This window comes from Mirounga leonina, unplaced genomic scaffold, assembly GCF_011800145.1.
Source record: "Mirounga leonina isolate KUSES-001 unplaced genomic scaffold, KU_Mleo_1.0 Mir_200, whole genome shotgun sequence".
NCBI lineage: Eukaryota > Metazoa > Chordata > Mammalia > Carnivora > Phocidae > Mirounga > Mirounga leonina.
The window spans coordinates 25860657-25928770 of record NW_023270503.1 but is presented as its reverse complement, the minus strand read 5'-3'; the positions used below and the strand labels follow the sequence as shown (position 1 = coordinate 25928770).

At 44.3% G+C, this 68114-nt stretch overlaps 2 protein-coding genes and 1 long non-coding RNA gene across 5 annotated transcripts; 2 read left to right on the top strand and 1 right to left on the bottom strand.

The window, feature by feature from the left end:
* Positions 1 to 628: 628 nt before the first annotated feature.
* Positions 629 to 13116, bottom strand: IGFBP4 (insulin like growth factor binding protein 4). 2 transcript variants are annotated; one of them, XM_035027068.1, is made up of 4 exons: positions 12350 to 13116; positions 4672 to 4829; positions 3790 to 3924; positions 629 to 1855 (listed from the first exon to the last, which is right to left on the bottom strand). In XM_035027068.1, exons 1-4 carry the CDS (start codon positions 12696 to 12698, stop codon positions 1721 to 1723), a joined length of 777 nt encoding a protein of 258 aa, XP_034882959.1. In that variant the 5' UTR covers positions 12699 to 13116; the 3' UTR covers positions 629 to 1720. The 2 variants fall into 2 exon arrangements, with proteins under 2 accessions (XP_034882959.1, XP_034882960.1); XM_035027069.1 differs by lacking the exon at positions 12350 to 13116 and adding an exon at positions 9130 to 10992 and having other exon boundaries at positions 630 to 1855.
* Positions 10814 to 16322, top strand: LOC118024868. 2 transcript variants are annotated; one of them, XR_004683221.1, is made up of 3 exons: positions 11178 to 11775; positions 13160 to 13508; positions 16200 to 16322. It is a non-coding gene; the product is annotated as an uncharacterized LOC118024868 (long non-coding RNA). The 2 variants fall into 2 exon arrangements; XR_004683220.1 differs by lacking the exon at positions 16200 to 16322 and having other exon boundaries at positions 10814 to 11775; positions 13160 to 14869.
* Positions 16323 to 32401: 16079 nt separating this feature from the next.
* TOP2A (DNA topoisomerase II alpha) lies at positions 32402 to 62249 on the top strand. Its single transcript, XM_035027067.1, has 35 exons — positions 32402 to 32537; positions 33825 to 33980; positions 34193 to 34283; positions 34553 to 34616; positions 36262 to 36407; positions 36555 to 36652; positions 36878 to 37090; positions 37443 to 37616; positions 37805 to 37906; positions 38012 to 38149; positions 40602 to 40740; positions 42569 to 42726; positions 43010 to 43135; positions 43412 to 43522; positions 43662 to 43767; positions 43859 to 43968; positions 44212 to 44304; positions 45047 to 45161; positions 45264 to 45385; positions 46761 to 46909; positions 48591 to 48822; positions 49017 to 49151; positions 49277 to 49477; positions 49658 to 49853; positions 51554 to 51645; positions 51746 to 51910; positions 52040 to 52123; positions 53302 to 53484; positions 53819 to 53909; positions 58443 to 58595; positions 58827 to 58953; positions 59075 to 59118; positions 59522 to 59659; positions 60102 to 60301; positions 61454 to 62249. The coding sequence occupies exons 1-35, from the start codon at positions 32517 to 32519 to the stop codon at positions 61580 to 61582; spliced, it is 4602 nt and encodes a 1533-aa protein (XP_034882958.1). The 5' UTR covers positions 32402 to 32516; the 3' UTR covers positions 61583 to 62249.
* Positions 62250 to 68114: the final 5865 nt, after the last annotated feature.

The window sequence follows — 68114 nt, the reverse complement described above, 5'->3', positions numbered from 1 at the left end:
GAAAGGGGCAGTGGGAGATGACCAGAAATCCAGTCGTACCACATGGGCACAAATTCTGGGCTTGGCACCAAGAGCCCACAGCCTGCTGAGCTCAAGACAGCAAAATCAAAGATGCCCCTACTCCCAACCTCTCAGAACCAAATCTCAACACAACTACCCCATTAAGGAATCTAGGCAGTCAGAGCCGGGGAATGTATTGGAGTTTACCCCCTGTCCCCAACTTCAGGGAAGTGCCTCCCCCACTAAATTAATACATCAAATCCAGATGCACATCCAGTCTGCCTGATGCCCTAGGACATACTCCAGCTTCACACACATGATCCCAGAAATAGCTCTGGCCCAGCAGGGCTGTCCTTGCTTGCCTTCCTTCCAGAAGCCATTATTTGCCCACCAGGAGTCTGAACACAGACAGCATGACTTTGGGGACAGGGAAGCTCCCTAGGAAGAGGCTGCAGGGAAGAGGTGGGTGAATTGGTTGACTCTTTGCAGTCCTCTTACCATATAGGACAGGTCTGGGGACCACACTATGACCCCCCTTCCCACCCTTGGTGCATCCCTGTCTCTAATTATAAATAAATCAACCAAACACAATTGTCTAGATTTTTGTTTTGTTTTGTTCTGTTTTGTTAAAAAAAAAAAAAAAAAAAAAAAGACATCATGGCCAACTGGTAGGTCCCTTAGTCTCCTTCCATCCAGTCAAGCCAGAAATGCCTGGAGGGCAGGGAGGTATGGGGAGGGAGGCAAAGCCACAGGCCGTGAGCCACTGGAAGGATGGAGTCATCCTGGTGACTTTGTGACTGTGACCACAAACAGGGGAGGAAGTAGGACCCCAGGCAAGTCCTTCACCCCCCAGCATGTGTGTCTTCTGTTCCATCAGGCACATGTGGTCCCATAGCGCATCCTTTCCTCCCACCCTGACTATTCAGAGATGGGCCCCACCTCCCCAGCCCTCTGTCCTGTATGACTTCTTCCGACCTTCTTCCCTCCTCCACAGCAGGGTCTGGGCGGCCAGGCAACCAAGCAGGTGGCACACCATACCCAAAGGTGGGCTTGTCTCTATAGGTCCTTCCCCTTGGAGGGGCCTGGGGAAGAGAAGAAGGGGAGCCTGGCAGGCTTGATCTTTGAGAGTGGGCCTGGGACTCCTGACCATTGAATCATCTGCCACCCCACACTTGCCCTACAGCTTCCACCCTCTGACTAAATCGAGGGGAAGGACAATGCTACAAGGTACAAAAGTCAAGGTACATGTCTACTTTCTTTCTCTGATTCTGGAAATGGGACTTCTCTTCCCCCATAAGCTAGTGCTCAGTTTGTAGGAAGTGGCCCCACATGACCAAATCAAACAAAGTCAAAATAAGAGCCCCCAGGGCTAAAAAACTAGAGCTGGCATGTAGTATGTGGTCAATAAATGTTTTTAGATGGCTGAATGAATGAATGAATGAATGAATCCAGGATCAATTTGGAGACATACCAGGGCTCCCCATTGCCACTCTGAGACCTCTCGGACTATCTAAGCCCAAAGACACCCCTAGGCTTTGGCTCACCCCAAGGGCACACCCACACATACACACATACACACAAACACACACACACACACAGGAAGGGAAACTTCTGGGTCAGAGACAGAGCCAGGACTCAGACTCAGGCTCCAGGTCAGCTCTGTAGCCTCTAGGGGATGGGGGTGGCAGGGGGCACTGAGCCCCCTGCCTCCTGGCAGGGCTCACTCGCGGAAGCTGTCAGCCAACTGGTGGCAGTCCAGCTCCCCTTTTGGCTCCAGGCCCCCCGGAAGCTTCACTCCCGTCTTCCGGTCCACACACCAGCACTTGCCGCGCTGCCCATCTAAGGCCGGGTGACACTGCCAAGACAAGTGTGTGAGAGGTCAGTCCCCAGGCAGCCTGCCCCAATCCCAGCCCAGCCCAAGTCAGACAGTTGATCCAAGATGGCCTCTGAGGGCAGAGGCTCTTTCACAAGCACGGACCGTCTGAGCTCATGGAGTAGAGAGATATTGGCCAAGAAATGAAGGTTGTCTCAGAGGTCAGCACTGGTCTAGGGATAAAGGGCTCAAGTGTCAGAACTTTCAGTGGGATAAAAACTGGGGAAAGAAAACACAGAACTGTACAACACAAAGAGTGAACCCTAATGTAAATTATGGACCAATATTAGTTCCTTAATTTGTGGTAGCATATCTACCGTACTAAACCAAGATGTTAACAGGGAAAACTGGGGGTGAGGGAGTAGATAGGAACACTGTACTTTCTGCTCGATTTTTCTGTAAACCTAAGGGGTGCCTGGGTGGCTCAGTCGTTAAGCGTCTGCCTTCGGCTCAGGTCATGATCCCAGGGTCCTGGGATCAAGCCCCACATCGGGCTCCCTGCTCCACGGGAAGCCTGCTTCTCCCTCTCCCACTCCCCCTGCTTGTGTTCCCTCTCTCACTGTCTCTTTCTCTGTCAAATAAATAAAATCTTAAAAAAAAAAAAAACTGCTCTAGAAAATAAAATCTATTAATTTTTTTTAATGAGGGGAAAAAAGTTTTTAAAAATTGGGCAAGGATGGTGGCGCCTGGGTGGCTCAGTCGTCTGAGCATCCAAATCTTGGTTTCGGCTCAGGTCCGATCTCAGGGTTTTGAGATGGAGCCCCGGGTGGGGCTCCCGCTCAGCAGGGAGTCTGCTTGAGATTCTCTCTCTCTCTTTGTGTCTCTGCCTCTCCCCCTGCACTTGCTCACACTTATTCTCTCTCTCTCTCTCAAATAAATAAATAAAATCTTCTAAAAAATGGGACAAGGATAAAATTGGTGTTGGGATAAAGCTTGCAAGTAGGTTTGGCACTGGTTTGAGGGGCCCTTTCTGGTCCTGCACTCATTGCATACCACCCCATAATCTCCTCATGTCATCCTGGGATTTGCCGACCTGGGGGCAGCCCTTCTCCTCCTATCTAGGCCTCTATTGGCCAAGTAGCAGCCCACTTTGTGGATCTATCTACAGAGCACGGAGTGGGAGAATGTATGTGTCTATGTCCACAAAGAGCTGGAGAAAGACCCAGGCCAGGACTCCCCAGGCCACACCGAGCATAAGGCTCTGCCCAGATATGCCACTCTTCCAAGTAAGCCCACCCCTCATGGGTCAGAGATGGGGCTGAGGAGGGCCAACCTTGCTGAACATCCTAGCCTCCTGGGGGCTTATGAGAGGAGCCCATGTTCCAAGGGCATGAGGGAATATGGAGGTTCCTGCATTCATGTTTTCTCTCCTGCCCCTCTGCTTCCGTCCAAAGCTCCCATTCCCAGCTGTCAGATCTGCTTCACCTCCATCCTGGCTGTACCCCAGGTGGTTTGGTTACTCAGCATGGGGGAAGGGGCAGGCTGAGTTTCCTCCTTAACCCTTCATGACTGAGCCCCTCCATCCCCAAATGAAATCTGAGACATTCTATGGCAAAGGAGAACTACTCATAGGACGGAGTACAGTACAGGGAATGAAAGAGTGCTGGGAGGTAGAGGTTGGCAGGAGTGCTAAGTGGTGAATCCAGACATGATGGAAATAGCCCTGGATGGGGAGGCAGGACAGCTGATCTGCCATTAACTCACTATGTGACTTTGGGCCTGTTTCCTCATCTCCAAAATGAGTGTGGTGGGGAAAATAAGCTGAGGCTCTAAGACTGGGGGCGGACCCAGAGGGTTAGGTTTGGGTGGGGAGGTCTCCCCCTTCCCGAGATCTCCAACCGGCACCATCTTGTGGAGAGACCAGGAATGCCCCAAGAGCCGAGGCCAGGACAGAGCCAGCAGGGATGAAGACCCACCTGCTTCGGGTGGAAGTTGCCATTTCGGTCGCAGTTGGGGATGGGGATGATGTAAAAGTCCTCGTGGGTGCGGCTCTGTGAGGCGGCCAGCCGCTCCAGGGCCCGGTGCAGCTCACTCTGGCAGGAGCCCTGGGGCTGGAGGAAGGGAAAATGAAACTGCTTAGCAGAAGGGAGAGAGGCAGGAAGACCCCAAAGCTGGGGGTCAGATCAGGACTCAAGGCCCAGAAAGGAGGTTCAAGGCCCAGAGGCCGGGCAGGGCCCAGTGGGTTCAGGGGACCCTGGTGGACAGAGCAGAAGGACACTGAACAGAGGATTCTGAGCTAAAGAGCTTCTAAAAAGGAAGGGTGTGAATGGAAGGGACCTTGTGGGGGGAAGGGGTTATGGAAACCTATGAAGATGGTTGGGAAGGGAATGATTTCTAAGCAGGAGGGATAGCTGACATCATACAATTAACAACTTGGTAAGAAGACCCAGGCCAGGATCCATCAGAACCATCCATCAGAAAGGACTTAGCCAGACCCTGGGGCAGGGTCTCCAGGCCCCCTGCTGTGGCCAGCGTTAACCACTTAGTTACTGAAAAAGTCTGCATGGAGAATCCAAGAGAAGAGCTAAGAAATGCCAGGAGGCTTGGGAAAACCACTATTTACAAACCCATACAGAAGTATTTCAGTACTTAACAATTACTTCAACTGCATATATATATAACTGATGAACAGGAAAGGCAGTTCAAGGAAAGGAATGAGGATTCTCTGGGTCCTGATGATGCATACTGGGTGCCTCTTGCACACAGTAGGCATCCAATGAATGTTTGTTGAATAAACATAATCCAGATCTAGTGGTGGTGGCGGTGCACATGTGCATTTGTAGGTCAGAGGTCCTCACCACAGGCCGAGCTTCCTCCCGGGGCACCCCGATGACCTTCATCTTGCCCCCGCTGGTGCTGCGGTCTCGAATTTTGGCGAAGTGCTTCTGCAGGCACCTACGGTCATGGGCACTGCAGGGACTGAAGCTGTTGTTGGGGTGGTCACCCTCATCCTTGTCTGCAGTCAGGCCAAGATGGGGAGAGGTCAGCACCAGGAAAGGACAGGGCAACACACCAACCCAGCCTCCCACCTTGCTTTCTTCTTGGAGATTCTCCAGCCTGGCTCTGGGAAAGAATAGGGGGCCTTGGGGTGGGGTGGGGGGGAATAAAAGCAACACCCTCATCTCCTCCCCACTCTCCTGGGATTTCCTCAGGAGAATATTCCTCTTAAAGTCCTTGACTTGTCCCTCACCCCACCCAGTCCAGCCCTCAGATGAGTCACCAGCTGCAGCTGCACAGACAGCAGGAGGGTCTCCTGGGCCCTGCAGGGAGGTCTAAGGCAGGCAGGGGCCTCCCCACCAGATTTCACACACACCCCCATTCAGCTCCTGCTACCATCCCCCACTCTGTCTGCTCTCTCTTCCTGTCTCCTTTCCTGCTCTTTTCAGCATCTGGCTGAGCCAACCAGGGGATCCTCAAATCTGTTGGCTCTGCTACCCCTCTTCCACATGACCAAAATCAGAATTTCCATGAGTGATGAGAAATCTGGCCCAAAAGGCCCTCCCCATTGGCTGAACAGGAGAGAAGAAGCGGGAGTAGGTGTGTATGCCTACATGTGAAAGTGTGAATCCGTGTGTATGTGTGACACACACTGTGTGGCCGCAGGACCAAAAACACCCTCACACCTCCCTTCAGTTCCCCCCACCCCCACATCTCCCATCCTTGGATTTTAGACACCATCCGAAGTCCATGTCTATTGCCCAGAGCCAGGGCACTGGAGATGTGGAGATGGGGGTGGTGAGGCTGGACCTGCACACTCTCCCTGGGATCCCCTGAAGACTCTATCTGAACTCGAGAATAACCCGATCCAGAAGTCCCAGAACCGTAACCACTACTCCAACCTCCAGGCAGCCAAAACCGGAATACAGGGCTGAGCTGGAGAAAGAGGTTGCAAGACCTCTAAAATGCTTGGGCTTGATCAGAGTCACCTCTAAAATGCTTGGGCTTGGCAGCTCGCTGCATTCCAGATGTTGGCAGCTAGACAGAAGGTTACATCTGGTTTGCGTCAGGATTTTTTTTCCTGAGGAGTTAGCAGGTTCCTCCATGCATGGCAGCAGTCCCAGAGCTGCCTCTGGGTCAAATGGTATTTTTCTGTCTAGCCAAATTTAGTTGGGGGGTTAGTTCTCTTTTTATTCTCCTAGTTCTGGTGGTGTGGGGGGAAGCAAGTAGATAAAGGGAAACCAGGCAAGGAGGAATCTAGACTTTCACAAAGTCTTTGTCAAGATTCCATACCAAAGGTTATTTATAAAACTGAGTCACCAAGGATGGGAAGGTTTTGTCATGGGTGGAGGGCGGGTTTAGAAAGAAGAATCAAAGGTAAGGAATAAATGGAGCAGATAGATATAATCTATCCTTCTGCATATTTAACATCCCAAGAAGGACAGTCCGGAGGGGACTCCAGTCTCAGAGACAACATCAAGTTCTTTTTTTTTTTTTTTAAGATTTTATTTATTTATTTGACAGAGAGAGACACAGCGAGAGAGGGAACACAAGCAGGGGGAGTGAGAGAGGGAGAAGCAGGCTTCCCGCCGAGCAGGGAGCCCAATGCGGGGCTCTATCCCAGGACCCTGGGATCATGACCTGAGCCGAAGGCAGACGCTTAACGACTGAGCCACCCAGGTGCACCAACATCAAGTTCATAAGGGTCAACCAAGGAGAATCCACTATAGCAAGACCTCCCAGGGACGTGGACAGCAAAAGATGTGGGTAAATTTCAGAAGACCAGCATCGTCAAGGGGGCCATAAGAAGATGGACCCCAAACCCTCAGTCAGAACCAGAGAAAAGATCTGGGACACAGGCTCTTCCCTGAAGACCCTCCCAAGAAACCTTTCTGGCCAAAAGGCCCAGACTGGCCAGTGATCCCTACCCCTGCATCCACCTTGCACAAAAGCATAGACTTTTGGAAGGGGGCACAGTGTTTCAGGGGTGTAGGCTGGAGGTGGATAATGGAGAGGAAGAGGAAATGAAAGACCTAAAAGAATTAGAGCCAAATCTTGAAACCACAGAGGCTGAGCTGAGACATGAACAAAAGCACCACCATTTTACCCGGAAAAGGCTGGAAGGGATCAAAAGGACTCATTTCCCACAGTCCATGGTGCTAATTTGAGGGGTACCCTTGGAACCTGGAAAAGGTTTTGGTCTTTCCTTGAGTTTGCTTTCTTTTCGTAGCCATAAAGGGAAGCACTACTTTGCGCAGTGGCACTTGTTTCTCTTGGTGAGCAGGCAGAATGTTTTCAGGTTCAAGAAATAAGCAAGAGTTTTTTAACAAATGGAGAGGTTGAGAGCCTCCTATCCTGCAAGTATGGCGCATCAGGGTGGTAAAGACCTCAAGAACCTAGAGAGATCTAGAGTAGAAATGTAACTGCAACTAGGCTTTCCAATGTTGAGTTTCTACGAGTTGAAGTTCACAAATGATTAACTCTTGGGGGGTTATTAATGGATATATGGAATATTTATCCCTTAACTTAGGAGGCATTATTAAGAAGGACAATGTAGGGGGTGCCTGGGTGGCTCAGTTGGTTGAGCAGTTGAGCATCTGGCTCTTGGTTTTGGCTCAGGTCATGATCTCGGGGTTGCGAGATCAAGCCCCAACTAGGGGTAGGACTCTGCAGCACTCAGCCCATAGTCTGCTTGGGGTTTTCTCTCTCCCTCTCCCTCTGCCCCTCCCCCTGTTTGTGCTCGTTCTCACTCTCTCGCTCATAAGTAAATAAATAAAATCTTTTAAAAAACGGGGGGGAGGACAACTGGGTCCACTCACTGAAACCTGGAGCTGCATGGGCCATAGGGCAAGGCTGGAAGCATAGCTTATGCTCTTGTGTGAATAAGGCCTCCTGTCACACTAAGGGGATTATCTGGGGAAATCTAAGCAGGCAGTGTGTCTGGCCTCCCCCTCCTTGGTTTCCCCACTTTTTTGTTGTTGCTAGGCAAGTTTCCTTTTTTATTTTTTGAAGAACTGAAGAATCCTACAAGCCTCCAAAACACACATACTTGAGTCCAGATACTCATCAATGCCATACTTGGACCCTTCTTGCCCAAGGCCAGACTGCTTTACCCCACCAAAAGGGCACTCCACAGAGATCAATCCTTCATTAACACCAAGCATGCCAACTTCCAGCTGCTCTGCCACTCTCCAGATCTGGTCCCGGTCTGTCCCTACCTTGTGTCTAAGCTTAGAGAAGAATACACCAGATAGGGAGAGTAGCTGCTTACTTACTCTCATGGGGACATAGGTACACAGAGTATATCCATATCTGCCCACTCAGACACAGACAGGCCAGGATTCAAGAACCACAAACATATACAAACAATCATGTGTCCAGGCACACACTGGTCCACACATGCACACCCACATGCACTCGGGCACTCTGACCCTGCCCCGAGCAGAGACACAGACCCAGGGCAGGGCACTCTGCCTGCCCCATAGCTTGTTGACGTTCCATTTAATCTGTAACTTTTCCTCGCCCAGCCTTGCTTAACAGGCAGATTGAGGATCCACCCCATGATCCACCCCTAGACGCTGGGTTTGGGAGGGTGAGGATCGTAGCCTTGGGCCTCTGAAAAATGTTAACCTTCCACTCTCCAAAGCTGTCTAAATACTTACTACTTCCCTGCTTACTCAATACCTGGTACTGCTCACCCAGGTGAGGCCCTCTGGAAAGACCCCAATCCCTGTGGGTCGGTCCCCCCCGAGTTAGACCTGACCTCTAAAAGGCTTATTTAAGGGGTGGGACTTCCAAGGTAGGCCAGGTCATCTCTTCCAGCCCCTGCTTGGAGCTAGGCCAATAACGTGCAAACACAGTGCAAACCTTGGTCTTTGCTCTAGCAACCAAGGGTAAGGCACCCAGAGAGAGAAAAGACTTCACAGCTTTGGCACCACTGGCTGAAAAGTTCATGGTCAAAGCTAGAGGATTTCCTCTTTCTGGCTGCCTGATTTCAACCCCATAATTCCTCCTCAACTCCAGGCCCAGTCCCCTTCAAGACACCCAGAGTGAGGCTGTGAGGTGGGTGGGCCCAGCCACCCAGACACAGGCATTTCAGCTCACCCCTGTACCCTGCAAGAAAGGCCTTTTCTTTCTTCCCCTGGACTCAGCCTCGAGAAACCAGGATCACCCATGCCAGGTACCCAGCCCTTTCTTCGAGGTCTGGCTCACATGGCATCCCCCTCACCGTCATGCCATGCTGCCCTCCTCAGACTGAAGGAAAGCTGGCCTGTCCTTCCCATGTTTACAGCAGCAAAAAGCACCAAGTTCCTCCTTACCCCTTTCAACTCCTCTGAATGTCCCCCTACTTTGCTCAATTGCCCTACTGTCCCTCAAAATCCCAGCATCAGAGGAGAATTTAAGTTTCAACCGAAATCTTCTCGGCTTCTTCTTCATCACCATCTTCATCATGGCTCTAACTAATGGAGGTCTTACTCCATGCCAGACACCCCAAGCCTGTGAGGCAGGTCCCATTGTCATTTCCATTTTACAGATGAGGAAATGCAGTAGACTGGTTGGAGGGGAAGGAAGACAGACTTATCCCTGCAGCTCCTATGTCTTTAAATGGAAAAGACTCTTGATACCCGAGGCACCAATAATTCTGGCTTTGCCAATACTAAAGAAAAAATGTTAAGCAGCCATGCTCCTCCCCCACCTCCCCCAAGGCACAGAATTTCTGGGAAGGCCCTGTTCCCATGACATGACTGGATTCCCAGTACTGAAGTAAGGGGGACAATATTTGCTGCGTTGACTAAAAATTAACCCAGGCTGTCTGTTCCCTAACCCTGTCCCAGAGAGACCCAAGAGCACAGTTTAGGAGCTCCCCAGTCCAAACACTGATCTTCCCACTGTCCACTCCCCCAGATTCCATGAGTCAAGGGTCAGTCCACTGATGCAGAATTGTGGACTTCTGACGCACATGTCCCACCCCACCCCCACCTCTGGGGGCCTGAGCAGCGTTAATCCACAATGTTTTCTGGCTCAGAAAGCTGGGACAGGAGGGCTATGGGGAGGTTAGGGGGCAGAGGCTTAAGATGGAAGGAGGAAACCTGCTCCTGGGGCAAATAGGAGGCAGCTGGACATAGCAGGCCAAGGGAAGGGGCACGCCAAGTGGTTGTCCTCCCCCAGTCACCTGCTGAAGCTTTGCCCCAAGAGGAAAAGGCAGAAAGAGAAGCCTGATATCCTCTGCCAAACTATTCCCAAGGCAAGAGGGTCCAAGCCTTGGGACCTAGGAGGGACAGTGGCCTATTGACAGTGAAAGGCTAGAGAGAATAGCGGGGATAAGGTCTGAGCTCTGGCCATCTTGTCTCACCAGAGACCCTGCAGGGCTGTTGCACAACTCTAGGGGGCACCTTTCACATGGTGCAGGGGATGTTTCTGTGATGACTAGGAGGTGAGAAGGCATGGACACAGCTTGCCGAGTAGGTACCTAGTTTCCCCAGGGTTCTCCAGGCTTGCCCTTTCCCTCTCCAGATCTTTGCATACCCTGCATGGGTGGAGGACAGGCAAGGAGGGAGGGAGTGGGCATTAGAGACCTGGACCCTGTAATCCCAAGGGGACATAAAGGCCAATTTGCATGATGTCCACAGGATAATCACAAACTTCATACCATTTCCTCCAAAGCCCCTAGGGGATTAGATTTTCCTCCACTATCGGATGGGGTACTCCTACCCAGCCAGGGAGGAGGGGGTGCTCAAGACCCTCTGAGGGCTCTTCTGCCCCGAGTTCAAGTCAGTGAGCGAGAAGGTTAGCACCTATTCTAATCTGGTGCCAGATACATACCCACTGTACAGTGGAGGATGGAGATATGAAGGGAAAGAGGTCCCATTATACTCAGGGAGCCCAAGGGCTCAGCCCTCACTCCCAATCTGGTCTGGTACCAGGACCCCTCCTCTCCCACTGGCACCAGCATCTGTGCCCCAGGATCAGTGCCTTACTCCCTCGGGACACCCCCCGGCCCCCCTGCTTCCCAGATGTGTTGGGTGCCAGGCTGGCATTTCTCCTAGAATGTTTTCTGCTGACCTATCTCTCACTGCCTAGGGACAGGAAGGGCAGAGAGGCCTGAGGCCAGACCCCTGGGGTCCACCTCCTTCCTGTTTTCCCTGCATCCTGCTTTCCTCCGCTAACAAGCTGCAGAGGATTGAGGAAGTGGAACGGTCTGGGACCCAGCGCAGGAAGCTTGGGGCCGGAGTCCCAGCATCCGGAGTGCAACAATGGAAGCTTCAAGCACCAGGAAAAGAGACACAGACAGAGGCACAGGGAGAGGAAAACAGAGTCAGAGAGGGAACAAGAAACAGAGGCAGAGATACAGAAAAGCAGAGAGAGAGATTGCCAAAGTAACAGAGAAAGACAGGAACAAAGACAGAAAGAGAAACAGTGACAGAGACACGGAGAGAAAGAGCAACAGAAAGGTGCTGAGGAGAAAGTGAGAGAAACAGGACAAAAGCAGAAAGGGAACAAGATAGAGAAAGAGAAACTGATAACAGGCGGAAGACATTGAGGAAAGGAGAACTCAGGAATGTTGGTAGTGAAACTAGAGATTGAGAGACGTAGCAGGAAATAACAAAAGAATAAGAAAGAACAAAAGACTGAGAAAGATTATAAGGAGAAACTGAGAGGCTCACTGAAAAATGGAAAAAGGGAAAGTGTAAGGCCCTCTAAGCCTCTCCCTCTCCCTCTTCCTCTCTCCCCCCTCCTGCTCTCCCGTCTCCCCCTCTCCCTCTCTCTCTCTCCTTTCTCTACTCCCTATCCCACACCGTTAGGTTTCTACAGCTCTGGGCTGGGAGCCAAGACTTGCTTCTCTTCGCCACCTCAGATGACACCTGCCAGGAGAGAGGAGCGGGGTGCCTGTATACCAGTGCAGGACGAGGTGCCCAGGCCTGGCAGAGAGACCTCTGTCTTCCCAATACCTCTCAAACAGCAAGGTGAGCTGCCTGGGGGGAGGGGGGGCTTTGGGGAGGGGCAACTCTGATGCCCCCCACCACCAAAGCCCCTCTAATTTGCATGTCCCACTCAACCCTACCTCAATGTCAAAAGGCCAAGCCCTGGCTTCTTAGACCCCTGGGGTTTCACATGTGGCCAGGATGAGGGAAGTTCCAGGATCAGGAACAGACAGCCACCACCACTGCCACCTCCATCCTCTAGTTATCTGGCCCCAGGCCGCTCACTTGCAGGCTGCTGGCTGGACCAGGTCAGGTTATGTTCCACTCTTGCACCAGCAGCCAGGACTACCATTGAGACCTCTCTTCCCAAACAGACACCCTTGGGAGGTTTGAGATGGAGGGCTGGGACAGTCTTCCTTGCTGGTGGCAACAGGCTGCTAGGGATTCAACAGCAGTTTCCTTGGGTGAGCCTGTCCCATGCCAGTCCAGCCCTGCCAGGTACCTGCCTCCTCGTTAACTCAGATTTTCAAGGGCTTTCCAGGCCAGCCTGAATGGGGAAGGGGCTCCTAGGAGGGGAGAACACCAGGTAGGGCATGCAAGGACAGGGGCACCTTACCAGAGGGCTGCAGGCTTTCCTGGATGGCCTCGATCTCCGCCAGCTCCATGCACACGCCTTGCCCGTGCATCAGCGTGTGCAGGGGCTTCTCCACCCCCCGGGGCGGGTAGCAGCGCAGGCCGGAGCCGCAGCGAGGGGTATACACCCCGCAGGGCATCCCTTTGCCCAGGGCGCAAGTGGCGCAACAGCCGCAGCCCGGCTCCCGCACCAGCTCCTCGCAGCCCACGGGGGGGCGGCAGCGCGCCAGCTTCTCCTCCGAGCAGGGCGGGCAGTGGATGGCTTCGTCGCCCAGGCTCGGCCCAGGCCCAGCGGCCAGCAGCAGCGCGGCCACGAGGCAGAGGGGCAGCATGACCGAGCTAGGACGGGGCGAACGCGCGCGCACACTGGCAGCAGGGACACACGGCGACAGCGCCCGGGCGCGCCTGGAGGACCCGACCCGGAGGGCGCGGGGAGACGGGGCAGCCCCGCGGGCTGACAGGGACGGAGCCAGGGAAGTTAGCAAGCGGGCTGGAGGGGAGCGAGCCTGGCCGCCGAGGCGCTGCGCCGCATCCTCGGCCCGGCCCAGGCGGCGGGCGGCGGGCGGCGGGGTGGGGGGGAAGGGGGTTGAGCGGCTGCCCGGGACCGGCTCCCCCGGACTTTATACCGGCCCCTGGCCACACCCCCAGCGCCTTCCCAGAGGTGGGGGAGCGGGGGCGCGGGGGGGGAGGGGGAGGCGGCCGTTAGGGGGAGGGGGCGCTGTCCTGAGTCGCCGCCGCCGCCGCCGCCGCCGCCGCCGCCGCTACAACATCTGAAAGTCCTTTTCTGCCGCAGAAGGAAGCGGAGCAGTTTGGAAGCCGTGGCAGGCGCCGACAGCGCCTCTGAACCGGAGCCTGGGAGGGGAGAGAAAGAAGAGGAGACGCCAAGGGGCTGCTCTTTGGCCCCCTCCCTCGACCTTGGAGGATTCCTCCCCTACCCCGCGAAGGCGGCTGCAGTCCCACCCCACCCCCCACCCTCCAAGAACGCGACCTCCTAGCCCGGACTCCCGGCTCCGCGGATTCAGTCTCCCGGGCCAGAGTCCTTTCCACCCCACTCCCACCCACTGGAGACCAAGTCGGGTGAAGTGGGAAAAAGGAAGCAAGCACCCAACGAGGGACCCAGAAGGGCCTGATGGCCCTAAGAAGTTAGTAGGCTCTCTTCCCACTCGCCCTTCCAACTCCCCCACGCCCCCCGCGCGCGCACTATCTCCCCAGGGCTCATCTGGGTCCTGGTCCACTCTGCCTTCCTGAGAACTGAATCCACCGAACTCCTGGAGAAGGAGGTGCCCAGCCTCTTCTTCCTTCCTGGATGTTTGCTTCTACTGCCCGACTCCCTCCCCAGAGGAGGATTGGCTAGGGAGATTGCCACTCTCAGTGTGCAAATTGTGCATCGCACAACTCCAGGGGGCACCATTTCTCTCGTGGTCATTGTAGGTTTGTGTAGCTGTTATGACAGTTTTCCAGCAGATGGCAGTCAAGCATTTCGAGGGAGGGGTGCCTTCTCCTAATTCAGCTGGTGTTGCTATTTGGGCTAGTGCCTGGGGCTGACTAGGCCCTCTGTGAGATCTTATTGGTGCCTGTTTCCCCGGCCCCTTGCCTCAGTCCTGCTGGGATCCGGAGAGACCCTAGAGTAACATTTGAGCAGAGACCCACCTCCTAGGTTCTCTCTGGTCTCCCAGTACTCACCCATTCTCCACACAAAGGCTTCTGCTGTCCTGGAGCTGGTTTCAGGCTAAGAGTGCGTGTCAGGGCACAATCGGTGGCCCAGTGTGGATTTTTTTTATTATTATTATTTTATCTTATTTTATTTATTTATTTATCTTTGGCTTGGCTTAGCCTAGAAAGCGGCAAGGCAGCCAAGCCAAAGTGCAGATCAGAGACCGTTTTCCTTCTTCCCGCTTCCTGCTTCCTCTCCCAGGGCAGCAGTTTTTCATTTCAGTCTCACAGCAATTAGGCCCTCTCCTACCTTCTCCAGTGTAGACTGTCCAGGTGATATGAGGAAGAGAGGGGCTGGAAGCTGAAAGTGTAGGGACAGAACCAAAAAGTTGCAAACTGACGGCACCTACTGGCAATCATCAAGACTGCAGAAGGTCTGGAGAGTTCTGGCGGGGGACAAGATTCTGGGATTCTCTCCCTGCCATCTATCTCACAGACATACTGGGGTCTCTTCTTTTTTGGAGCAGGGAAAACAGAGCCAGGTTCCTCACGTCCCTGGGGGAAGCCCAGCCTGTCCCTGATTCAGAAAACTTCCCCCAGCCCTCTCCCCACCTTCCATCATCTTGAACCCGGTTCTGCCACCAACTCATTGTATGAAGTTGGACACCACTCCTTAGAGCTTGAATGTCCCTAACTCTAAAATAGAGGTAAGGTCATCTCCACCAATCCTGCCTCTTAAAGCTCTTATGAGAGTAAAATGGGACCAGAAAGGATGGTTTTGATACCAACACCAGACTTGCCCCGTAGACAGCAAACCTGGGAGAGCTAAAGGCGCTGGGAGGTAGAGGAAGGAGTGCAGGAGAGGCTGGACTGAAAGCAAAAAAGTACCTGGAGGTGAAGCATGAGTGCAGGTGTGGGAAATCCAGAAAGGTTTCTAGGTGAGACAGGTGCCCAGACCTCTACCCCAGCATCCCCGATCTATTTGCTGGTGCGCACCCACCCCCAACGCCTTTCCAACTTCCAAGGAAGCAGGAAAATAGATATAAGTAGGCCATCCAAGCACCTTCCCATCATTCATGCAACACCTATTTGCTGGACGCTGATTGTGCGCAGGCTTTGTGCTACATACTGAGGACACAGAAATGGCCAAGATGACTCTCTGCCCTCAAGGAGCTCACTGCCTAGTGAGGGGAGACAGGCATAAAAATAAAATGAGCCTAAGAAGTGTGCAGGTGCCCTGGGAGATATCCATGTGGGGCACTGTGGGGACCCAGATACACAAGTGGTCAGTTCTACATCCAAGGCATGGAAAAGCTTCACAGAGAAGGTGACTCATGAGCCAACCATCTTCCATGCTGGAGGAAAAAGCACAGGTATTAACATCAGGCCAACCTGGATTCTAATCCCAGCTTTGCCACTAGACTCACTGGGGAACCTGAAACAAGTTACTCTGAGCTTCACTGTCCTTACCTCGAAAATAGGGCTTTGTGATAAAGAAAGAAGGGTGAGGAGGGGAGAGAGAGAGAGTGGCTTGTGCAAATTGCCCAGCCTACAGGGGGCGCTGAGTGTTTGCTATCCCACCCTATCCCACCCTGCAGGAAACTATAATTCTCCACCGGGCCCCTGGTGAGCCCCCAGTGGCAGGACTTGTGTTTCCCTCAGCAGAATGGAGGCTCTCAGAGGACTGGGTTTAGTGTCCCCCCTGGGCTTGCTGGTGTCTGGGGATAGGCTAAATAAAGGGCACAGGATTTGGAGTGAGAGGACCTGGGTTCAAGTTGCAGCACAGTCACTTAAGAGCTGTGTGACCTTGGATACCCACTTAATGTCTTGAAGGGTCATTTCATCCATTTTAAAAAGAGAAAAAAAAAAAATTCTGAGTTCAGTTCTCCAGTGTTTTTTACGTGCTCTTGAAACAAAGATATAACTAACCCTAAAAACATATAATAAAAATAAAAAATAAAAAAACAAAGAGCAAAAGAGATAATTGGGCTTACCCCACAGGATGATTGCAAGAGAAAATGAGATAATGGATAAGAAAGCGTTCTGGAACCCAAGAAATGGGGTACAGATGCTGCTCATTGGTTTTCTCCACCTGATTGCTGCCTCCTTGAGGCCTGAGAGCACGTCCTGGAGCCCCCAGAGATAGAAACATGGCCTTCCTTCCCTGTCATCTTTTCCAGCCCAAGGCTCCACCGGAAAAGGAACCTCTGTGGGGCACTAGGCTGGCTCACTTGGAAGAGCATGTGACTCTTGATCTCAGAGTTGTGAGTTCCAGTCCCATGCTGGATTACTGAAAAATAAAATAAACTTAAAAAAAAAAAAAAAAAGAGGGTGCCTGGGTGGCTCAGTTGGTTAAGCATCTGCCTTTGGCTCAGGTCATGATCCCGGAGTCCTGGGATCGAGTCCCACATCAGGCTCCCTGCTCAGTGGGGAGCCTGCTTCTCCCTCTCCCTCTGCCTGCCACTCCCCTTGCTTGTGCTCACTCTCTCTCTCTGTCAAATAAATAAATAAAATCTCAAAAAGAAAGAAAGAAAAAGAACCTCTGCCTCCGTCTCACATCCTTGTCTGTCCCTAAGCTCCTGGGCACCCAGGGCACCAGGAAGACGCTCCTGATGGAGAAGTGAGAAAAATCCCCACTCTCCATCCACTTTTTCCAGCCCACAACTTCGTTGGCTTGTTGTTTAGAGTCTAATTAGCTCCCTTGTTGGTTTGGTTTCACATCTCTACTGGGTTCAGTCTGGTCTTCTTAGAGAATTGATAGTCCTGCCCTCAGGGAACCCCCAAGCTCATGGGCTTGCCCTAGAGACTATCTTGTCTGATGGAGTAGGCAAGTATACATAATAATGAAAGTTAACACTTAATGAGCATGGGCCATGTGCTGGACATGGTTCTAAGTGCTTCATGGGTGCACTTCCCAACAATCTCATGAAGTAGGGTCTATCATTATCCCCTTTTTAAGATAGGGAAACTAAGGCACAGAAAGGTATGTAACTTACTTAAGTCACACAAGTAAGTAGAACAAGGGACTGAACCCAGGCAGTCTGGCTCCAGAGTTTATATGTTTTATGTTTTATAGACTCCAAAATAGCTGTCAGAAGTATTCTAAACAAATGCCAAGGGCAAAAGACTATGGTACAGAGTGCAAGATTGGTGTGAGGGGGCAGAGTAAAGGAGGCAGTGGCATGGAAATAGGCCCCAGGCTTCCTCATAACTTTGGCTTCCCAGCCCCTCCCGGGCTGCCCTGGACTTCCCACAGTGCCCACACTGAGTAGGGAGCTCAACTCCCCTCCGTGTCTGCTGATCCAGACCCCAGGGAAGCATCCTCCACAGTCACTCCAGGTGTGGGCTGAGCACTAGCACATCAGTACAGCTGCCTTCTTGTGCACCAGGGCCCCATACTTGGAGAAAACAGATCAAGAGAGCTAGGATCTCCATAGAGACCCTACAATGCAGGGGAAGTCTGGTTCAGAGGCTAGAGCCTGGGTCCTTCCCTCAGGTCATGTGGCTCCAGAAATGAACGTCCAGACAGAGGATGCAGAGGGGAGAGGAGAGCCCATCTGTAGTTGGACTAGCCAGGATTCAGTTTCGTATTTCCAGTCCAACCAGCTCAGCTACTTGCTCCTTTGTGGCCACTTCTCCTTCCTTAGCTTCAGTTTTCCATCTGTAAAGTGGGGCAGGGAACTCATTGAATTGGGAACCCCCTTCCAGCTTGGGCAGTCTAGGAATCTAGAACCTCTGGAGTCTTTTTGCATGGTCCTAGGCCCCACGCCAGCATGGCTCCCAACATTCCAGAGTTTGCACTATTTCCAAGCCAATTGGCACCCGTGGAATCACTTTCTCATTAGCCAAAGCCTGTGTAGGAGACAAGCCAAGTGAATGATGTTGGGTGCTTTGAGAGTTCTGTCACTGCCCAGAAAGGTGATGAGGTTCACTCAAGGGCATACAGCTAGTAATTAACAGAGCCAAGACTTAGGCCAAATGTATTTACTACCTGCTACAGACTTAGTGCCCTGAGCCACACTCACAAAGGGAGCAAAAGATTACTACTGTAGGATTCTATTTCTATCGAATTCAAAAACAGACAAAACTAACCTACGGTTTAGAAATCAGGATAGGGTTACTTCTGGGGAGAATGGAAATAGTTACTAGAAAGGGCCTCATGGGGTACAGGTGATGTTTATTATTTAGTTACATAGTGTATTCACCATATGAACATTCATTGGGCTAAACTTTTCTTATTTCTGCGCCATTCTGTATGTACTTTCATTTTTTTACTTTAAATTTTTTAAAAGATTTTATTTATTTATTTATTTATTTATTTGTGTAAGAGGTTTTTTTTGTAATTTATTTATTTTTTACAAAATAAATACCTGCTTCTCCCTCTCTCTCTGCCGGTCTAGCACAAGCAGGGGGACTGGCAGAGGGAGAGGGAGAAGCAGGCTCCCCGCTGAGCAGAGAGCCCATGCAGCGGGGCTCTGTCCCAGGACTCCAGAGATCATGACCTGAGCCGAAGGCAAACATTTAATCAACTGAGCTACCCAGGTGCCCTTTAATTTTTTTAAGAAAAAACTTTTTTGTTTATATTTTTAAAGAATGCTGGCTCTCAAGTAGCCTGCCTGGACTGGATTCTTGGCAGTATGTTTAGGATAAGTTAGCACACCTCTCAATGCCTCAGCGTCCTCAGCTTTCATGTTAAGTGACTATTCCATAGAGTGGCTATAATGATTAAATGAATGAATCTGTATAAAACACTTACAGTGGTGCCTGCTACATAGTAAGTGCCCGGGGAGTGTTGGTCATTAGCCATGACCAGCCAAGTGAGTGAAATTAAGAGCCTGGAGCCAAAATGCCTGCACTAAATCCTAGACTTGCCATTTACTAGCTCTATGACTTCGGCCAAGTGACATCCTCCCTCTTATCCTTAAATATCCTTGGTTGTAAAGGAGGGCTAATGGTAGCCCAGCCTGATCGGGCTATATGAGAACTTACAGAAACAATGCAGAGAGGCCCTTAGCACAGGGCCTGCCACAGAGTAAGACTAAACCATGCCAGCCATTATTATTATTATCACCATGGTAACCCTATAAACCCATTGTATAGATGGTGCTCCAGGTAGTAAAAAGATCCTGTTTAAGGTCACATGCAACTAAATGTGATTTAAACCCATTTGTGTGATGATGGAGCCCAGGCTCCAACTGGCTCCCCCACACCACCTCCAGAGGCACCATAGCCTTGAAGAGTTTTGCCCAAACCCAAGTAGCCCCTCTTGCTCCTGCAGGGCTGCCCTGCTGCAGCTGAAGCTCTTGTCTTCCTAGCCCCAGTTGTCAGGGTTCTGTATGTCCAGAGGCTGTTGTGCCTTCCCTGCCTGCCCAGCTCTAGCACCAATCTGATAATTCTGGCACCCTCCAGTTGGGGTGCTGGGGATGCAGCCCAGAACCCAGATCTAGCCCCAGCTGTGGGAAGAGAGGGTCTCAGAGAGAAGCCACATTGCCCACAAGGCCTTCCATGCCAGGGGCCTCTTTTGCTGCAGTCTTTGATTTTCCTTGTTCCGAGAGAGGTAGAGATAGTCCTAAAGATGGCTGGTGAGGGCTGGAGAGAACTTGAGGTCAAAGGGACAAGGCTGAGTCAGCCCAGAAAGAAGGGCCATCCTGCCTGGAGCCCCTAATTCACATAGCCTCCACCTTCTCCTCTACTGAAACCTGGATTCCTCCCACCCCCACCCCCTCAGTCCTCACTGTTTCCAGAGGCTTGACGTTTGGAGCCAGTAATCCTCAAGATCTGTGCAGTCTGTTCCTCACCCCCACCCAGTCTTGTTGATCTAAAAAGCAGGAGAAGTTGGGCACCAAGCCAGGGGAAAGGCAGACAGCCTGCGATGGAGAATTTTGCCCTCAGGTTAGAGGACACAAGCTGTGAGGCAGACAGCGCTAGTCTTGCAGTCAAAGCTGGTGGTTCAAATCCCAGCTCTGTCCTGATTAGCCATGTACTGTGAGCTTGTCTCTTCACCATAATGATCCTCAATTTTTTCATCTGTAAAATAGGAATGTCAGTCCCTACTTCACTCCAAAACGCTGTTAAGGAGGATCAGATGAGGCTACCTATATAAGTGTAAGGACATATATAACTGAAAGCAGGTTACCAATGAGTGGTGTCAGTATTGTGATCTTTTTTGATTCTAAGATTCTATGATGCTTTGAGGTGGAAGGATAGAAAGAAGGGGAGAGGGCACTAACAAGGGGAAGGCCAGGAGAGGGAGGATTGAATAAAGAGTAGGACACAGCGATGAAAGGCAGAGGAAGATGAATAGATGTGATGAAATGAAGAACTTGGAGAGATGGGAGAGATTTATAGATAGATATGAAACCAAACATCCCAATCCAGACTCCCTCTCTCCATTCATTCATTCATTCATTCACTCATTCATTCTTCAGATGAAGGAATGAAGCAGTAGCTGCCAAGCTGGACAGGGTGTCAGAGCCTACATCTAGCCAGAGGCTTTCTCCCAGCAGCACCCAAGAGCTCTCAGAGGGCACTAGGCTGGAAGGCAGGAGGCATCTCTGCAGCTCCAAGTAACCTTTTCCTCAGATCAGACCCCTGGGTTCACAAGCCAAAGTCAGAGGTAGAGAGGCAGCTAGCTCCTAGGAATGCCTGTCCTCTCCCCCTTCTCCCACCCTGACTCTCATTAAGGAATGGGACAGGCACCCCAAAGGACAGGGTTCAGAGAACTAGTTGTTTGATGGTTTTGGAAAACCCACACATCAGAATTGGTATCAGAATCATAGAAGACATTAGGGTGGGGCCCAGAAAGAAACGAGGAACACCATCCTTTATGGAGCCTTCATTACAGAGGCATGATTAATTAAATCATTGGCCATTGGTGATTGAACTCAATCTCCAGCACCTCTCCCCTCCTTGGAGGTAGGGGGTTGGAACAGTTCCCACTCTCTGATCACAGGGGTGGCTCCCTGGCAACCAGCCCCCATCCTCAGGTTACCTAGGGGCTTTCTGAAAGTTACCTCATTAACATAACAAAAGACACCTTTATGGCTCTGATCACTTAGGAAATTCCAAGGGTTTAACTGCGCCAGGATCAAAGAAAGACCAAACATATTTTTCTTATCACAACATCACGCCTCCCAAGGACATTTTCTGGGATTTCTGCCAATTTCAGAACTGGGTAGAAGATGACAGGCCCAGGGGTGCCTGGGTGGCTCAGTCAGTTAAGCATCTGCCTTTGGCTCAGGTCATGATCCTGGGGGTCCTGGGATCCAGCTCCACTTTGGGCTCCCTGCTCAGCAGAGAGTCTGCTTCTCCCTCTCCCTCTCACCCTCCCCTCCTGCTCATGCTCGTTCTCTTTCTCTCTCTCTCAAATGAATAAATAAAAAATCTTAAAAAAAAAAAAAAGAAAGAAAGTGACAGATCCAGGTGACCCCATTCCCCACATTATGAGACATACTGGCTTTCTCACCCCATCCTCCAGGCCGGCTTGCTGCCATTGCAGTCACCTACAGTTATATCTCTCTCTGGGCCTCAGTTTCCCCATCTGTACAATGAGGACACTGAATTTGGTAATCAAAGAGCCAGTTTTAATCTCTCTTCCAAGGAGATCCAACCCTGCTCCTGTCACATCTTCTAGGTGTGTCTGTTCTGTTGGGCCCCCTGAATGTCAGGTAAGTGCCTGTCTGGGTGGAAATGTCAGGAACTCTGGGACCTTATGGGATGGTAGTGGAGGTGGGATAGGGGAACAGAAGGAAGACTGAGGAGCTGGAGTGAGAGAGAAAACTCACTCTCCCATCCCCACTTCTACCTCTACTACCAGCCCTTCTGCCCCAACAGGGAGAGCAAGGGGAAGGAGTACCCCATGACTGGACTCCTGGCTTTCCTGGTGAGTAGGGGCCTATGGGGAGCCCAGGGCCCCCTAATCCTCCAAGACCCCCAGCAATCCCTGGCCTCTCAGCACATCCTGTAGCCCCAGATCAGCCTCACCTTTGAAGGGAGAAGTCAGACCAGAGGTAAGGGGTGGAAGGCATATGGGTTGTGGGAGGTGAGTGGTAAATAGATGGTGGGTGGAAAAATGGGTAGATGGTGAGTTCATGGGAGGGTAAGTGGTGGATGGGGCTGGGTGGATGGTAAATGGGTGGAGTGGGTAATGGGTAAGTGGTGGATGGATAAGAAATGATAGTGTTCTTTGGGTAGAAGGCTGGTTGAGGGTCCTTTGAATCAGGGGCTGCGGTAAAGTTAGCAACAGGACTCTAAAACTAAGAACCAGATTCCTCCTGAGACAATCTCTATATGTGTGCCCAGTACTATAATAGGGCCTTGAACCCAGAATTAATGATTCTGTAGGTGACTCAATTAATGTCCCACCCCCAGGGTATCTCAAAATTCCCTAAATAATCTCGGAGCCAAGGGCACTTTCCCATGTACACATTCTACTCCTATCATACCTTCTGGCTTGGCCCCATTGCCTTTCCCTATAAGAGTCCCCCACCCCCAAAATATACACTGCCAGCTCTGTGGTTCACCTCCACCTCTCCTGCCTCTCCTTCCAGGTGCAGGATGGAATTGGACCTCCTGGTCCCCCTGGTTGCCAAGGGTTTCCAGAATTCCCAGGACCTCAGGGCTATCCTAGCCATGAAGACTCCCAGGACCACCCTGGATACCTAGGGACTGGGACTGATGGGCTCCCAGGAACCCTGGGAACACCAGGCCTTCCTGGACCCAGGGCTACCCTGGCTCTTCAAAGCTGCCGGGCCCAGATGGACTCCCATGGAGCTCAGGGACCAGTGGGGCTCCTTGGGCAGGAGTCTCTTCTAGGGGACACCTGGGTAGTTCAATCAGTTAGGCATCTGACTCTTGATTTCAGCTCAGGTCATGATCTCAGGGTCGTGAGATTGAGCCCCAACTCAGGCTCCTCACTAGAAGTGGAGCCTGCTTGGGATTCCCTTTCTCCTTCTCCCTCTGCCCCTCCCCACCCATCTCACACTCGCAATGCATGCACACTCTCATTTTCTCTCTCTCTCAAAAAAAAAAAAAAAAAAGTCTCCTCCAGCCCAGCCAAGCCAGCGTGGTCCACAGGTGAGAAGAAGGTCCACCTTAGGGGCACCTGGCTGGCTCAGTCAGTAGAGCATGTGACTCTTGATCTCAGGGTTGTGAGTTCAAGCCCCACATTGGGTGTGGAGCCTATTAAAAAAAAAAAAATTAAAATTCATCCACCTTAGAATCCCCTCTCCTTTATAAAAAATAAAAAGAAGAAGAAGGAAAAGGGGAAGGAGAAGAGGAAGATACCCACCCTAGCCCAACTCCTCTATTCTAGGCCTTCCTGCAACCTCCATCAATGCTCTTTTTAACTTCTTTCTGGGGACTGCTCACTTCTCACTAAGCTTTTTAGCCAGTTGTCCTATTGCTATAACTAGAATGTGAGTTACTAGACATCAACAATTGTGTTTTTCTTTCCTTTTCTTCCCTTTATTTCTTCACTCCCTCCCTCCTTTTCTTTAGCAACCCATCCCCCATCCTTCTCTACACCCTTTCCTACAATAAATGTGCTCAAGACACAGTCTCCACACATCCTTTGTGGTCTGGGGCTGGCACATAATATATATTCAGTAACACTTGTTAATTCACTGACCCTCTACCCTGCCTCTGCTTGTATCTCTCTGCCCTTGGGGGTCTTCCCCTGGGGCTGAATCATTTGTCTCATCCTGTGTCCTTCCCCCCTTCCCAGTACAGAGCCAAAAGGGAGAGAGAGGCTCAATAAGTGGCCCAGTTTTGCCTGGAGAAAAAGGCTTGCAGGGGCTTCCTGGAGCCCCGGGTCCAAATGGAAAGATGATCTATGCTTAGATGGCTCTCCCTGAGAGAATAGGCCAGAGCACCCCTCCTTCATGGCTGTTCTCCCTCTTTCTATTCTACCTCCTCTTCCTTCCTAAAGGAATATCCTCATATGCCTATTAAATCTCACCTTCCATCATTAATTCCTTTAGCTTTGAGGAGGTAGTGTGTATAGTCAAAACACAGAATTGTATGTGATCTTGGACATGTCACTTCTTACATGTCAGTGAAGTCTATGAAAATATTTTTATTTTCTCTGGATAAATGATTCCAGATGCCTCCCTTACCTGTTCTTCTCTCATCTGTTTGCTCAGAATTTAAGTCATCTGCAATACCTTGCCTTTCCTTCATTCCTTTACCTGTTCCACCTCTCTCAAAGTGCTCTGGCATGAATGGATGCTCTCCCCGCCCCCTCTTCCCTGCTGCCCCCATTACCACCATCACCACCCCCAAGACATACCTTCTGCCTCCTGGTAGCCCCAAGTAAGAGAAGTAGGAGAGTATCTACAGAGACCCCCTGTGACTGCCCTGTCTGTACTTCAGACAGAGACTTGATCTACAACCTCTCTGCTGAGCTCAGATGTAGGAGCACCTCACCTGTCCACACCCCCAGCTTACCCTATCCTTAGAAGTGATATGGGAAGAGCAGAACATCTAAGAGAAGGGTTGGAGGTAAGGGGCTTGTGACTGAGGTTGCTTGGGCTTTCTCTTTACCCACTCCAGTTAGGAGCAGGGTTCATTCACCCTACAGCAGAATTCTCCTCCTCCCCTTTCACCTCATGGGGATACAGCCGTATTTCAGAAAAGTCCCCTCAAGTAGAACTCTTGCAGCTGACCCCTTCTGCCCCTTCTGGGTTTTCATTCCATCAGCTCCCTCACTGAGTCTTTGAGTTCAAGGTGCAAAAGCCCTGGGACAGTCCCACTGTCCCAAAGGGCAGCCCAGCCAATGTCAGCAATGGGTACTCAGTCGAGTGAATCCCAAGGGGAGGGAGCAAACTCTTGGTACAGTGAGTCCCAGCTTCCAGGGGGTAGTAAACAGAGGCATGTGTGGACCTTTCCTTTCACTTTGGGGTTTGACTTTATTGGGCTGTCCCTCCAGAGTTGTGCACTCCTGCATAAGGGGACCGGCTGATGCTTATGCTGCCCCCAGGTGGACAACGATAGTACTGATAGCATTCACAGAGAGTCTCCTGGGGAGTGGGCATTGTACTGGTGCTGAGGGTTCCAAAGAAGCAGGCAAGTCCCTGCCTTCAGAAGAGCTTGTGGTCTGAAGAGGGAGACCACAGGTAAACACAACATGATCAGTGTTATGTAACAGAGAGAAAAGTACTGGATGCCAAGAAAGCAGAGAGGAGCCCAGAGTGTGTGGTTAGGGAGAACTTCAAAGGGAAGTGATGTTGGATCTGTGTCTTGAAAGATAAGTAGAATTTAACAATCTTGAGGAAATTACCTAACTCCTCTAATCCTCAGTTTCCTCAGTATAAAGGGTTGGTATAAAGATTAGGGGGGAAATTATGCAGAGTGCCTATTACTGTGTCTAGTATATAATTGGCACTCAGAAAATTTATATGTAATAGGATTTATTTTTAGGAATCGGCTCCGATAGTGGGGTCTGGCAGGTCTGCAATATGTAGGCAGACTGGCAGCTGGAGACTCTTGTGGGATTTCTGTTCAGTCCTGAGGCAGAATTCTTTCTTTTCTGAGAACCCTCATTTTTTCCTCCTAAGGCCTTCAACTGATTGGATGAGGCCCACGTGCATTACAGAAGCATTATAGAGGCATTACAAGCCTTTTTCTTTTTTTTTTTTTAAGATTTTATTTATTTATTTGACAGACAGAGACATAGCGAGAGAGGGAACACAAGCAGGGGGAATGAGAGAGGGAGAAGCAGGCTTCCCACCGAGCAGGGAGCCCGATGCGGGCTCGATCCTAGGACCCTGGGATCATGACCTGAGCCGAAGGCAGACGCTTAACCAACTGAGCCACCCAGGCGCCCCTACAAGCCTTTTTCTTACAGTCAGCTGATTTTAAGCGCTAATTACATCTAAAAAATACCTTCACTGCAACATCTAGATTACTGTTTGGCCAAACTACTGGATGCCATAACCTAACCAAGTCGACATAGAAAATTAACCAGTAACAGAGGTCATTCCAAGCAGAGGCTACTCCAGACAGGGACTAGGTTACATTTTTCTGCTTGGTTATGCTTTCTGAAAAATCACTCTTTGTTAAACTAGTAAAATACTAGTGTTAAATAAGACTATGTTTGAATATGATAAACAATTTAGAGCACAATTTATGGAAACATAAACTCCTAGGTAAAATCACCATAACATCTTAAAGTCAGAAGGGATCTTATAGCTCATTGAGTCCAACCCTCACTCTGGAAAGATCGCTCTTACAACATACCTAGAAAATGATCATCTAGACTCTTCAACATTCCAGTTGTAGAAGTCCCTATGTCCTAAGAATGTCCATTCTTGAACAGCTCTAATTGGAAACTTTTTCTTTACATGGTACTTTCTTACATCAGCACCTCTCCTATAAATTGTTCCTTTTTACTTATCAAAGACAAATCTTACCCTGGATTTTTCCCATCCTTGAATAGAATACTACCTTAGTTGTCTAATGTGTATTTATCAGGTCAAAATTCTTTGTTTTTAAATGTTTTAATTTTTAAATTCCAGTATAATTAATGTACAGTGTTATATTAGTTTCAAGTGTACAATATAGTGATTCAATAATTCTATACATTACTCAGTGCTCATCACAATAAGTGTACTCTTAATCCCCTTCACCTATTTCACCCATGCCCCCACTCACCTTCCCCCCCACGCCCCCCAGTAACCACCAGTTTGTTCTCTATAGTTGAGAGTCTGGTTTTTTGTGTCTCTTTTTCTTCTTTGATCGTTTGTTTTGTTTCTTAAATGCCACATATTAATGAAATCATAAGGTATTTCTTTCTCTGACTGACTAATTTCACTTAGCATTATACCCTCTAGGTCCATCCATGTTGTTGTAAATTATGTAAGATTTCATTCTTTTTTGTGGCTAAGTAATATTCCGGTGTGTGTGTGTGTGTGTGTGTGTGTGTGTACCACATCTTCTTTATCCATTCTTCAATAGATAGAACGCTTGGGTTGCTTCCATATTTTGGCTATTGTAAATAATGCTGCCATAAACATAGGGTACATATATCTTTTTAAATTAGTGTTTTTGTATTCTTTGGGTCAATACCCAGTAATGGAATTACTGAATCATATGGTAACTTTATTTTCAATTTTTTTTTTTTTAAGATTTTATTTATTTATTTGAGACAGAGAGAATGAGAGAGACAGAGCACATGAGAGGGGGGAGGGTCAGAGGGAGAAGCAGGCTCCCTGCCGAGCAGGGAGCCCGATGCGGGACTCGATCCAGGGACTCCAGGATCATGACCTGAGCCGAAAGCAGTCGCTTAACCAACTGAGCCACCCAGGCGCCCTATTTTCAATTTTTTGAGGAACCTCCATACTGTTTTCCACAGTGGCTGCACCAGCTTGCATTCCTACCAACAGTGCATGAGGGTTCCTTTTTCTTCACATCCTCGCCAATACTTGTTGTTTCTTGTGTTTTTGATTTTAGCCATTCTGACCAGTGTAAGATATCTCATTGTGGTTGTGATTTGCATTTCCCTGATGATTAATGATGTTGAGCATCTTTCCATGTGTCTGTTGGCCATCTGTATGTCTTTTTTGGAGAAATATCTGTTCATGTCTTTTGCCCATTTTTTTAACTGGATTATTCGGGGGGTTTGATGTTTAGTTATATAAGTTCTTTATATATTTTGGATACTAACCCCATATCAGATATATCATTTGCAAATACCTTCTCCCATTCAGTAGGTTGTCTTTTTGTGTTTTTTTTTTTATTGTTTCTTTTGCTGTGCAGAAATTTTTTTTTTTATGTAGTCCCAATAGTTTATTTTTGCTTCTGTTTCCCTTTCCTTAGGAGACGTATCTAGAAAAATATTGCTATGGCCAATGTCAGAGAAATTACTGCCTGTGCTCTCTTCTAGGATTTTTATATTTCAGGTCTCATATTTAGGTCTTTAATCCATTTTGAGTTTACTTTTGTATATGGTGTAAAAAAAGTGGTCCGGTTTCATTCATTTTACTTTTGTATATGGTGTAAAAAAAGTGGTCCGGTTTCACACCATTGCATATTCTTATCTCCTTTGTCATAGATTAATTGACCATATAATTGTGGGTTTATTCCTGGGCTTTCTATTCTGTTCCATTGATCTATGTGTCTATTTTTTTTAAGATTTATTTATTTATTTTTGAGAGAGAGCATGAGTGCAAGTTGGGGAGGGGCAGAAAAGAATCTTCACACAGGGGCGCCTGGGTGGCTCAGTCATTAAGCGTCTGCCTTCGGCTTGTGATCCCGGGGTCCTGGGATCTAGCCCCGCATCCGGGCTCCCTGCTCCGCAGGAAGCCTGTTTCTCCCTCTCTCACTTCCTCTGCTTGTGTTCCCTCTCTCACTGTGTCTCTCTCTGTCAAATAAATAAATAAAATCTTTAAAAAAAAAAAAAAAGAATCTTCACACAGACTCCCCATTGAACCCATGTGGAGCCTGATGCAGGGCTTGATTTCATGACACATGAGATCATGACCTGAGCCCAAACCAAGAGGCAGATGCCCTTTACTAATTTTCACAATATCATTCCATTCCATGCTGCCAGTTCTTTTCCAACAAAAACAATACTGCAATAATTTTATGTACACACACAATTATAGGAGTGTGTCAGGTATTCCTAGAAGTTAGATTACTGAATCAAAAGGTATGTACACTTTTAAATTTTGATAGATACTGGACTGCCAGACTGCTGAGGGAAACCCCTGAGTGGACTTATTGGGGACTAATCTCTGGTCTTGAGTTCCTCCCTACTTTAGCCTCCCTTGCTCTCCTCCCAGCTCTGTTTGGTGGCCCTCACTGTCCCTTTGCCTGGGGCCATTAATGTTCCAAGAAACAGACCTGCAGTGCCACCAGCAGGGAGAGGCTGAGCTCTATGGGACATTTTGGGCTTTCCTGGCCTCCTCCAACCCAAAGCTGGTATCCCTGGTAAAAAGGACTGATTGGACCCTGCAGTCATTAACCTCAAGGTAAACAGGGTCTGTTGGCCCAGCCCTAACCACCCCCGACCCTGGGCCAGCCCAGCTTCATTCAGGAATTCCCAGTTAGCTCTAGCCTAACCAGCTCCATCCCCCAAATCCAGAGCCACATTTTCAGCCCAGCCCCATTCACTCAGCCAGCTAGAGGGAAGAAATAATTCACTTTCAAGAGGAACTTCCAGGTGGAGGATGGAGACACAGCTCCTTTAGGACCCCTCCCCCTGCTGCTGAGTGGAGAGACAGAAAACACAAATACCCATAAGAAAACCAAAAAATATTTATCAAAGGAACTCATTCGCATTTGCAAATGTATTCCAAACAACTGAAGGAAGCCTGAAAAAAGATCTAAGAAGACTCCCTGAACAAGGGGAATTTTGAATTGGTTTTGGAGGAGAGGACTTGGGAGAATCGAAAAGGGAAGGGGGGGATGGTCTTGAAAAGGAGTAGAGGTAATAACTGCTAACATATTTTGAGCATTTATTATTTGCCAAGCAATGCACTAAGAACTTTACCCATGTGTTATCTCCCCTATGTGGAGGTACTCTCATTATCCCCATTTTAGGTAAAGTAATGGAGACACAGTAAGACTGAGTGACTTGCCAAAGTAATACACCCAGCCAAGTACTGTGGCCAGGAATCTGACTCTAGTGCTTAATATTGCCCCCAGGTAGGGGTAGGGATGGGGAAAAGGTACAAGTAGCTAGCAAAGTTGTGGGTAGGTAATGAGGATACGGGAGCTGCCCCCTCAGTCCATCAAAGCCCTTGGAACTGACTCCCAACCCCTTCTTGCCTCCCAGGAGTAGTGGCTAGCAGGCACCTGAAATTCCCTCTTTGTGGACAATGCCTCCCAGGCCCACCCATCTCAGACTTCCCTCCGTGGCTCCCAACAAGTCCTGTAGAACACTCTGTGATAGGCTCTGGAAAGGAGAGGGGTTGATAAACAGCTTGTGTCCAAAAGAGAAGCCCCAATCCCACCCCCACCCCCCACAAGACCATCCTGCTAGAGGGCTGGAAGATTGTCCTAAGTGCTTCCATGTCTCATTTAGCCCTCTGTACTTTTAATAAAGGATGATGACATGGGGAAACAGGCTCAGGGAGGTTTGTTGTTGTTGTTTTGTTTTGTTTTGCTTTGCTTTACTCAAGCATGTGTGACTCCAGAGTCCTTTTGACTCCACAGTTCTGTTTCTGGGTTTTGGAACAGAGCCTCACATAATCAGGGTCCAGCTCAACAGCAGGGTCCCAGAAAATAGGACTGGAGCTGCTTATTAAATTCCTGTTGCCTCATCCCCAGATGGGTCTTACAAGGTACTGCAGGCTAGGATGAGCTACAGGGTAGAGACCAAGAAAGGCAGAGGCTGGGCTGCCATCCTTGAGGAAGCATGCCCACCTACCACTACCATGTGGGGTCTCTGTGTTCGAGGAGGCAGAAAGTAGAATGGCTGGTGTCTGTCAGAGTCATCTTCTGTTCTGGGGAGAGTGCAGAGAATGAGAGGCTGCCCTAGAGCTCAGGCCTGGTCAGCCTTTTGGATGGGCAGAAGCTCCTGGTTTGGGTGGGCTTCCCTACAACTGCTCTGAGACCCTGGGTGATCCTGTGCATTGGAGGTTGCCTATCTGTATCAACACATGCAGTGAGGAGAGTGGAATGAAATATCTGGAATTACTGGAGGCCAGGTGAAAAAAAAAAAAATCACCCTAGCCCATAGGCTACCTCCCATGCTCGACTTCCTGTCACACCACCACCAACACCCCACCCCTCATCCCCCCACCCCCAACCTCCACACTGGCCCTCTTTGGAGCTTTGCTAGCAGAGTAGGCATTGGATATGCTGGGGTGATTTAACAATTGGTTGACCTCTGGTTTTTTTTAGAAGGGGAAAAAAAAGAATTAAAGCCACAAATTGTCATGCAAGCCTAAGGAAGATTCCTGCTTCCTGATTCTGATATTGTTAGCCTACTATTCTAAACACCTTACATTTATCTCGGGTAATCCTCACCCAACTCTTGGGTACTGCTGTTTTTTTGTGGGGGTTTTTTGTTTGTTTGTTTAAGATTGTATTTATTTATTTGAGAGAGAGACAGCAAGCACAAGGGGGGCGGGGGGAAGGGCAGAGGGAGAAGCAGACTGCTTGCTGAGCAGGAAGCCCGAGGAGGCGGGACCCCGGGATCAAGACCTGAGCCAAAGCAGACGCTAAACCCACTGAACCACCCAGGCACCCCTGAGGTACTACTGTTATTTTTATTCTTTTTTCAGCAGAGAAAACAAAAGCACCAAAAAGCCTGCCTCCATCAAGACCGCACGACTGGCAAACTGCCCAGCAGGGTTAGAAACTCAGGTAATAATGATTGGAAGGAGATGGTTCAGATGACAGAATTAGCAGTCATTCAAATCGTGCAGTTCTTTTTTCAAGCATCTTGTAAACGCATTCTTTTGTCATTTTAACATTGTGGATTGACAAGGACAGAATAAACCCATTCAAACATTTACACGGCAGAATAAAAAATTAAAAAAAAAAAACAACTTCGGTCTTTGGCATGTTCTCGTCAAATGTGAACAACTTTTCTGGACAGCAGAATTCAGGGAATTTAACAGAGGAAAGAAAAGTAACAAGCAGCAGGGCATCCTACTGGCTTTCTGAGGGAAAATTGTCTGTCCTAGAATGGCCCCTAAACCCCATTCCCCGTTCCTGAGGCGGTAACTACAAACTATTCCTTTCGATTGACCTGCTTGCGCGCAACGTCGCTCTACTGGGGGACTTGAATACTGCTCTCTATTTTGCGTGGCCTCACCACGCCCTACTATTATATCCCAAAACCACAGCTGTAGCACTTCCGTTTCTTCGAAAATAAATTCTTGGGAGGGGAGGTTGAGGCAGACGCCAGAATCTGTTCGCTACACCAAATCACCGGGCTGCCCGTCCAGAAAGCCGGCGCTCAAAATTTCCTCAGGAAAATGAAGCTAGGACTCCGGTTCCTCTCGCTAAAAAGCCTCAGGACGGAAAACAGTTTCTAGATTTCAAGAATCTGAACTAAGTTAGCAGCTACTGAGTAATTCGTCTCCTTCCTCCTTTTGCCTCAGCCTGCACCTCAGAAAACCCCTTCCCGCTGGCATCGCGAGTCTCTTCAGAGTTGTCGGCCCCGAGAGAACAAATAAGCCCCCCCTCATTGGCCAGGTTTCCTGTCAGTCTGTCCGCGACGACTCCGAGTGGTGCCTTTTGAAAGCCCTCTAGTCCCGCCTTCTTTTGCGTAATTGGTTTGTTCAAACAGGCCCCCGGACAACTCAGACGTTCATTGGTGAATATAAAAAGCCAGCTACGATTGGCTCCTCGGGACGGAACCTGTGAGAGCGAGTCAGAGATTGGCTTATCTGGTTTGGGCGGGCTACAGGAAGGTTCAATTGCGACTGGAAGGGCTCTTCTAACCGACGAGCGTCTGTGGAGAAGCGGCTAGCTCCGCGGTGGTCTCGAGGGTCCCGCCGGTTTAGTCGCTTGCAGGGTTCTCGAGCCCCTTCACGACCGTCACTATGGAGGTGTCACCATTGCAGGTACAGCTCGCGGAAGGGGCGGGTCGTGGAGGCTCAGCGCTGCCCCGCATCCCTCCGGCTGCCGGTGAAGGGTTGGGCTCCTGGGCTGTGGTCCGTTCGCCGCCGGCTGGGAGCGGGTATTCCGCGTCGGCCCCGGTCTCGTGGGCTCGGAGTGATCGTGAAGTGAATAGCCCCTCTTTATGGTGCTAGTAGTGAAATATTGGCTACGCTGGCTGGCTTCTGGGGTGTTGGGTTCTGTTTTCCTGTCTCTAGGGCCTGTATTCAACTGGCCCGTTTTATTATGGCCCGCGTGTGACTTCAAGCAGCACAGTCAGATACTTTCCTACCCTCCGGTGGAAAATGGGATTGAGGGCGCCTGGGTGGCTCAGTTGGTTAAGCGACTGCCTTCGGCTCAGGTCATGATCCTGGAGTCCCGGGATCGAGTCCCGCATCGGGCTCCCTGCTCGGCAGGGAGTCTGCTTCTCCCTCTGACCCTCCTCCCTCTCATGCTCTCTGTCTCTCATTCTCTCTGTCTCAAATAAATAAATAAAATCTTTAAAAAAAAAAAAAAAAAGAAAGAAAATGGGATTGAATGCCCCTGACCTTGGAAGGTGCAGAGTATGGCACGATGTTCCCAGTGAGGAGCCGGCAGGCCCGACTTGCTCAAAATATGTCCTTCCTGTGTTCAAAACGATTCATAGGATTAAATCGATGGGCTCCCAAACTGCTGCTGACGAGAATCTCTTATGTACCTGGGGCATAGCAGGCACTCAGTAAATATTTGTGGAATGTCTGGAAGAAGTGGGTGTATTTTATTGATGACATCTAAAACATTCAAGGAAAATAGTTCCATGTCACATGCACTTGGATGAGATAATATATGTTTATTCAAACTGACACCTGGGAACTTGGCTGCAGTTAACTTAAATTGCCGTGTTGGTACAAAATGATGTAAACTGCACCAATACCTGGTTAAAGATTGTGATTAGGGCGCCTGGGTGGCTCAGATGGTTAAGCGTCTGCCTTCGGCTCAGGTCATGATCCCGGGATCCTGGGATCGGGTCCCGCATCGGGCTCCCTGCTAGGCGGGGAGCCTGCTTCTCCCTCTGCCTCTGCCTCTCTCTCTCTCTCTCTCTCTGACTCTCATGAATAAATAAATAAAACATTTAAAAAAAAAAAGATTGTGATTACACATCACTATGTGTGATGACACATAGTGCGTAAATCATTACGGTGGGTGTTTTGTTTGTAGTTTTTAATAAACCTCTGATTAAATATCCCTTTTCTACAATTTTCTAAAATTGCTAGCCTGTAAATGAAAATATGCAAATCAGCAAAACAAAGAAAAATGAAGATGCTAAGAAAAGACTGTCTATTGAAAGAATCTATCAAAAGAAAACCCAACTGGAACATATTTTGCTCCGCCCAGACACCTACATTGGCTCTGTGGAATTAGTGACCCAGGTAAAACCAAGTAATTAAATGCAGTTACGAAGTAGTTAAAATGTATACTTTTCCAGGTGAATTTTCTATGTATTCCATGTACTCTGAATGTCACCGGAACTGGCCTAAGCTATCGTATGTATATTGTATTTAATCCAGAAGACTTTATAGTAATGATGATAAAACAATAAATATAAGGTAAAAGTAACTATATTTCTTTGCCTTATTTCTAGCAAATGTGGGTTTACGATGAAGATATTGGCATTAACTATAGGGAAGTCACCTTTGTCCCTGGGTTGTACAAAATCTTTGATGAGATCCTAGGTGAGTAAATTCTTTCACATAAAGATCTACTGGTCAAATCCTTCATAAGAAGTATCATTTCTAGCAAACCCTCTATAACCAGAGCTCCTATCTTTTCAAACAATAGCTGGCAAGGTGAGGCAGTTTACTGGAGTCTAACAAGTTGAATTCTTTCCTAGAAATAGTACTGTGAATAAATGTTAAATTCACGCCTCATTAATACAACTTTTTTCTTTCTATATCTTAGTTTTTTTTAATTTAATTTCTTACCAATGTGTATTTTCTTTCAGTCAATGCTGCAGACAACAAACAAAGGGACCCAAAAATGTCTTGTATTAGAGTCACAATTGACCCGTAAGTCTCTTGCATGGTCTTTTGTTTGTTATAGTTCATTGTTACTGTTAGTTACATTTACTTTGATTTATACTAATGTTGGCCTTTTTAGTAAATGAAATTCTGCAAAAGCACAGAAAAGCAGAATGCTAAAATGAACAATCTATGATACCTACCACCTAGATCCAAGTTATCAATGCTTTGCCATATTTGCTCCATCTATATTTTTTGAGTCCTTTCAAAATAAATTACAGACATATGACACTTCATCCCTAAATTTTTCAGTAAGCATCTCCAATAATTGCTCAGTCTAAGCATTCTGGAGTCTAGAGCTTTTACTTTTTCTCATGATGCTATTCAAATAGTAAACCAGCAGGTGGTGATAGAGAATAATTGGATCCATCATTTCTGGTTATAAATGCTGGGTGTCCCTTTGTGGGTACTCTGGGTGCTTGTTTCACCTTTTTATTAGCCTGATCAGTTATGACATAAATTATGCTTTAGCTTCTTTGGGGGAAGTATGTTAATGATGTACTGAATGCTCCTAAGGGCTTGATACCAAAGTCTAAAAAAATGTTGAGCTAGTTTTAGTCTTTTTTGTAGATAATACTGAGCACTACTTGGAATAAGATCCATAGTGTTTGTCTGGTTATAACTAAACTGTACTATCTTATAAGAATTAACTTAAGGGCGCCTGGGTGGCTCAGTTGGTTAAGCGACTGCCTTCAGCTCAGGTCATGATCCTGGAGTCCCGGGATCGAGTCCCACATCAGGCTCCCTGCTCAGCAGGGAGTCTGCTTCTCCCTCTGACCCTCCTCCCTCTCATGCTCTCTGTCTCTCATTCTCTCTCTCGCAAATAAATAAAAAATTAAAAAAAAATTATAAAAAAAAAAAGAATTAACTTAAAATAACTAAGAAATAAGTCCAAATAAATTTTTAGCATTTTTTTGGCGAGCAGGGAAGTTTACAATTGGTAATGTTTTTCCCTTTCATATTTATTTTGCAATGTGCTTTGTTGGGTGAGAAAGCTAAGGGAGCTAGGACAGTACAGATAGATGATCCTCTGAAAAGTGGTATAATAGGGGCACCTGGGGGGCTCAGTCGGTTAAGTGTCAGACTCTTGATTTCAGCTCAGGTCATGATCTCAGGGTCCTGGGATCGAGCCCCAAGTAGGGCTCCTCCCTCCAAGGAGTCTGCTTGAGGATTCTCTCTCCTTCTCCCTCTGCGCCCCCTCATCCCACTCATGTGCATGCGTTCGCTCACTCGTGCTCAAATAAATAAATCTTAAAAAACAAAACAAAAAAGAAAGCAGTATAAATAACAGTTTCCAAATTTTTCCTTTCCATTGGGCATAAATCATTTCCCTTTGTTTATCCTAACATTTTAAAATTTCATATTTTTTCAACATTATCAGTGTCTGCCCAGGTGTTGGAAAAGGATTAATTTTTTTTTCCCCTCTTGGCTCCTATTTCAGGAGTGTCAGGAACTAAGCATGGTGAGAAAGGTAGTTGATGCTGAATTTCAGAAGATATGTATGAAAAAGAGTCAAAGAAATTGAGACTTGTGAATTTCTGTATTTTAAGAATAATGATATTTAAGTATAAAAAATATCAAGCACTAGTTTACCATTTGTTTAACAATAAAAGTTTCATTCTTCTTTTCTTAGGGAAAACAATTTAATTAGTATATGGAATAATGGGAAAGGTATTCCTGTTGTTGAACACAAAGTTGAGAAGATGTATGTCCCAGCTCTCATCTTTGGACAGCTCTTAACTTCTAGTAACTATGATGATGATGAAAAGAAAGTAACAGGTAGAGTATGGAGGAAAATAACATATTTGTTGCTGAAAACACATCTTTTAAATGACTGTGACATAAAAGTTAAAAATATTGGAATGAATCTCTATAATTGATTAGCATTTCCAGTGATAACAAAGTATTTTAAATTTATTTGCGTAGGTGGTCGAAATGGCTATGGGGCCAAATTGTGTAACATATTCAGTACCAAATTTACTGTGGAAACAGCCAGTAGAGAATACAAGAAAATGTTCAAACAGGCAAGTATAAATAAATATCTTGTGCCTCAATTATAATTGTACTTTAGCAATTTATAACAGCATTAGTGGTTGGTTTAATTTAACGTAATTTATAGGCTATTAAATCATGGAAAACTATTCGTGAACATAATTAGGTTATTTTTTAGGACTTATAAATTTGTGTTTAGTTCTAGTTTGTTGTGAAAAGACTTGAATTTTTTATCTTCCTATTTTTTACTTCCACAGACATGGATGGATAACATGGGGAGAGCTGGTGAGATGGAACTCAAACCCTTTAATGGGGAAGATTATACATGTATTACCTTCCAGCCTGACTTGTCCAAGTTTAAAATGCAAAGCCTAGATAAAGATATTGTTGCACTAATGGTTAGAAGAGCATATGATATTGCTGGATCCTCGAAAGATGTCAAAGTCTTTCTCAATGGAAATAAGCTGCCAGTAAGCATTTTCCAGGGTGTTAAGGGCAATGAGGGACTTGATATGATCATTGTCAGAGGCAAAATTGATTTTTTTTTTTCCTCCCATATATTTTTTTTTTTTACACCACTTCTCAGATATGTTCCTGAAAAGAAAACAGTATGCCACATTTTTTACTTAGCTCTTTTAAACTCACTAAAGAAATGTCTTTCTCAAACAGTCTCCTAAATGAATCCTTTTGTGCCCTTTAATGACCATTCTCTTATGCCCATCAGTGAACATCATTTCATTAGTTTTGAAAAATCCTCATGGTCTATCATTGAATACTTTTTATAACTTTTTTCTAATACCATAACTTTTAATTCCTGTACAGGTAAAAGGATTCCGTAGCTATGTAGATATGTATTTGAAGGATAAGGTAGATGAAACTGGCAATCCACTGAAAATTATCCACGAACAAGTAAACTCCAGGTGGGAAGTATGCTTAACAATGAGTGAAAAAGGCTTTCAGCAAATTAGCTTTGTCAACAGCATTGCTACTTCCAAGGTAATTTTATTTTTGTATTAATCATGATTTATCTTTACATAGAAGTGTTACTGTTTTTCATAAATAAAATGAGCTTGAATATTTGGCTGCCCTGGCATAAAGAAAGCTAAATTACATTTTTTAGTATTTGATCATTATTATAATTTTGAGGATCCTGAGCTTTACAATTTGTTATTTTTCCCCATTAGGGTGGCAGACATGTTGATTATGTAGCTGATCAGATTGTGACTAAACTTGTTGATGTTGTGAAGAAGAAGAACAAGGGTGGTGTTGCAGTAAAAGCACATCAGGTATGGTATTTTAGCACAGTTTTCTTTTTCTAAAGTCAAGGAAGAAGAGAAAGGCTATAAATAAAGCATAAGTTTTTAGCTATGTAATATCAACCTTTCCTGCAGGTGAAAAATCACATGTGGATTTTTGTGAATGCCTTAATTGAAAACCCAACCTTTGACTCTCAGACAAAAGAAAACATGACTTTACAAGTCAAGAGCTTTGGATCGACATGCCAATTAAGTGAAAAATTCATCAAAGCTGTGAGTACTGGGGCACCTGGGTAGTTCAGTCGGTTGGGCGTCTGCCTCCGGCTCAGGTCAGGATCCCAGAGTCCCGGGATTGAGCCCCTCAGCGGGGGATCTGCTTCTCCCTCTCCCTCTACTCCTCCCCTGCTCATGCTCACTCATTCTCTCTCGCTTGCTCACTCTCTCAAATAAATAAAATCTTTTTAAAAAAAGTTGTAAATACTTACAGGGAAATAAGAAATAGAAGCACCTTGCTTTATTGTCCATTGCCCTTCTCTGCTCCGCAAAAACCAAGATTCATCCTACATGTCTTCTGCCTCTGAAAAGGAAATAAATAGCTTTCACGAGGGGCACTTGGGTGGCTCAGGCGGTTAAGCATCTGCCTTCAGCTCAGGTCATGATCCCAGGGTCCTGGGATCGAGTTCCGCATCGGTCTCCCTGCTCAGCAGGGAATCTGCTTCTCCCTCTACTCCTCCCCACTGCTCGTGATCTCTCTCTCTCTTATGCTCTCTCTCTCTCTCAAATAAATAAAATCTTTGAAAAAAAAAAAAAAGAAATAGCTTTTCACCTCACTGGACTTACTACAGCCAATTACCATCCATATGCCTGTATTTCCCCATTACCTTGTCACCATTCAGTCCATTTCACTGCTTACTAAACATTGCCTGAAGTTGGCTCCCAGTCGACACATCCAAAACTGAATTAGTTCTTTCCATACTCACCTCTACACAAGGAGCTTCTCCACACCGCAAAAACAAAACTATTTCCTGTCTTAGTAAAAGGCCCCAACCAACCACTAGGTTGCATAAACAAACCTGGGAGCCTTCTCTTTACCCCATGCCTCCTCTAATCCAATCAGTAAAATTCATCTTTTGGATACCTCAGTAGCCTCTCACTGTCATCTCTTTTCTATATTACTGTAACGATTCTTAATGTTCATAACATTTCAGTCCTTTCTTTGCAATGCTCTTGAGTAATCTTTTTGTCTTAAAGCACATGTTTTTGTCTTCATTCTCTTTTGAAGTCTTTTGGTAACTTCCACTCTTAGAAAAAGTCCAGGGGCGCCTGGCTGACTCAGTCGGTGGAGTATGTGACTCTTGATCTCAGGGTTGTAAGTTTGAGCCCCATGTTGGGTATAGAGATTACTTAAAAATAAATCTTTAAAAAAAAATAAATGACTCGGGCGGCGCCTAGGTGGCTCAGGTGGTTAAGCATCTGACTTGTGATTTTTGTCTTAGGTCATGATCTCATGGGTTGTGAGATGGAGCTGCACTAGAGCTGCATGTTGGGCTCTGCTCATGGGGGAGTCTGCTTAGTCCCTCTCCTTTTGCCCCTCCCCCCACTGTACACACTCTTTCTCTGTCTCTCTCAAATAAATCTTTAAAAATTAAAAAAAAAAAAAAAAGTTTTGGGTGCCTTGGTGGCTCAGGCAGTTAAGCATCTACCTTTGCCTCAGGTCATGATCCCAGGGTCCTGGGATTGGGTCCCACATAGGGCTCCCTGCTCAGTGGGGAGCCTGCTTCTCCCTCTGCCTCTGCTGTTCTCCCTGCTTATGCTCTCTTACTCTCTGCCAAATAAATAAATAAAATCTTTAAAAAAAAGAAAAATGTTTTAAGTCCAAATTCTTTTTTTTTTTTTTTTTTTTTAAGATTTTTATTTATTTGACAGACACAGCGAGAGAGGGAACACAAGCAGGGGGAGTGGGAGAGGGAGAGAAGCAGGCTTCCTGCCAAGCAGTGAGCTGGACGCGGGGCTCGATCCCAGGACGCCGGGATCACGACCTGAGCAGAAGGCAGACGCTTAACGACTGAGCCACCCAGGCGCCCCAAGTCCAAATTCTTTAATGTGGCCTACAAGACCCTGCCATCTCCAACCTCATCTCAGTACCACTTTTTCCTGTGTTGTCTAAGCTTCAGTCCTACTGCCTTCAAATTACTCAGAAGCATTAGTACTCTTCCCCCTCCTTAGAGCTTTTCCACTTGGTAATCCTTCTGCCTGAAATGCTTCTCACATAGCTAGCTACTTTAGATCTTCAATGTCATTTCCTCAGGAAAGCCTTTACCTTCTACCCTTCTCCCTGGACATACGTTATTAGATGTAGCATACTTTTATCCATAACACTCATCACACTCGGAATTTCTCATTTTATTTCCATCTTCCTTATTGTTATCTTAAAGTCCATGAGGACAACGACCATGACCAATTTGTTTTAACCACTAAATCTCCAACATGGATCTCAGTGCCTAGCACAACGTAAATATGTAGTTAGTGAATATTTACTGAATGAATGAACTCAAGGGAACCAGTTCCCTCAGTTATGATAACCTAAGACAGGAAGACATGTCATCCTCACACTCAGTCTGAAAATTATTTTTTTTTTACCTCCTTTAAAACTTTGAATTATTTTTATAGGAGCTCATTTGTATTCTAGATGCTTCTTCCCTAACATGAATCTTCTCATTTTCAGGCAACTGGCTGTGGTATTGTGGAAAGCATACTAAACTGGGTGAAGTTTAAGGCCCAAGTCCAATTAAACAAGAAGTGTTCAGCTGTAAAACATAACAGAATCAAGGGAATTCCCAAACTCGATGATGCCAATGATGCAGGTACACATTTAATAATGCTTCTAAACTTTAAATCTTGTGGTTCAGGTATTTGTTTTATTCATTAACAGCATACCGTGGATACTTCCCACTCAACATGTAATATTCAACAGAATGTTTTTATATGGTTAAGAATCAACCAATTCCCTGTTATTGAACATTTAGATCATTTCTAATTTTGGCTGTTACAGTAATGTTGAGATGACTATTAAGAGTATAAAATAAGAATTTGTAGTGATCTAGGGTGCCTGGGTGACTCAGTCGGTTAAATGTCTGACTCATAATCTCACCTCAGGTCTTGATCTTGAGTCGTGAGTTCAAGCCTTGCATTGGGCTCCATGCTGGGTGTGGAGCCTACTTTAAAAAAAAGAAAAAAAGAATATGTAGTGATCTATTACTTAATGTAGGGGAGGAAAAAATTTTCCTTAACCCTTTTAGTTCCTGTCTGGGTCTGAAAATGAAACTGACAAAGACAGGTTAAATGATGAAAAACATACAAATTTATTTAATATAAACTTTACTTGACACAGGAGTTTTCATAGGGAAATGAAGACCCAAAGAAGTGTTAAACCTGAGCGTTTTTTGTCAGGTGTGAGGAAGAGTGGAAAGATATGATAAGGGCAGAGTATGAACTAAGTATAGTAAACTGGGGGAAGCTCAGTGAGGCCTGTTCATTCACATTCTTTTCAGTGTCACCCTGAGAGATAAGAATGTTCCCTTCCTCTGTGGTATATGGAGGGCACTTCTCACATGAGGGCCTCGTGACCTGCTTCACGGTAGAAAGTTGGGGAATGAGGTCAGAGAGAACTTGCTTCTAGCATTTTCTCAAACTCCTTCAGCTTAAAATATTCAATATGCCAAGTGCCCTGTTTTGGGGTAGTGTGTTCTAAACCCCATCACTAACAAAAATTTTTTTTTTTTTTTAAAGATTTTATTTATTTATTTGAGAGAGAGAGCACATGAGAGTGGGGAGGGTTGGGAGGGTCAGAGGGAGAAGCAGACTCCCTGCCGAGCAGGGAGCCCGATGCGGGACTCGATCCAGGGACTCCAGGATCATGACCTGAGTCGAAGGCAGTCGCTTAACCAACTGAGCCACCCAGGCGCCCAACAAAATTTTTTTTTTAAGATTTTATTTATTTATTTGAGAGAGAGAGCTATCACGAGCAGGGGCGAAGGGTAGAGAGAGAAGCAGACTCTCGCTGATCAGGGAGCCCGATGCGGGACTCAATCCCAGGACCCTGGGATCATGACCTGAGCTGAAGGCAGATACTTAACCAACTGAGCCACCCAGGCACCCACTAACAAATATTTTTAACATAATATGATCAAATGAGTGTTCAGCAACAGTATAAATGTCACAAGAAATTAGCATAAGAGAGGTGCCTGGCTGGCTTAGTCATTGGAATATGTAACTCTTGGTCTCAGGGTTGTGAGTTCAGGCCCCATGTTGGGTGTGGAGATAAAGTCTTTTCAAAAAAAAATAGTCTAAGAGGGCGCCTGGGTGGCTCAGTCATTAAGCGTCTGCCTTCGGCTCAGGTCATGATCCCGGGGTCCCGGGAATGAGTCCCACATCGGGCTCCCTGCTCGGCGGGAAGCCTGCTTCTCCCTCTCCCACTCCCCCTGCTTGTGTTCCTGCTCTCGCTATCTCTCTCTCTGTCAAATAAATAAAAAATCTAAAAAAAAAATAGTCTAAGAAACTAGGATTTTTTTTTTTTACTATGAACATTAGTTCTAATATCTATTAGTGTTTTTATCACAAAACTATTGATAGCACGTCTGAGTTGAGGTTGAACTAAATGTGCCAATATTAATTTGTGTATTTTTATTTTAGGGGGTCGAAACTCCAATGAGTGTACACTTATCCTGACTGAGGGAGACTCAGCTAAAACTTTGGCTGTTTCAGGCCTTGGTGTAGTTGGGAGAGACAAATATGGGGTTTTCCCACTTAGAGGAAAAATACTCAATGTTCGAGAAGCTTCTCATAAACAGGTAGAACCATCTTTAAAATCTAAATCCAGTTTTATAATGCAGGATTTCATGCTTGTATTTCATTCCCTTCACTGGGCATTATGAAATAAGTTTTAGTTTATTGTTCTTATTTTAAGAAATTGGGTACATTGTAGCATATCTTAACAGATCTTTCTGACTAAAATATAGGCTAATAATAACTGAAAATACTGGAGCTCAAGAAAACCCAAACAACGTATACTCTGCTATTTCTTTTCAAATTTATAAACAAAACATTACCTTTTTTAGTATATGTCTATTTCAGATCATGGAAAATGCCGAAATTAACAATATCATCAAGATTGTGGGTCTTCAGTACAAGAAAAACTATGAAGATGAAGATTCATTGAAGACTCTTCGTTACGGAAAGATAATGATTATGACAGATCAGGTCAGATTTGCTTTCAAATATTTTAGATTGTTACACTAAATTAAATATGTTTTAATTGTTGCATTTCCTGCTGTGGAAGGAAATTACTTAACTTGGAGCTTTATTCATCACATGTGTGTTACATATATAGGTTAAGTGAGTGGATTTAAATAGCCTTTTTCTTTTTTTTAATCCCCATAGAAAAATTTTAGAGAAATTACCAGTAGGTCAATCATAATTTTTTTTTTTTAGTTTCAAAATAATTCTTTTGTGTTTTGGCTTTCCACATATTTCTAGGACCAAGATGGTTCCCATATCAAAGGCCTGCTGATTAATTTTATCCATCACAACTGGCCCTCTCTTCTACGGCATCGTTTTCTGGAAGAATTTATCACTCCCATTGTAAAGGTATATTAACTTCTAAATTACCATAATGGATATTTTAAGGCCCTTACTCAACGTTTTATACACATACAACCCCAGTGTTATATGGTATACAGGGGACTCAGCAGTGTGCAAAACCACAGCAACATATTCTTTACCACAGGTGTCTAAAAACAAACAAGAAATGGCATTCTATAGCCTTCCTGAATTTGAAGAATGGAAGAGTTCTACTCCAAATCATAAAAAATGGAAAGTCAAGTACTACAAAGGTTTGTAAGGAAACCCATATAGAACTTCTCATTTTGTTATATACCATTGTACAAGATTATATGGAGTAACTTGATATTCTTGGTTGTGTAGGTTTGGGCACCAGCACATCAAAAGAAGCTAAAGAATACTTTGCAGATATGAAAAGACATCGTATTCAATTCAAATATTCTGGTCCTGAAGATGATGCTGCCATCAGCCTGGTCAGTTTGAGTTCTGTTTCATACATACATTCTAGTTTTGTAAGTCACTACTTTAGCTAGTCAATTGAAACATAAATTTTTATATAATAGAATGTTTTATAGAATATAGAATGTTTTTAGTAAGCATGTCCTAGAGAAAGGGACATGTTTTAGGAAACTGAGTTTATTTTTGTTTAGTTTTTATACAAGAGATTTTGGGAGATTGTTCATACCAGTGACATCTTTTTTATCTCTAATGTGTAGGCCTTTAGCAAGAAACAGATCGATGATCGAAAGGAATGGTTAACTCATTTCATGGAGGATAGAAGGCAACGGAAGTTACTTGGCCTTCCTGAGGTAAAAGTCTTATATATCTGGGCACCTGGGTGGCTCAGTCGGGCATGTCCAACTCTTGATTTTGGCTCAGGTTGTGATCTCAGGGTCATGAAATCGAGCCCCGCATGGGGCTCTGTGCTAGGAGCCTGCTTGGGATTCTCCCCACCCCCGCTCACGTGCTTGCTCGCTCGCTCTCTCAATCTAAAAAAAAAAAATCTTATATATCTTACAACACAATGACTAATTGCTTCAGTAAAAAATTTAATAATAGATAATTATATATGAATGTGCTTATCTAGACTGCTGCATAAATGTATGGGGACTGAAAAATTAAAAAGGCAATGCAGTTTTTCCTAATTGTGCAGCAATTAAATTTGCTTTATCTTTAAAACCTGTAAAATACTTTGGGCGCCTGGGTGGCTCAGTTGGTTAAGCAACTGCCTTCGGCTCAGGTCATGATCCTGGAGTCCCGGGATCGAGTCCCACATCGGGCTCCCTGCTCGGCGAGGAGCCTGCTTCTCCCTCTGACCCTGCCCCCTCTCATGTACTCTCTCTCATTCTCACTCTCTCAAATGAATAAATAAATTAAAAAAAAAAAAAAAACCTGTAAAATACTTCTACATAATTCTTTATCTTTGAGGGACTTAAGAATTATCATAGAATTGATATGCTGAAAGATTTCTTTATTTTTGATGTTAAGCATTGTTAAGATCAATTATCTTTTTTAAACTAGATCATGTAATAACTCTCTTTGGTCCCTCAGGATTACTTGTATGGACAAACTACCACATATCTGACATACAATGACTTCATAAATAAGGAACTTATCCTGTTCTCAAATTCTGATAACGAGAGATCTATCCCATCTATGGTGGATGGTAAGTTCCAATATGTTAGCCTGTTTTTATCGTACACAGAAATCAATGTCCATAAATGGTTAGGTTGAGTATACTAATATTTGTACTTCTTTCATTTTGAAGGCTTGAAACCAGGTCAAAGAAAGGTTTTGTTTACCTGTTTCAAACGGAACGACAAGCGAGAGGTGAAAGTTGCCCAGTTAGCTGGGTCAGTGGCTGAGATGTCCTCTTATCATCATGGTGAGGTAAACACACAATCCATAATGTTTCCAGAAAGCATTATAGCAATGATACCTGCAAAATTATTTTCCAAACACTTAGAGTACTTGGTGAGATGAACACTTGTTCATCCATAGTAGAGGCAATTTGGTGAAGTCTGGTAAAATCTGTCAAACTATAAATGTGCTTATCCTTTAACCTAACAAATCTATTTCTAAAAATAATATTCTGGTAAGGAGACTCATAAGTCTGTAAGGATCTATGTTCAAAGATATTTAGTGATGTTTAATATACCTTTGTGATGCTAAAATTTAGACATTAAAAATGTCCATCAACTGGAAAATTGTTGTTGATTGTGACACATCTATGCCTGGAATCAATTATATAACTGAAGTAAATCTGTGTGTACTAACATTGAGAATATCCATAGTCCATTGTCAGTGGGGAGAAAAAGAGCCAGACCAGTACTTAAAGCAAAATGCCTAGAAGGGTGTGCTCCAGGTTGTTAACTTTGGTTAAATCTGTCAATTAAAAAGGACAACTTGCCAATTTTTTGTATTTCTGAGTTGTTTGATTTTATACAAACATATATTCCTTTTTTATTTTTTGATTAAATTGCTTTTTTGCATTCATTTTATTTTAAAGAACTAGATTGCCTATAGATTTCTAGAGCTTTAAATGTAATGATCGTCTTGCTTGTTGCTTTCAATCAAAACATAGGCATTTAGTAAATGTTCACACAACAAACATTTGTCGAATGCTTACCATGTACCAGGTATATAAAAACAAGTGTGTTCCTTACTCAAGGTATGATCACAGTTTAATCAGCCAACACACACACACACACTATAGAATAAAGTGATACATGCTAGAATAGAAATGAGTGAAGTGTCGGGATGCCTGGGTTGCTTAGTCGGTTAAGCGTCTGCCTTCAGCTCTGGTCATGACCCCAGCGTCCTGGGATTGAGTCCCACATGGGACTCCTTGCTCAGCAGGGAGCCTGCTTCTCCCTCTGCCTGATGCTTCCCCCTGCTGTGTGCTCTCTAGCGCTCTCTCTCACTCTGACAATTAAATAAATAAATAATCTTTAAAAAAAAAAAAAAAGAAATGAGCAAAGTGTTATAACACAAAGAGGAAATATTTCATTCTGCTGAGGTGAAGAGAAGAGCTATGCCTTCAAGGTTGAATAGGACTTGATAGAAATTATTGGAAGGCAAGACCCCTGAACTTGGAGCCAGAAGTCTTGAGTTTAGGTACATCTGCCATGTAATTATCTGGGAAGAGGCAATAAACATCTATATCATAAAACCTTATAGGATTATAGTGAGGCTTAGTCATAATAATGGACATATATTATTAGAAGCCTACAGATCAGATTAACAAATCATTTTTCACCCCCAGATGTCACTAATGATGACCATTATCAATTTGGCTCAGAATTTTGTGGGTAGCAATAATCTGAACCTCTTGCAGCCCATTGGTCAGTTTGGTACTAGGCTGCATGGTGGCAAGGATTCTGCTAGTCCTCGATACATCTTCACAATGCTCAGGTGGGTATAACTTCAATTTCTAGTGAGTTCATCAAAAACTAATAAGGTACTATATGCTGGCTAACTGAACATAATTAAAAAAAATATATTCAACTTTTAAAAAAAATTTCTAGTGAATTGCCATTTCCAATTTTGAACTAGTGTGACATTTAGTTGACAAAAAATATAAAAATTCAGTTAATCAGAAAATGTACTTTTGATGTAGATGCTTACAGTATTAACTTTTTAAAAACTAGCTCACTTAAGTTTAATTTTGCTACTCCTTACAAGAAGCAGAAAGTCTAAAGTCTATTTTAGTTTGATAGCCGTGCCTGAATTTCTTAAAAGTATTGTTTCCTTGCCAAACTAAATGTTTTTACTTCCATTAATTATATTTTCTTCACTTCCATCGTGCAGAGCAGTGTTTCCCAACCAGGGTAGATTTTGCACCACCACCCCATCTCCCAGGAGACGTAGTAATGTCTGGAAACATTTTCAGTTGTCGTGACTAGGGGAGCTGTGCTACATCTAGAGGGCAGCAACCAGAGCTACTGCTAAATACCCTACAATGCTAAATCCCTCATAACAAAGGATTATCTGACCCAAAATATCAATAATGCCCAGGTTGAGAAACCCTGCTGTAGACTTGGGGTCAGAGTAAAGAAGAGCTTAATTCTTCCTAAATACCACAGTTGAAATTTTACTCTTTATAAGTCTATGGAAAGTACATTATGAATGGTCAATTTTCTACTCTCATTTTATTCAACCTTTCAGCAGCATTAGCTAATCACTTCATCTTCCTTGAAACTCTTATTTGTCCTCCAAGATACCAGACTGTTGGCTTTCTTCCTTATTTGTCATCTATGCTGGGTCCTTCTCATCTTTCCAGCCTCTAACTACTGGCCTGCCCCAAAGCTCCTTCATTAGTTCTCTTTCCACTAGCCACATTCACTTGCCATCCGTAGATGATTACCCATCCATCTAGTTTCAACAGCTCCAACCCTGAATCTCATAGCTGACTACCCTCTCAATATTTACTGAGGCACCCCATTTATCTAAAGTACTATAATATAGTCTACCATCCTGCTTTCTTATGGCAGCCAACTAATTTTTTTCAAATAGATCACTGGTTCAGAACCTTCCAACTTTTTCATTTAGAGTAAAATCTAAAGGACCTACATGATCTATGTGCCCACTCCCCATATCTTTTGACTCCATCTCATACTGTCTCTGTTTCAAAAACACCTGGCCTCTGCCTATATTCAAAGACGCGAAGCACACTCTCTCTTCAGGGCTTTTTACTTACTGGTCCCTCTGCTTACAATACCCTTTCTCCAGATAACCGCATGGTGGCTCATTCTCAATTTCTTCACTCTAATGTCATCCTTTCAGAAAGTGTTACCATTCCTTAGCACCTTCCATCATTCAATCACTTTTACCTATTTTTTTCTTTCTTCTTAGCATTTAGCCACCACCTGACAAAATGTATGTGCATTGTCTATCTCCCTGTAGTAGAATGTGAGCTCCTTAGAGACTTTATGTCTGCAGTACCTGGCACATACAAAGTGCTAAATACTGTTAGTCAGCAAGTAAAGCCAAAGTAATTTTCATGCATAGATATGAGATAACACATGTCCTTTCACAAGTTAAGTATCAAAGTCAGTATTTTTGTAAAATAACATTCTTTGATTGTTTTCTTTAGCCCTTTGACTCGGTTGTTATTTCCACCAAAAGATGATCATACATTGAAGTTTTTATATGATGACAATCAACGTGTTGAACCTGAATGGTACATTCCTATTATACCCATGGTGCTGATAAATGGTGCTGAAGGAATCGGTACTGGGTGGTCCTGCAAAATCCCCAACTTTGATATTCGTGAAGTTGTAAATAATATCAGGCGTTTGATGGATGGGGAAGAACCTTTGCCAATGGTAACTATTCTGTGTAATAAGGATCCTTCATTTTTCTCCGGTTTCAATTCAGTAGACTATATAGTTAAAGAGGACACATACAAAATTTATTTCATACTTTAATGTTCATTAGATTTATTGTTTAATGCTGTTGGGATTTCTATTTTTTAGTGTCCCATTTAGAAAACCTATTCTTCTTTAAAATACCAATTTAGCTTCCAAGTTACAAGACCTTCAGGGGTACTATTGAAGAGCTGGCTCCAAATCAATATGTGATTAGCGGCGAAGTGGCTATTCTTAATTCCACAACCATTGAAATCTCAGAGCTTCCTATCAGAACTTGGACCCAGGCAAGTAATTGTGGATTTCTTCTTTGATTTTTGTGATTGGGGAAACACTTTGTACTACTACTACTCATTGACTACTCCTAAGCCTGTATTTTAGACACTTACAAAAGGATTATATCTTTCTTTAGACATACAAAGAACAGGTTCTAGAACCTATGTTGAATGGAACTGAGAAGACACCACCTCTCATAACAGATTATAGGGAATACCATACAGACACTACTGTGAAGTTTGTTGTGAAAATGACTGAAGAGAAACTGGCAGAGGCAGAGAGAGTGGGACTACACAAAGTATTCAAACTCCAAACTAGTCTCACATGCAACTCTATGGTATGTCTTATTTTATGAGAGGTGCTCATGTTTCAATTTATATTGAAGTTTAATATCAATTTTAAAAGGAAATCCTAGAATACTTTTATATTTTTGAAGAATAAAGTATTTTCTCTAAAACCATTAAAGTTTAGCCAATTTATCTGTTCTTGGCTTTATAATCTTGTTTTTCTTTCCTAGGTACTTTTTGACCATGTAGGATGTTTAAAGAAATACGACACAGTGTTGGATATTCTAAGAGACTTCTTTGAACTCAGGCTTAAATATTATGGATTAAGAAAAGAATGGCTTCTAGGAATGCTTGGTGCTGAATCTGCTAAACTGAACAATCAGGCTCGCTTTATCTTAGAGAAAATAGATGGCAAAATAATCATTGGTATGTTTTTGGATTAATAACTGTACTAAAACTACAGTTATGCCAAACTTTAAACATTTTGGAAGAGAGTAATGGTGGGGAGGGAGGGCAAAATCATTTAGTTCAGCTGGTCACTTATACAAGCATTTCTTTTAAATACCCAGTCATTTACAGTTTGGAGAAGATAGCTTTTCTTAGATTGAACATCTTGATAAATCAAGATTTAGTTGACATTTAGACAGAGAATAGAGAGATCGAAAGGTAACCTGTGTAAAGTGATCAAGATTAAGTCTGAGAGGGGAGAAAAAGGCCAGAAGGAAGATTATAAATGGCTTATATTACAACTAAATCGTGTACTGAAGACTGAAAGAGTCATGTCTCGGAATTTTTTTTTTTTTTTAGGACATTCTAGAAGCAACTAAGTCAGGGTTTAAGTGACCAGGAAGGAAACAGTTTTGATAAAAACTGGGTTGTAAGGAAGTTAAAAAAAAAAAAAAATAGCTCAACCCTGGCCAGAGCTAACTAGGAAAGCTAGGCAACTAACTTATGGGTTATAGTAGCAAATTCCAAAACATGGCAACACGAGTTCCTGGTGATCACAGAATAATTTTCTGGTCGTACACAAAAATGTTTAACTTAATAGTTACATGTTCAAATTCGTGAATATTTTTTAAAACTAATAACACTAGCATAACCACTCCTTAATTTCATAGAATTATTGCTTAAGGCAAAGCTAAAATGAGTGATAATGGACATGCTTCAAAGAACAGAAAGTAAAAGTTGTGTCTTGTTGACAGGAATTTAAGGAATAATGGCACTATGCAGTCTTCTTGAGTATAAAAATATAGAGGGCTTAAACATGTAATCTGTGTCAAGTTAATTGATAAAAGATGGTACTCAGAAATTCATTTTGAAATATCTTGTAGCTAGTAACTCAATATCCCTCAGAGTGTAATAAATTGACTGCAATAGTCATTGGAAGAGAGGTACTCTAGAAAAAGGGAATGGGTGCAATCTGCGTGTTGCAACCAATCAATGGTTCGGTTGGTGGCACTGAAATCTTGCCCAATCAAATGTTAAAATTTTAAAAAGGGAGTATAATTGAGGTAGAGACATATCAGAAATAAAGGTTTGATTGTCTTCTGTTCTTTTAAGATTATAATTAGGTCAACAATTTCATAATGTGATTTGACTGTCCCACTTGTGGTAATTTACATTTGTCAGTGGTTTAGGAAAAAGACTTCTCTCTAAACCAGGATGTACAGATTTATGCAAGACAAAGACAGTTTAATTTTTAGTTTTTGTTGTTTTTTTTTTTTTTTAAGATTATTTATTTATTTCACAGAGAGAGAGATAGCGAGAGCAGGAACACAAGCAGGGGGAGTGGGAGAGGGAGAAGCAGGCTTCCCGCCGAGCAGGGAGCCCGATGTGGGACTCGATCCCGGGACTCCAGGATCATGACCTGAGCCGAAGGCAGACACTTAACAACTGAGCCACCCAGGCGCCCCGGTATTAAAATATTTTAAGTAAAATAGTATAGAGTTGAGATTAAATTGTGTCTGTTACCTAGGGGGCGCCTGGGTGGCTCAGTTGGTTAAGCGACTGCCTTCGGCTCAGGCGCCCCAATTTTTAGTTTTAATCTTTTGAATTAATATGGTAAAACCTATTCCTTTCCTAAAATATTGCTCAAAACCATTATCTCTGTTTACATTTTTTAATAGAAAATAAGCCTAAGAAAGAATTAATTAAAGTTCTGATTCAGAGGGGATATGATTCAGATCCCGTGAAGGCTTGGAAAGAAGCCCAGCTAAAGGTAATTTCTCGGTTAGCATTTTCTATGTTATTAAAGACTATGTATAATCTAATGTCTCCGTTTCATAATTCCTGTTAAAGCTACATTTTAATTTCTCTAGGTACCAGATGAAGAAGAGAATGAAGAGAGTGACAATGAAAATGAAGCTGAAAAGAGTGACTCTGTAAGAGACTCTGGACCAACCTTCAACTACCTTCTTGATATGCCTCTTTGGTATCTCACCAAGGAGAAGAAGGATGAACTGTGCAAGCTGAGAAATGAAAAAGTGAGTTGTTGGTGGAGGGTAACATATTGCTCAGTTATTCAAATGGTGAAAGACAAACTGTGCTTCATGAAAGTTGTGTGCTATTTATGCCTGTAAATTAACTCTTAATTTTCTGACTATCTTATGAAGGAGCAAGAGCTAGAAACATTAAAGAGAAAGAGTCCATCAGATTTGTGGAAAGAAGACTTGGCTGCTTTTATTGAAGAGCTGGAGGTGTGTGGTTTATAATTGCCAATGTTAGAGTTTTTATTAATGAAATAGTATATTCTAGCAATATACCTCTTTGTCAAGAAATTTAACAATTGGGGGCGGCTGGGTGGCTCAGTCAGTTAAGCGTCCGCCTTCAGCTCAGGGTTGTGATCCCAGGGTCCTGGGATCGACCCCCAAGTCCGGCTCCCTGCCCAGCAGGGAGTCTGCTTGCCCCTCCCCCCACTCATGCTCATTCTCTCTCTCGCTCTCAGATAAATAAATAAAATCTTTAAAAAAAGAAATTTCATAGTTAGCAATAAAAAGAATACAAGAGGCATAAGGAAACATTCCAAGATAACACATGAAAGAACAGATTGTTAGAATAAAGTAAATGATGGCCAGAAGCATACTGCCTAGAATTTTTTGGACAAAGAGAGGAAAGGGTAGTTGATTTCTGACTTAGTGGGAATAAGTATGGAATAAGAATATTTACTTAAATATGGAAAAAGACCAACACAGTCTCCCAAGTCAATCTAAAAGGACAAAGATGTTTACCTTCAGGGCTAGCTAATCAGTAGTTTCAGAAGATACTTTCTTACCTAAATCTCACTAATACGCTTTGTTTTCCAACACTATTTTAAGATAAGAAAAAACATTTCATAAATTAAGCTAAAATGCTTAACATGCAGTTTTATATTATTATACTTCAGTATGGATGTGCAAGTGGAATCCCATCCTTTCACTTCTTATTTGAGTTTACAAATATGTCTATATGTATCTAAGTATTTTATCCCTAACACAGTTTCCCCTTTTTATCTTCAGAAAGCTTAAATGGTAGAATCAAGAGTAGAACCCAATCTTTGGTGTCCACACTTGTCAAAGTGGGCCTTAATTATATCTTCACTATTACTGATGGCATACTTAGTTTTGGCACAGCTTATCACAAATTTACTTTAAGATGTGGGGTGCCTGGCTGGCTCAGTCAGAAGAGCATGTAACTCTTGATCTCTCAAGGTCGTGAGTTCAAACCCCACACTGGGTGTAGAGATTACATACATACATAAATCAAAGAAAAAAACTTATCTTAAGATGTAACAAATTGAAATCAGTTTAACTGGCCTTTTATTCTATTCCTATAAAGTAGCCTAGATTTTGTAGTCTTTATTGACTTATAAACTTGCTTTCTTTTACCCCTTTTATAGGCTGTTGAAACAAAGGAAAAACAAGAAGAACAAATAGGACTTCCTGGGAAAGGGGGGAAAGCAAAGGGAAAAAAAACACAAATGGCTGAAGTTTTGCCTTCTCCGTCCGGTAAAAGAGTCATCCCCCGAGTGACCGTAGAGATGAAAGCAGAGGCAGAAAAGAAAATTAAAAAGAAAATTAAGGTACTACTCTTGAAAAGTTACACATAAATACTTAAAACTTATTTTGGCTTAAAATTGAACAAATGATAAAAAATTTCTAATCCCATAGTTTGCAGTTAGGGTTAGAGAATCCTATATCTAATCATAACTTTGCTTTCCTGTGAGCCTGATATTTTTTTTTTAATGTTTAAGTATATTGAAAAAGTCATACCTATACCTTTATTCAGAGCTCTTAAGCAAAATTTAAAGAAATAAAATCACTCTTTGACCAGATATATATTTGTATATTTGACCTTACCTTATTCCAAATAATAAGTTAACAGAACTTGACCATCTTTGTCTTGCTCTCTTTTAGAATGAAAACACTGAAGGGAGCCCTCCAGAAGACAGTATCGAACTAGAAGGTCTGAAACAAAGGTTGGAGAAAAAACAGAAAAGAGAACCAGGTATTAAAATACTTTAAAGTGGTTTTTTTTTTTTTTAAGATTTTATTTATTTATTTGACAGAGAGACAGCGAGAGAGGGAACACAAGCAGAGGGAGTGGGAGAGGGAGAAGCAGGCCTCCCGCTGAGCAGGGAGCCCAACGCAGGGCTCGATCCTAGGACCCTGGGACCATGACCTGAGCCGAAGGCAGACACTTAACAACTGAGCCACCCAGGCGCCCCGGTATTAAAATATTTTAAGTAAAATAGTATAGAGTTGAGATTAAATTGTGTCTGTTACCTAGGGGGCGCCTGGGTGGCTCAGTTGGTTAAGCAACTGCCTTCGGCTCAGGTCATGATCCCAGAGTCCTGGGATCGAGTCCCACATCGGGCTCCCGGCTCAGCAGGGAGCCTGCTTCTCCCTCTGGATCTCTCCCCTCTCATGCTGTTTCTCTCTCTCTCTCTCTCTCTCTCTCAAATAAATAAATAAGTAAAAATCTAAAAAAAAAAAAAAATTGTGTCTGTTACCCAGTACATTCCGCATAGATGTTTAGTAAGTCCTTAGTGAGTAACATGATGGGATACTATGTCTAAATTTTACTTGAACCTCCCTGATATTGTCCTTGGATATGATTTATTTTAGAAGAGATCATTTTGAAATAGTTTGTTAATTTGGCAATTTGAATTCCTTAGTGGGATCTAAAGAAAACACACTCAATTTATTAAATTCCACTTTCTAGCCAATTATAAAACTAAAGCTTTTTGAGAATAGTGAGCACATCTTAGTCATGTTTGTATTATCCCTAAAGTTGAACACCATGCCTGGGATATAAGTAGCACTCAATAAATTAAATAGAATTAAGAATTCTACTAACCGGGCACCTGGGTGGCTCAGTCGTTAAGCATCTGCCTTCGTCTCAGGTCATGATCCCAGCATCCTGGGATCGAGTCCCACATCGGGCTCCCTGCTCGGCAGGAAGCTTGCTTCTCCCTCTCTCACTCCCCCTGCTTGTGTTCCTGCTCTCGCTATATCTCTCTCTGTTACATAAATAAATAAAATCTTCAAAAAAAAAAAAAAACTCTACTAACCATTTGATTATACCCTTACTGAGTATCTACTTTTTTTAATAAGATATTCACATACCAAGTTCATTAATTTAAAGTACACCATTGGCACCTGGGTGGCTCAGTCGATTAAGCGTCTGCCTTTGGCTCAGGTCATGATCCCAGGGTCCTGGGATCAAGCCCCATGTCTGGTTCCCTGCTCAGCAGGGAGCCTGCTTCTCCCTCTCTGCAACTCCCCCTGATTGTTCTCTCTCTCTTTCTCTCTCAAATAAGTAAATAAAATCTTTTTAAAATAAATAAATAAATTGTACCATTCAATCATTTTAGTATACTCAACAGTTTTAAAACCATTTTTTGCCCCCAAAACAAACACTCTACCCCTTGATGGTCACTCCCCATTTCCTACCAATTTCTCCTCCTCCTAGGCAACCATTAATCTACTTTCTGTCTCTAGATTTACTTATTCTGGACATTTCATATGAATGAAATCATATATCTGGTCTTTTGTCCCTGGTATTTTTCACTTAGCATAATGTTTTCAAGGGTCATCTATATAGTGACATGTATCAATACTTCATTCTTTTTTATTGCCGAATAGTTTTTCATAGTACGGATATACCACACTTTATTTGTTTATCAGTTGATAGGTATTTGGCTTGTTTCCACTTTTTGACTTTTGTAAACAATGCTATGAATATTTGTATACAAGTTTTTATATGGACTTAATGTTTTTATTTCTTTTGGGTAGATACCTAGGAGTGGAATTGTGCTGGGTCATATGATTTTTTCTATGTTTAGCCTTTTGAGGAACTGCCACACTGTTTTTCAGAGCAGCTGCCCCATTTTACACTCAATGTGTGAGGGTTCCAATTCTCCATATCCTCACCAGCACAGTTAACTCCTTGTCACTTTTTTTCTTCCTAGCCATTCTAGTGGATATGAAGTGGTATCTCGTGGTTTGGGTTTGCATTTCTCTGTTGGCTAATGGTGTTGAGTATCTTCTCATGTGCTTATTGGCCATTTATATTTCTTTGGAAAAATGTCTATTCAGACCCTTTGCCCATTTTTTTAATTAGGTTATTTATCTTTTGTTGTTGAGTTAGTTGTAAGATTTCTTTATGTATTCTAATTTTTTTTAAGATTTTTATTTTATTTAGAGAGAGAGAGCACAGGTACGTAAGTGGGAGAGGAACAGAGGGAAAAGGAAAGAGAGAATCTGAAGTAGACTCCACCTTGAGCGCAGAGCCCCACACAGGGCTCAGTCTCATGACCCTGAGATCATGACCTGAGCCAAAACCAAGTTGAAGGCTTAACCACCTGAGCCACCCAGGTGCCCCAGATTTCTTTATGTATTCGAGATGCCAGTCCTTATCAGATATATGATTCTCAAATATTTTCTCCTATAGATTACTTCTTTATTTTCTTGTGTCCTTTCAACCACAAGTTTTTTTGTTTTGTTTTGGGTTTTTTATTTATTTATTTATTTATTTTTTAAGATTTTATTTACTTGACAGAGAGAGAGACAGCGAGAGCAGGAACACAAGTTGGGGCAGAGGGAGAGGGAGAAGCAGGCTTCCCACGGAGTGGGGAACCTGATGCGGGGCTGGATCCCAGGACCCTGGGATCATGACCTGAGCCGAAGGCAGATGCTTAACAACTGAGCCACCCAGGCACCCCTTGTTTTTTTTTTTAAAGATTTTATTTATTTATTTGACAGAGACACAGCGAGAGAGGGAACACAAGCAGGGGGAGTGGGAGAGGGAGAAGCAGGCTTCCCGCCGAGCAGGGAGCCTGATGCAGGGCATCAGGGCTCAATCCCTGGACCCTGAGATCATGACCTGAGCCGAAGGCAGACGCTTAATGACTGAGCCACCCAGGCGCCCCTGAACCACAAGTTTTTAATTGTGATGAAGTCTAATTTATCTTTTTTTTTCCTTTTGTTGCTTGTGCTTTTGGTATCATGTCTAATCTTTTTCCAAATCCAAGGTCATGAAGATTTACCCTATGTTTTCTTCTTCTTCTTTTTTTTTTTTTTTAAAGATTTGATTTATTTATCTGAGAGAGAGAATGGGAGACAGAGAGCATGAGAGGGGGAGGATCAGAGGGAGAAGCAGACTCCCTGCTGAGCAGGGAGCCCGATGTGGGACTCGATCCCGGGACTCCAGGGTCATGACCTGAGCCGAAGGCAGTTGCTTAACCAACTGAGCCACCCAAGTGCCCCCCTATGTTTTCTTCTAAGAGTTTTAGTTTTAGCTTTTATAGATCTGTGATCCATTTTGAATTAATTTTTGTATGTGGCATAAGGAAGGAGTCCAACTTCATTCTTTTCCATGTGGATATCCAGTTGTCCAGCACCATATTGAAAACCTTTCCCTATTACATTGTCTTCACCCTTGTCAAAAATCAATTGGCCATAAGTATTAGAGTTTATTTATGGATTCTCCACTCTCTTCCATTGATTGATCTATAAGTCTAATCTTGAGTATCTACTTTTTTTTTTTTTAAGATTTTATTTATTTATTTGAGACAGAGAGAATGAGAGACAGGGAGCATGAGAGGGAGGAGGGTCAGAGGGAGAAGCAGACTCCCTGCTGAGCAGGGAGCCCGATGCGGGACTCGATCCCGGGACTCCAGGATCATGACCTGAGCCGAAGGCAGTCACTTAACCAACTGAGCCACCCAGGCGCCCTTGAGTATCTACTTTTAATAGATAATGTGTGCTCAGTTCTGTGGGGGATACAAAGATGAATAAAATAAATAGAAACATCTTAGTATTAAACTAAAGAAATAATAAAAGTATGCTATACTGTGCAAAATTATAGATTGACCTAATGCAGCACACCTTTAACTTTAAACCCAGCTAGTGATCTTTTAGCATATAAAACCAATGAATCAGTTGAGTATTTTGAGCCTTCATGTTCCCATGAGTTTGATTACTCTCAAATAATGTGTGGGCACAAGAAGTGGGAGAGCATGGCATTTTACCTTCAAGAGGTTTATGAAGAACAGAAATTAAGGGCGCCTGGGAGGCTCAGATGGTTAAGCGTCTGCCTTCGGCTCAGGTCATGATCCCAGGGTCCTGGGATCGGGTGCCACATCGGGCTCCCTGCTCAGTGGGGAGCCTGCTTCTCCCTCTCCCGCTCCCCCTGCTTGTGCTTTCTCTCTGTCAAACAAACAAACAAACAAACAAATAAATAAATAAATAAATAACAGAAATTAAAGCAGTATATACTAGCCATTGTAGGGACTGAGAGAAAGGTGAGATTAGTGTGGGTGCATGTACATTGTAGAGGTGACAACAACTTATTTATGGGATTAGATGACCAAGCTATAAACTCCACAGGAAGAGGGACTATGTTTGTTTCTGTTCACCACTGTATTCTCAATACTAGCACAGAGCTCAATAAATATTTGAAAGACAGATGGATGATAGATGGAGAAAAGTGAGTCAAAGAACGTGTAAAGTTGGTTCATTCCTATCTCGCTTCTAGGTACCAAGACAAAGAAGCAAACTACATTGCCATTTAAACCAATCAAAAAAGGAAAGAAGAGAAACCCCTGGTCTGATTCAGAATCAGATATGAGCAGTGACGAAAGTAACTTTGATGTCCCTCCACGAGAGATAGAGCCACGGAGGGCAGCAAGTAAGGAAAAGTGCTGAATGTGTTGAAAGATCTGAGTGGCCAGTGTATTTCAAGGCATTAATCCCAGAAATTTTTATATCTTAGAGCAGTTATTATTAAGTTTTTGTAAAACGAAAGCATCTTTTAGGAGATTAAACTAAAGCTTAAATCTTCATGAAATGTTGTATCAATCTGTGGATTAAATATTTCTGTTACCCTCTTTTATTCTTTGTCTATGTATGTTTTTTATAGCAAAAACCAAATTCACAGTGGATTTGGATTCAGATGACGATTTCTCAGATTTTGATGAAAAAACTCAAGATGAGGATTTTGTTCCATCATCAGATATTAGTCCACTTAAGACCAAAGCTTCCCCAAAGTAAGTATCTTCTCTAATGTGGATTTTATCATGATTGTTGCCAGTAGTCAATGATACAGTCTTTGTTACTTGACACATTTAGAATTGGTTGTCAGGATGTTTTTTGGGTTTTTTATTCTAGACATACTACCAAAGAACTGAAGCCGCAGAAAAGTGCCACGTCAGGTATGTATGTATTTAAGTAAAAGTAGTGAGATGTCTGCTTCACTGGGACAAACAGGTCCAGCTGGGTTCTAATCTGACTACCTTATCTAAGTCCTGCTTTGGAAGATAAATGTGGGTCCTTATTAGCATTATATTGCTGTTGTTCATTAGGGTTAGTTTTGCACAGAAAGGGGTTCTACACTTAATATACTGAAAGTCATCACGTGCTTGCTGTTTACTCTGCTGGGTGATAGAGGTACAAAAAATAACTGCTGATGAAGAATACAGAAATCAGATCAAAGTTATAAGAGTATGTTTTAAATATTCTAGAAGAGTCACGGACTTGGTGTTTAAATGGGGATTTAGAGCAGGAAACAGATTTTTATGTGTTGCTTATATGTACTATTTTCCTTCCCATTTGAAGTAATGGACCTTGATGCTGATGATGCCAAGGACAGTGTACCATTTCCTGCAGGTTCTGCTGCTGATTTCTCAGCTGACACTGAAATCCCAAACCCTGTTTCTAAAAAGAAGGTGGCAGTGAAGAAGACGGCAGCAAAAAGTGAGCTTCAGTCTTTGAGATGGGTTAATATTAGGATTAAGTAGCTGGCTGCCACAAGTCAATTTCAATTTTTTTACTCTCAAAAGTTACTCTTAATAGTGGAATTAAGCCTTTTCCAAATGGAAGCAAATATTTAGATCTTTATAATCAAAACTGGTGGTCAAAAGGTTTAAAATCAGCGTATTTCTCAAAATGCAAGGCCTTATCTAGCTCATTTCTATGACAGAGACAGGGTTTATAAACAGTGCGGAAGTTTAATCTAAAACATAAACCTATAAAAAAGTTAGATGCTTAAGAATACTTTGATTCTCTAATGTATTTTCAGCTGTATTAGATTTTTTCCTGTATTAAATAGGAGCAATCAACAGCTTGCTAAAAGAAGTTCACAGTGAGAAAAATTCATCTGAGTGGACACATGATGAATGCCTGTGTTGACTTGCAGGTCAGTCTTCCACCTCCAGTGCAGGTGCCAAAAAAAGGGCTGCACCAAAAGGATCCAAAACGGATCCAGGCTGGAATTCTGATGTACCCCAGAAGCCTGATGCCCCCAAAACCAAAATTCGCCGCAAAAGGAAGCCATCCACGTCTGATGATTCCGACTCTAATTTTGAGAAAATGATTTCTAAAGCCGTCACAAACAAGGTATTTATCCTAGCCCGTCCTTTTGCTGTAGGTGTTTTAAAATACATAACCAAGATTTGCTCTTAATAATCTGACACTTTTTTTTTTTTAATATTTTATTTATTTATTTGAGAGAGAGCACATGAGAGGGGGGAGGGTCAGAGAGAGAAGCAGACTCCCCGCTGAGCAGGGAGCCCGATGCGGGACTCGATCCAGGGACTCCAGGATCATGACCTGAGCCGAAGGCAGTCGCTTAACCAACTGAGCCACCCAGGCGCCCCAATCTGACACATTTTTAAGAAAATAAATGTAGGGACATCTGGGTGGCTCAGATTGTTAAATGTCTGCCTTCAGGTCAGGTCCTGATCTCAGGGTCCTGGGATTGAGCCCCGCGTCAGGCTCCCTGCTCACTGGGGAGTCTGCTTCTCCCTCCCCACCCTGGCTCGTGCTTTCTCTCTCTCTCTCAAATAAAATCTTTAAAAAAAAAAAAAGGAAAGAAATGTGAATCTCATAATCCATTTAGCTTTTACTAGTTGTAACAAAGTTATATGTAAAGACATACCACTTGGAATGCCTGGGTGGCTCAGTCAGCAGTTAAGCATCTGCCTTTGGCTCAGGTCATGATCCCAGGGTCCTGGGATCGAGCCCCGCATCGGGCTCCCTGCTCAGCAGGAAGCCTGCTTCTCCCTCTCGCACTCCCCCCTGCTTGTGTTCCCTCTCTCGCTCTCTCTCTGTCAAATAAATAAATAAAATCTTTTAAAAGTAAGCAAGTAAATAAATAAAATTAAAAATAAATAAAAACATGTCACTTATGAGATACCTGGGTGGCTCAGTCAGTTAAGTGTCTGCCTTCAGCTCAGGTCATGATCCCAGGGTCCTGGGATAGAGTCCCACATTGGCCTCCTTATTTAGCAGAGAGCTTGCTTCTCCCTCTCCCTGCCACTTCCCCTGATTGTGCTCTCTTTCTTTGTCTATCTGACAAATAAATAAAATCTTCAAATATATATATATATATATATGCCACTTAGTCAATGAGAGTTGCCTTAGATCTATTTCTTACTACTTATTAGAAGGAGGGAAACCCATTAAATTGTAGTCTGTTGATACATTTTTTACAGTGAAATGTTGCTGTCAGACTAACATTGTGCAAATTACTTGGACTTCCTCTTGTAGAAATCCAAGGGGGAGAGTGAAGACTTCCATCTGGACTTAGACTCAGCTGTGGCTCCTCGGGCCAAATCTGGACGGGCAAAGAAACCTATAAAGTACCTCGAAGAATCAGACGAAGATGATCTGTTCTAAAATGGGATAATTTTAAGTAATGGTCTTATTGAGCCCAAGACTGGTTTTAGAGTTACCTGAGTCCCTTAATTTCCTCCCCTCTGAATTTTGTTTGGGGAAGGTATTTTTAATCCAGATCCATCAAAGTGAAGTGTGTAGAGCCCAAGTATCTATTACCGTTTTATAATACTGTCTAAGTAGTGACCACCGTGGGCATTGTTTTCTTCTCTGCTTTGTCCATGTTTGGAGTGTCTTTTCTTTTGTCTTTCTAATCTGATTTTAAGTTCTTCTGGACTCTGGAGATAGTTGTGTGGTCACTTCAGCATAACATAGTTTCTTGACCACTCATTAAGCTAAAATTGTTATAAATGTCTACTCTGCCTCTTTTCATACTTTCAGTAAATAACAGATAGAGCATGATTAATTCTGTTTTACCTTAGTTTTATAGGTAATTTTCCATCAGATAGAACTTTATAGTTCTAGTACAAATACTCCCCACTCAGCCTTTTATGTGCTGAATTTTTGCTCAAGCAGTGAGAAATTGCTCTTATTCTCCATATCCTTTTGAATATTAGCAGAGGCTGAAGAAAAATAGCCTGGCTGTCTCTGTATAACCCCAACACAGTCAATAGGGTGAAGAAAATTACTTTTGTGACTATCTCAATTCTTGACTTGTCCCCTCGGGCTGTCTCCAAGTTCAAATCTCCCAAAGAACAAATTTCTAGGGAGGATTGGATTGCAAAAAAGTCGGGGACAACATCCATTCAAAGATCTTATATCAGTGCCATCCATACTCAGCAGTGAGCGGTTATATCCATTTTGAGAAATCTCCATAATTTTCAACTTACAAACTTTTTACGATATTTCTGCATTTTTACATGTGTGTGAGTTGAGTGGTGTTTTCAGTGTTTTTGTAAATATTTACTATGTTTTTCTATTTCACTTAATTTCAACAATTTTTTACTTAATAAAATGTTCTAAACATTGCAACCCATTGATTACCCTTTTTCCCCCTTGCAGTATACCCTTTTCCTTACTCTAAAATATATCCGTCTTTACTTCCCTTTGAGGAAAGAGAAATTCTGATCATTTGCTGATGTACCTACCTAACAGCCCCTGGCCATAGTAATAGGTCTAAGAGATAAGCATCCTGACCTAATCAAGGGCAATCAGGTTTTTCCCCAGGTTTTTATACATGGGTACAAAGTTATTCATCTCCTTCACACTCAGAAGGCCTTGCCCCACCATGAGCAAGTAGTTTCAAATATGCGTGGTTTTTGTGCCGTTTTGGTTTGGTTTTTTAATGATCCCTTTAATGACTATTTTGATAATCAGGACAACTACTTGATGATCTCAATAAATGACGTTAGGCAACTGGCCAATCATTTAGAAAAAAAGAAATATTAGATAAATCCAATCCCTTCTTCACATCTTATACCAAAGTTTAAGTTCAAACAGACATGTCAAAAACAAAACCATTTAAAAATGTACCAAAAGAAAAGTAATGTTGAGTTTCAGAGGGATATCCTAAACCTAGCCACAGGGTTGACAAAGATCTGGAAAAATGAGCCCTTGAATCAGAATCTGGGCCAAAAGGTCAAACTCTGTCTTAGCAGTTCTCACTTTAAGAAATGTAGTTCAAGAGAAAAATTGGGACATGGGGTGCCTGGGTGGTTCAGTTGGTTAAGCGACTGACTTGATTTTACTTCAGGTCATGAGATTGAGCCCCACATCAGACTCTGCACTGGGTGTGAAGCCTGCTTAAGATTCTCTCTGCACCCCCACATTCTCTCCCTCTCTCTCAAAAAATTTTTAAAGATAAGAATTGGGACATGTGTAAAAAGTCATGTAAACGCACAGAAACAGGAAATCTCAATATCCTAGTCACATAATTTTGCAAAATGCTACCATTAGGGGAGAGTGGGGCGAAGTATACAAGGGATCTCTTGTTTCTCAAAACTACATATAAGGGGTGCCTGGGTGGCTCGGTTGAGCGTCTGCCTTCCTGGCTCAGATCGTGATCCCAGGGTCCTGGGATCAAGCCCCTCGGGGGGCTCCAATGCTTGGTCGGGAGTCCGCCTCTCCCTCTCCATCTGCCTCTCCCCCAGCTCATGCTCTTTCTCCCAAATAAATAAAATCTTTAAAAAAAAATTCCATGTAAATCTACAATTATCTCAAGAAAAGCCACATGCAAAGATGCTTATTGAAGTATCTAATAAAATTGAAAATAACCTAAATGTCCAACAAGAGACCTCGGATAAAACAATTAGTTTAGGGGCGCCTGGGTGGCTCAGTCATTAAGCGTCTGCCTTCAGCTCAGGTCATGATTTCAGGGTCCTGGGATTGAGCCCCACATCGGGCTCCCTGCTGGGCGGGAAGTCTGCTTCTCCGTCTCCCACTCCCCCTGCTTGTGTTCCTCTCTCGCTGTGCCTCCCTCTGTCAAATAAATAAATAAAATCTTTAAAAAAAAAAATTAGTTTAGGGGCGCCTGGGTGGCTCAGTTGGTTGAGCGACTCCCTTCGGCTCAGGTCATGATCCTGTAGTCCCGGGATCGAGTCCCGCATCGGGCTCCCTGCTCGGCGGGGAGTCTGCTTCTCCCTCTGACCCTCCTCCCTCTCATGGTCTCTGTCTCTCATTCTCTCTGTCTCAAAATAAATAAATAAATAAATCTTTAAAAAAAAAATTAGTTTAAACAAATTTGGTACAATGAGGAATACAAGGTACTCCTTAAGAATGATCATATACATTATTGATTGATGTGAAGAAAGAAGGTTTACAAATCAGAGCTGAAGTCCCTGTCCGGTAAGTACACATTTGTTGATAGAAGGAAAGCATACAAACCCTCTTTAGAAAGAAAAAAGTCCAAAACATTTATCTTTTAAAAGTAGAAGTTTGCTCCTGATCAGTAAAGCACTTGCTAACTAAGACTCCAAATGAATACATCTCTTTTTTTTTTTTTAAAGATTTTATTTATTTATCTGAGAGAGAATGAGAGAGACAGAGAGCACATGAGAAGGGGGAGGGTCAGAGGGAGGAGCAGGCTCCCCGCCGAGCAGGGAGCCCAATGCGGGACTCGATCCTGGCACTCCAGGATCATGACCTGAGCCGAAGGCAGTCGCTTAACCAACTGAGCCACCCAGGCGCCCATGAATACATCTCTTGACTTCATTCCTTAAACCAATTAACATTCTAGAAGATAAAAATTCTAGTGCTAATAAACCTAGTTATGTACATTTAGACCCTTTATAGAATAGTTATTTCCTACACATGAAACATTGTTTAGATAAATACATATTACACCAATCAGAATTACAAAAGAATAGTTATTGAGAAAATTCAAAATTCAAAATACATCCATTGATAAATAATACAATAAGCATACTAAGGCTTTTCTTTTAAAACACATTGCAGGGGCGCCTGGGTGGCTCAGTTGGTTAAGCGACTGCCTTCAGCTCAGGTCATGACCCCAGGGTCCTGGGATTGGGCCCTTCATCGGGCTCCCTGCTCGGCAGGAAGCCTGCTTCTCCCTTTCCCACTCCCCCTGCTTGTGTTCCCTCTCTCGCTGTCTCTCTCTGTCAAATAAATAAAATATTTAAAACAAAAACAAAACATTGCAGCCCACTGTTCCTGATGCAAGGGAATTTTTTTAAGTGATTTCTGGCCATTTTTTCCTAAAACCCAAAGACAAAAATTTTTTAAGTCATTAACTTTGGCTCCTAGAATGATGGATATCTGTCCTGACCTGCCCAGTGTCTCTTTCCTCAGTAATTCCACTTTTGGAAAATTATTCTGAAGTCCAAAAAACAAAAAGTTTGTGTCCAAAAACATTCATTGTAGCATTATTCACACTGGTGAAAAACTGGGAACAGAATAAGTGTCCTACAATGGAAGAACTGGTTAAACTGGTACACCCTTACCATGTATTACAGAGTCAATAAAAGTCATATTTTCCCAGAGCATTTAACAACCCAAAGTCCTGTTGGGTAGCAGGGAGAAGATACAAAAACTATCCTATATAATGTATCAAAACTCATTGAATTATATTATAAAATGGTGCATTTTATTGTGTATAAATACTGCAATAAAAAGCTAACTTTTAGGGGCGCCTGGGTGGCGTCTGCCTTCAGCTCAGGTCATGATGCCTGGGTCCTAGGATCGAGCCTGGCATCAGGCTCCCTGCTCAGTGGGGAGTCTGCTTCTCCCTCTCCCTCTGCTCCTCCCCCTGCTTGTGCTCTCTACCTCGCTCACTCTCTCTCAAATAAATAAAATCTTTAAAAATAATAAATTTTTAAAAGTTAACTTTTAGACAGCGTGAGGCTCAAATATAAACCAGTAATTTTCAAACTTGTACTAACAAATCCATTAGGGATCTTGCTGAACTACAGATACAGTGCTGAGGGAGTGGAAAGGAGATTAGGGTCTTCAAAACTCCTAGAATGTTTATTTAAATTAGTTTATTAATTGTTTATTGTTAAACCTAAGCTGCATGGTCTTGTGTGGTCTGTCAGAAACTGAAGTGAACTGGCTCCACCTACCCTTGACCTGGGGGACCCGGCCCTGCAGGCCATGAGTCCAGGCAGAAACAAAGGTGCTTCCAACGCTCAAGTGCACCACCAAGCTAGAGCCTTAAAAACCGCCCAGCTCAGGCTGAACTGTCAGATACTTATAATGTTCTCAATGCAAAGATGTTAAAAATATATTTTTAACCAGATTTTAAAAATAAAAGCAACATCAGAATTAAAAAAAAAAAGAAAGAAAGAAAGCCTCTCCAAGAGAGGCTGTGTTTCTCTCTGTCAAATAAATAAATAAAATCTTAAAAAAAAAAAAAATGAAAGGCCAACTGTAAGTTGCTGCAAAATGTCATCTGCGGGCGCCTAGGTGGCTCAGTTGGTTAAGCGACTGCCTTCGGCTCAGGTCATGATCCTGGAGTCCCTGAACCAAGTCCCCGCATCGGGCTCCCTGCTCAGCGGGGAGTCTGCTTCTCCCTCTGACCCTCCCCCGTCTCATGTGCTCTCTCTCAAATAAATAAATAAAATCTTTAAAAAAAAAATGTCATCTGCTTTTCTTTGGAGAATGAGATTTGGGTGATTTTTTTTTCTTTTTTGCATCTTCCTATAGTTTACAAAAATAGTAAATGTTACATGTCTACCTTCCAAATGAAAATAACTATAATTTTTTTCAGGTTATAAAAGCAATATGTGGGTTCCAGTTCTGATATGACGCTGAACTTGAACTACTCCAGGACTCAGTCTCGGGTGTCTTTCACTCAGGTGCAGCACCATTGCAAATCTGAGGAACATGTGAAGGTTAATTGTATGTGTCAACTTGACTGCATTAAGGGATGTCCAGGGGCGCCTGGGTGGCTCCATCGTTGGGCGTCTGCCTTCGGCTCAGGTCGTGATCCCAGAGTCCTGGGATCGAGCCCCGCATCGGGCTCCCTGCTCCGCGGGAAGCCTGCTTCTCCCTCTCCCATTCCCCCTGCTTGTGTTCCCTCTCTCGCTGTGTCTCTCTGTGTCAAATAAATAAATAAAATCTTTTTTAAAAAGGGGGGATGTCCAGATAGGGATGTCTCTTAGGGTGTCCTCTCCAGAAGAAATTAGCATTTGAATCAGTAGACTAAGTAAAGATCACCACCTACGCGGTGGACATCATCCAAACCGCTGAGAACCTGAATAGAACTATTCAGCTGGCGGGGGCAGACTTGAGGCAACCGAGTTTCTCTGAATCCCCACCTCAGCGGAGAGGGCCAATAACAGAAGCAGATCTGTGACCGTGAAGGTGAAATTCCCCTTTCTTGCGTGCAAGGCCACCTGGGGGTTAAAAAAAAGACTACATTTCCCAGCCTTCCTTGCGGAAGGTCATCCTGGCCAATGAGATGTGAGCAGTCGGTCACGTGACAGCTCCCGGGACTTTCTGAGAGACGTCCCAGCACTTAATTTCTCCCGCCTTCATCCCTTCCTCCAGGCGCTGCCTGGAGTGGGGCGCACAGGATCGGGGAGAACTGGGCCACACCCAGGGAGGGGTGGGGAGGACCCTGCACCCCTAAGGACTTTGGAGCACAGAGCTGCCCCGCCACCGCTGAACAGCCCACCGGCCTCCTCCTTTCAAATGAGAGGGAAACAAGCTTCTCTCTTGTTTAAGCCACTGTTCTTGCTGTTTCTGTTACAGCCGAACCTAATCTTAAATAATTATAGAGCTAAGGGAGGAGGTAGCAGGTTAGCGGGTCCCCGTGGGTGAGGGGGCAGAGCCGGAGGGGTGTATTTGGGAGCCGCAGACTGAAGGCCAGGGCAGAAGAGAGGAGCGGGGACCACCTGTGAACAGAAGGTCGCCCGTCCGGAGGCTTTTCAGGCCCGGAAAGGGTTTGAAGGGTCAGACACTATGCAGCAGAAGGGGTGGGGAGTGGTAGAGAGGTGCGGCAGGGTAACCGGAAACCAACGCACCCACCCTCGGAGGCCAGCACCGTTCCCACCCAGGCTGAGGGGGCAGGAAGATGAGGGAGGAATTGTACCATTAACCCGTTTGGGGGTTTTCATTTCTACCCAGGACTGGACAT

Bases quoted from the DNA above. Each gene is read 5' to 3' on its own strand.
- TOP2A (XM_035027067.1), top strand. From the start codon at position 32,517: ATGGAGGTGTCACCATTGCAG. The intron at 36,408-36,554 runs GTAGAGTATGGA...TTATTTGCGTAG, and splicing joins TGATGAAAAGAAAGTAACAG to GTGGTCGAAATGGCTATGGG. The intron at 43,523-43,661 runs GTATATTAACTT...TCTTTACCACAG, and splicing joins TTATCACTCCCATTGTAAAG to GTGTCTAAAAACAAACAAGA.
- IGFBP4 (XM_035027068.1), bottom strand. From the start codon at position 12,698: ATGCTGCCCCTCTGCCTCGTGGCCGCGCTGCTGCTGGCCGCTGGGCCT. The intron at 4,830-12,349 runs GTAAGGTGCCCC...GCCTGACTGCAG, and splicing joins GGAAAGCCTGCAGCCCTCTG to ACAAGGATGAGGGTGACCAC. The intron at 1,856-3,789 runs GTGGGTCTTCAT...TTGTCTTGGCAG, and splicing joins GCAACTTCCACCCGAAGCAG to TGTCACCCGGCCTTAGATGG.